At 32.8% G+C, this 72,089-nt stretch overlaps 7 protein-coding genes and 1 long non-coding RNA gene across 19 annotated transcripts; 3 read left to right on the forward strand and 5 right to left on the reverse strand.

The window, feature by feature from the left end:
- Positions 1-2,112: 2,112 nt before the first annotated feature.
- On the reverse strand, positions 2,113-6,284 carry LOC141711613 (uncharacterized). The gene is made up of 8 exons (XM_074514188.1): positions 5,642-6,284; positions 4,091-4,136; positions 3,367-3,416; positions 3,160-3,201; positions 2,907-3,020; positions 2,563-2,641; positions 2,409-2,480; positions 2,113-2,319 (listed from the first exon to the last, which is right to left on the reverse strand). Exons 1-8 carry the CDS (start codon positions 6,187-6,189, stop codon positions 2,272-2,274), a joined length of 999 nt encoding a protein of 332 aa, XP_074370289.1. The 5' UTR covers positions 6,190-6,284; the 3' UTR covers positions 2,113-2,271.
- A 4,202-nt stretch (positions 6,285-10,486) lies between these two features.
- Positions 10,487-14,114, reverse strand: LOC141713838 (auxin-responsive protein IAA18-like). Its single transcript, XM_074517407.1, has 4 exons — positions 14,061-14,114; positions 12,317-12,402; positions 10,952-11,046; positions 10,487-10,632 (listed from the first exon to the last, which is right to left on the reverse strand). Exons 1-4 carry the CDS (start codon positions 14,112-14,114, stop codon positions 10,487-10,489), a joined length of 381 nt encoding a protein of 126 aa, XP_074373508.1.
- A 507-nt stretch (positions 14,115-14,621) lies between these two features.
- Positions 14,622-16,313, reverse strand: LOC141710575 (uncharacterized). Its single transcript, XR_012570964.1, has 3 exons — positions 16,048-16,313; positions 15,786-15,881; positions 14,622-14,851 (listed from the first exon to the last, which is right to left on the reverse strand). It is a non-coding gene; the product is annotated as an uncharacterized LOC141710575 (long non-coding RNA).
- Positions 16,314-20,272: 3,959 nt separating this feature from the next.
- LOC141713839 (uncharacterized) lies at positions 20,273-20,647 on the forward strand. Its single transcript, XM_074517408.1, has one exon. It carries the CDS (start codon positions 20,273-20,275, stop codon positions 20,645-20,647), a length of 375 nt encoding a protein of 124 aa, XP_074373509.1.
- Positions 20,648-24,531: 3,884 nt separating this feature from the next.
- LOC141711614 (uncharacterized) lies at positions 24,532-26,378 on the reverse strand. The gene is made up of 2 exons (XM_074514189.1): positions 25,282-26,378; positions 24,532-25,191 (listed from the first exon to the last, which is right to left on the reverse strand). The coding sequence occupies exons 1-2, from the start codon at positions 25,792-25,794 to the stop codon at positions 24,652-24,654; spliced, it is 1,053 nt and encodes a 350-aa protein (XP_074370290.1). The 5' UTR covers positions 25,795-26,378; the 3' UTR covers positions 24,532-24,651.
- Positions 26,379-27,189: 811 nt separating this feature from the next.
- On the reverse strand, positions 27,190-44,541 carry LOC141711615 (exocyst complex component SEC6-like). Of its 12 annotated transcripts, none has more exons than XR_012571421.1 (11): positions 43,552-43,821; positions 43,286-43,324; positions 42,817-43,148; positions 42,399-42,487; positions 42,217-42,296; positions 40,878-40,970; positions 39,948-39,974; positions 39,586-39,700; positions 39,307-39,439; positions 39,164-39,208; positions 27,190-27,299 (listed from the first exon to the last, which is right to left on the reverse strand). XR_012571421.1 is itself a non-coding variant. In XM_074514191.1 (9 exons), exons 4-8 carry the CDS (start codon positions 42,474-42,476, stop codon positions 39,604-39,606), a joined length of 375 nt encoding a protein of 124 aa, XP_074370292.1. In that variant the 5' UTR covers positions 42,477-42,487; positions 42,817-43,148; positions 43,286-43,324; positions 43,552-43,821; the 3' UTR covers positions 38,952-39,439; positions 39,586-39,603. The 12 variants fall into 12 exon arrangements, 1 of the variants encoding a protein (XP_074370292.1); XR_012571418.1 differs by lacking the exon at positions 27,190-27,299 and adding an exon at positions 44,478-44,541 and having other exon boundaries at positions 38,952-39,208; positions 43,552-43,692; XR_012571422.1 differs by lacking the exon at positions 27,190-27,299 and having other exon boundaries at positions 38,952-39,208; positions 42,817-42,907; positions 43,053-43,141.
- A 2,729-nt stretch (positions 44,542-47,270) lies between these two features.
- Positions 47,271-48,473, forward strand: LOC141710576 (uncharacterized). Its single transcript, XM_074513138.1, has 2 exons — positions 47,271-47,842; positions 48,218-48,473. The coding sequence occupies exons 1-2, from the start codon at positions 47,564-47,566 to the stop codon at positions 48,305-48,307; spliced, it is 369 nt and encodes a 122-aa protein (XP_074369239.1). The 5' UTR covers positions 47,271-47,563; the 3' UTR covers positions 48,308-48,473.
- Positions 48,474-55,332: 6,859 nt separating this feature from the next.
- LOC141713840 (uncharacterized) lies at positions 55,333-56,357 on the forward strand. The gene is made up of 3 exons (XM_074517410.1): positions 55,333-55,783; positions 55,958-56,130; positions 56,217-56,357. Exons 1-3 carry the CDS (start codon positions 55,333-55,335, stop codon positions 56,355-56,357), a joined length of 765 nt encoding a protein of 254 aa, XP_074373511.1.
- Positions 56,358-72,089: the final 15,732 nt, after the last annotated feature.

Here is a 72,089-nt window from a genome sequence, read left to right on the forward strand (position 1 = left end):
CCACCTAATACGACGTGTTATGTTTTTTTTAAAGACGTGCATTCATTTAATTTAAGGACAAAATGGAACATCTATTTTGAACATACATGTTCTTTATAAATTTTGAAAAAATTGAATGTACATAGGGGAGATGAGTATTTGATGGATATTTATGGCAGAAATTCGTAATTATAGATATTTTAGGTATTTAAAATTTAAAAATAAGTATTTTGATACAATACTGAACTAAAATGATGCATAAATTATAAGGTAGATTTGAATTTTTTGTCTTTTGAAACTTGCTAACTAATCATTTTAATATAGTTTCATATAATTGCAGTTTGCTTCTTCTTCTTTTTTGGCTCCCTAATTTCGGTATTTAGAGGAAAAGACTAGAAATTGCAGGAATACGAATCACATGTAAAATGGTTATAAGAATAACTTGGCTAAATATTTTTTTGTGTTAAAATATTTCTTGCACTTCAATGTTAATTCTATTTTACGGCAAAAAAATTTTCATAGTCAACTAATATTTTATCCAACTCATTTATTTTAATTTAAAATATACCTCTTCATACTCCATAATTAAATTATTTAATAATATGACAAGAATGACTATAGTCATCTTTTAATATGATATATAGGAATAAGTTTTTATTTATATATTTATCCATTAATATATAAATATGCATTTGAGTTGATTTGAGTTGAGTTTTATGATTTTAATCTCATATTATACTAATAAAATTAAATATAGTTATGCATCAGACCGGATCTTACTATACCTGCTAGGCTGCTACCCTGTCACGATCCTCTCTTCTATTTCTTCTTGTTCTAATCAGCTTCATAGAACTGAACATTAAGTCGGTTCGGTCATAAACTGAATTAATCGAAATCGAAGTGATAATTTCTCTTAACCGAACTGAATCAAACTTATGCAAAAATCAAACCGAAAATCGAACCAACTTATTTCGGTTAATTCGATTCGATTTTTAAAAACCGGATTATTTCGAGTAATTCGGTTCGGTTTTTTAAAACCGAAATATTTAAAATTTTTGTTAAAATAATTTAAAATGGAAACAAAAAATAATTCGAAATGTTAAAATAAAAAAGATGCAAATTGAATTCACAATTAGGTTTTTAGTTTACGAACTAAAACATGGAGTCATGACTTATGTCTTCATACTTCAGTAGTTCAGTTAGACAAATCCAACACTAAAATAAAAGTTAAGTTGCATTTTTAATTGATCAATACTTGTCAAGTACAGTGACAATGGTGTTGAGCCCGCAAACTCATGGAGCCACAACAATGAGGTTCAAAGTAGAGATATAATGCAGGAGGGCATCAACAATGGATGGATATTGGGAGTGGTGAAGTGATGACATTAGCTGAGTTAGTATCCAATTTGGAAAGAGAGCTTCCACTCGCTTTAATTTGGTGATTGGAGATTGGTCATTTGTATAAAAGAGGTTGTATTAAAAAAGGAGAGTTTACTAGAATATTAATAACTTAAATCATAAATGTGTAACATAAAGGCTCCCATCCTTTTTGTCAATGCAAATGATAAAAATTGAAGATACATAAGGTCTAACCAATGAAGATACATCGGTCTGTTTTTTTGTTTATATTTACCATATTATATTATATATATAAAAAATATAATTCAAAAATATATATATATTTAGATTTCGGTTATGAATCGTACTCTTACAATTTCAGTGCCACTCTGGCCGAAGTTGCTATCGCATGATACTAGATGATCAGTCTGTTTCCGATGAATTGGGAGAAATTTGTCGAAATAAGGCAGAAAGAACCGAAGAATGGGAGAAATTTGTCGTGAATTAGGCAAAAATCATCAGAAGTGATGAGGCTTCTGATATTTTGAACGAAGTTGGGAAATTGGTACCTGCTCAAGTGATGTGACATGTAAAATGTTTTAACTTGTTAGCATATATTTATTATTAGAAGGTTACCAATTATATATGGGATACATAAGCATTTGAAAAATATTTCGGAACAATTTTTGGAGTCCCTAGCATTTTCCGTAAAAAAATTGTCTTCTCCATTAACGGTTTTATATGATACTTCCGACAAGAACGTTATGTTAAACATCATTACTGCTATAACCTATATATCAAAATAATTGGTATGCATAATCCAAACCAATACACCAAGTTAACATCTCTGATAATCTGAGCACCATCAAAAGCTTCAAATCAGAAAGATGCATAGGGCTTCATGCTAAGTACATTCAGGTTACAACCTTGGCTAGTAAGATCAAAATAACTCATTTACATGGCAACATCCGGGTCCAATCTTCTCCGAATAGCAGCTGCAGCCTGAAGACATAAAGCAGAAAAGTGAGTGGCCATGATTGACAAAATTTTAGCTATCGGGCTACAACTAAAGGCACATTATTCAATTTCACCTCAAAGTTCCCAAGTTTGTACTGGTAAGCCATTTCTTCCCTCAGCTGAGCTTGCTCTTTCATTTCTTGAGCCTACATATTTGATCCAAACAGAAATGATAAAAAGTACTTTCATCATGGTAGCGCTGAAAAAATAATCAGAACAGAAACATACCTGTCCACTCTGCATTGCAAGCTTAAGTGCTTCCACCTGCTCTTCCTTTTGTCTTTCACGTTCCTTCTGCATTTCCAGCCTGAAAACACATAGCAAATGTGTCGATATCTAATAATCATTAAGAAAGGGGATCAGACTTCAAATTGGATTGAACCAAACTGTCCAATTTAAGGTATCCCCAAAAGTGACACTCAGTGCCACAATGATAATCTTCACTACAGTTAAATTAAACGAGGACTATCTAGCAAAGATTAAATGTAATGAGGTCGGGTGGCATGTATATGTATATATATTGCATTCTCCAATACAAAGCGAAAGCACATGCACTAATGACTAAACCTTACCGTCGTTGTTCTTCATCATTAAACACAACACGTTCTGAGTCCACAACCTTTTTGAAACCTTTTTTCATTTGCTTCTCAAGTTTACGTCTGTGATATGCATCAAGGTCATAATATCTGGGGACAACCAAAACCAAATGATAAGAACCTTATGTCACTCGCATATTGTTATTGTGCCACATTCTTTTGAGGATAAGGAGATCAAGTGTTCCAAAATTGAAGAAAAAAGAACAAACAGAAATCATAACCCGCTTACTTTTTAGAAGTAAATGTTGCTGTATTATGGTCCTCCATGAATCTGAAATATATCAAGTCAGGATATTTTAAGACCCAAGTAAGTGCGGAAATAGATTATGAAGTAATGATAATTTTAAAAACTTATTTCCATTCATATAATGTGTATCAAATAAGACCTGAAGCCATGGCATAGTAATTTGAAAAAGAGACCAGTTTGTACACGTACTGTTTAAACATTTGCTTCTCTTCCCAGTTGGGCAGGCTTTCCAAGTTCACCTATTAGTTAAAAAATCACATAGAACATTTTTGCCATTAAATAGTGCAATAGTATAAACTGATACTGGAAAATTATTCACTGATATACATACAGATCACTGAAATAATAAGATTAAATATTAAGAGATAAGTCATGAGAGTAGAGAAACTTAAAATGCACCAACTTGATGCTTCATGTTGAGAGAATAATTATGTTCAACTAAGTCTATATTCACTAGGAAAAAGTTACATTTATAAAATTAAAAATACTTGATGTAAAATTTTTCTATCCTCACAACACTTTTAAGAAAATAAAGTATAAAGTGATCCCAATGTAATATCATAATGTTAACTTGACTTAATTACACTTTATTCCAAAGTGCGTGCAAAATAAATGTATTAACTCTGCATGATAAAAAAATTGATAACCTATAACAGGGTCAAATTGGCACTTAGTATGAGAAAATTGTACTGGTAGCTAAAGATTGTGTCGAGGATAATTGAAATTAACTTGGTTAGCGCCTTGGGAACTAATATACGTTTATTTAGAGAAAACATCATCAATAAGGTGCTTTATGTTCTATCATCATTCGACTGATCATGCATTTAAAAAGTAAACATAAGCAAGACAAGCTTTATTAATAACCTTCATGAACGAAAATAAGATATAATACTTCACCCAAAACAAACAGTACCTGTTTTACTTCTAGCAACCATGCAGTGAATTCTGGTCTCTTATTCCTGTAAAGAGAGATCATTTTCAGTGAGGTAAGCAAAGGGAAACTAAATTATCAAAAAAACTATACTAATATATTTACTCGTACATATTAAGGAGTAAGGACTAAAGGCATCCTCACCAAATTAACCCAAGAGTCAAGAGTTATAAAGCTTAAAAGCAGGTTACAAAAAAAATCTTGTTGGTTTTAATATAACGGCCCTGTTAAAAATTAAAGGTGACACAACAACCAAGAAAATGTAAAGTAACTCCAATTCAAGGGCCAGGCTGATTACACTGATAAACTATATGCATACTACAAAGAAGATATCAGCTGTCATCATACTACAAACAAGACTTTCAAAAAATTTCTAAATTATTTTTAGTGATTTGCGGCCTTCGACCATATAGTAGCGGGCACTGGAAAGAAGAGGAGTAATCAAACGTATATTAAGCACAAACCCTTCCATTACAGAAGCACATCTGTGAAGTTCAAAAAAGACCTTTCCAAATCCACAAAGGACAAATTTATCCAATACTAAGAGAATATTTCTAAAGCACAAGAAGAATAGGCTTTGTGACATAACTTCTTAATCTATAATCTAGGTATCTTCACTACTTTTTTGTCAAATTTCTAGTTCCTAATCTTTCCTCGACCCTCCCGAGCCTCCTCTAAGTAGTTATTTGGCAGAGCCATACACATGCATGATTATCTAACAAGTCCAAGGTGAATTATATGCAAGTGAAGTGTGTTCATAAATTTAATTATTTTAGTTAGAAAAATATTGCAACTTGGAAGGTAAACGGGATTAAGTATTTTCTAGGGCTCCAAATAAACTACATGGTTTTCGTCGACTATACCTGTGTGATGTGTCCTGCATATTTTATAGCCTAAAGGTACCCCAATAAGCCTGTCAATCCTTCCCTAGGAACCTAAATCAAAACTTTTCCAGGTAAAATGTACAGGTCATCCTGAGAAGTTCTTCTACCAAGAGAATGGTCCGGTCATCTTCTAAAACATACAAAGGCATTTGATATGAACAATTGATATGAACAATCTTGACGCAATACCAATAGCAAATAAACTTCAACAGTCATATTATAGTACTTTAGCAGTTTGGTAGCGTAACTAATTTCACTATAGCGATATCTATGAAAAAAATGATGCTAATGGTAAAACTTTCCTAGCAATCCAGTTCATTCCTAACTATTCATTTCAAGCACTTAAGTATAATTAATTTTGCCAAGCAGTTCAGTTAAGCATTTTCAAAATTGCAATTTCTTTCGAAAGCTAGATAATATTAAGCAAGTACAGGCCAAAACTATCACTCAACGAGAATTTTTACGCACTGCATTAAACCTAACACAAACATATTCCAATTGTTACTACAAACTACATTCAACTATCGATATTAATTCTTCTCTAACATCAAACACATTGCACCTTCAAATACTCAAATTAATAAATCAAACATATACAAATTTCAACACACATAAATTAAACAAACACAGCGAAATACGAGGAATATACCACATATCAGTCTCTCGAATAATGCCATACTTTCCCCACGTATTCGTAACCGCTCCAGTCTTCCCCTTATCTTTCTTCTTCTTACTCTTCTCCTTCTCCTTCTCTTTCCTCTTCTTTTTCTTCTCCTTCCGCTTCCTATCGTCATCCTCATCCTCATCGAAATCAGCATCTCTCTTATTCCTCTTCTTCTTTTTCTCCTTCTCTCTCCTCCTTCTCCTATCTCTCTCCTCTCTCCTCTTTCTCTCTCTCCTCTTCCTCCGCCTCCTCTCCTCCTCCGACTCCGAGTCCGAATACTCCGAACTCGACTCGGACTCAGAATCCGAATCAGAATCAGATTTATCGCGAGATTTGCGCTTGGAGCTCCGGCTTCGCTTTCTGGAGCTCCGACTGCTGTGCTTACTATCCGAATCCGAATCCGAATCCGAATCATGTTTATCAACACCGTTGATATCAGAATCATCAGAAATAGAACGAGAGCGATGTTTTCGTTTGGATTTGTGATGTCGTTTTGATGAAGCTAGTGCTTGTTGTTTTTCTTCATCTTCCATTTTTTAAGCTTGTGTGCTTGCACAATCACAATTGCAATTTGCAGAGCCTTATTCAAATTTCAATTGTTTTTAGGTTTGGTTTTGTTTCGGCCTCGGCCCATTATTTTAGACCGGTCCAGTTTTACCAATGCTGCCCTGAATTCACTTGAATAGTGTTCTTAAAGCCCAAATGTTTTCGAATATCGAACTCTGTTTAGTTTAAATGGTTTCGAATTGCAAAAATTGCTTAAATTTAGTACAAACCAAATTTATCAACTCTGCTTGCAAATCTAATTTGACTTGGTCCGTTTAGTTTATTTTACTTTTTTTAAAAAAAAATAATTTACTTATTATCAGAAAGACTGAGATCAGTCAAACACCCCTTTAAATGAGTACTATTAACATCCATTTAAGTATAAATTTATAAATAAAATCTAGATAACACCTTGAACAAACATAACTGCAAACTATATATTATTTTTAAATATAGTTTACTACATGATAATCACATATGTTTAACTAAGTTATTTAAATTATTAAATATATACTAATAATTGATTTAGGATAATATCCGATTAATTATTGGGATTTTTTCATAAATATATTAAAAAAAGTAATTAATTGCAAAATTACTTTCACGTTTCTAACTTATTTGCAAATCTACCTCTGACATCATTTTCAAAAATACGTTAAAACTGATTATATGTCAATTTCATTGAAAACACTATTTAATCTCTCTCTGATCGTCGTATGATCTCTTCAACCAACACCAAAACACTTCGTTTTGTTGTTCACGATTAAGATCAAATTCAAGCACGATTTCTTCTAATTCTCTACCACTCTCCATCTAATTCTTCAGTCATATCTGTTTCTATATACTTCGTTAAACTATCAAAGTTCCCAAGAGGTATACTATACATCAGTAGTTTCAATTTTTTGTATACTGTAAGTTGTAATTGATGTAAATAATGATTTCGAGCATTGATTTTGTGTATTTTTAGTTTCTTTGTTTGAATTGGTTGTTTTCAAGTAATTTAGGAGTGTTGGGAATGAATAATAATTGATTTTGCAACTCAGTCAACATGTTCTTCAACTCATTTTTTTTTATTTCGGACGTGTATAGCTGTGGTGTTGTGATTTGGTTGTTTTCAGTTGCAATTAAAGTTTATTCAAAATGAATTAGAATTATTTTTGAATTTTGTAATCTTGTAACCCAATCAACCAATTATTCAGTTTAAAATTTAGTAAACAAAGTACATTAGTTTATGGTTGCAAGAGCCTCATCTACAGATCTTTTCATTTTAAGAGCTTCAAGTTGCATTTGACGTGTCGCATCATTTATGTATTGAGTTGCTATATTGTAGAATTTCTAAAATAGTGTCAAAATAGTGCATTATATTATGCAACTTAAATGTTTGATGAATTGTTTGATTGAAAGAATGTGTAATTTTGATTAATTTAGTCACAAAAGATGTTGAAGACCTTGAGCTTGTAACTTAGTGTAATTTTGTAATTGAGATCACGTTGTTACGTTACCTTATTTTTAGTTGTTGTGACTAGTGAATGATGTTTTGAAGAATGAATCTGCTCAAATTACTATGCAACAAGAGTTTTGATCTTTTATGAATTTTTTATGCTCAAATTTTGCAACCGAAAGCACCTAGTTGCATAGTCTTATTTCTAGTCACCCTTGTTTGCGAATGAGTTTTCGAAACATGAAATGGTTGATGTCATGTCCTAACAAAGTTTTAATATTTTTTTAAATGTTCTCCACACTAGTTTGTAATTAAGAGCACCTCCTTACTTTATCATGTTTTTAGTTCAATTATACATTTTAATGTATTGCATTGGGTTGTTTTGCAGGATATATATATATCCTGTTGAAAACAAAGACACTTGAAAAATACCTGAACTTATTACATCAGTGATAGTATACCCTTAACAAGGAAGAATTAGAGCTGGTATTTGAAGAAGAGACGGTGTAAAATTTCTTGGGAGAGAAATGGAAAATCGTTTAAACAAGTCAAGTTGAGAAATGCGAAGAAAATAGACATAACATGAGGACATGCAGAAATCCAAAGAAATAGATTTAGTTGTTTATAACTATTGAATTTGATTTGGTGATTCAGTTTGAGTTGAAATGTATTTGGAGTTTTATTATAGTACATTTTGTGAAGTATGCTAAGTTGAAACTAAACGAGACTAAAAGCAACTTCGATTACAACAATTGTAATCGGAAGAAACCAAAAATTCAACTAAATATAACCAAATTCAAGTAAAAGTAAATTAAAATGCTAACAAATGCAACTTCAATTAGATCATGCTTTTATTTTTTTAAAAAAATTCTTCATGCAAACGCTACACTAAGTTCTCAGATTATTATCTTCCCATATTGTATAAATTTCGGCTTGCTTACAAAGTGTCTGATTTTTCTCTTGTATTTCCTTCATTTTTATCTATACGAAGACCTGTATGTTATGATTATAATAGAGGTACTTAATGATTTCTACTTTTTCTTTTCTTTTTTTGTGATATCTATACAGGCCCCGCAGGGGCACTTATAAAAAACTGTCTATTTCTATCAGTTGCAACCTTTGCAACCATAGTTGCAACTTTTACATACATTCTTGCAAAGGTTGCAAACATATCTATCAGTTGAACCATATTGCAACCTTATTTGTAAAAGTTGCAAACATATGTATCAGTTGAAGCATATTGCAACCTTATATATTAATGTTGCAACCATGGTTGCACAGGTTGCAACACGGTTGGAGCAATTTTGCAACTTATGTAACAATATTTTCTAATTATAAAAAATACTTTTTCTACTTAAACATAATACACAATTCTTTTGCAACTTAATCAACTTAGCAATTTCAATCAAAGTAAAAATAAATTAAAAATCTAGAAACACATGTCATATCAATTCCATTACTATTTAAACTAATCAACTTAGAAATTCAAAATTTGTAACAGTATTTACAAATTTCGAACACTGAATCATTCGATGGATTCACTTGTTGATTGAATATCATTTTAAATAAGACACTACACCATAGATGGCCTACAGCAACACCCAAAAAATGTTACAACAGGCCAAAAAAATGTTACCATAGCCACCCAAAAGACCTAAGGTAACATAAAATTTAAGTTGCTTTTTTTCGAGTTACCTTTGGTCCCTAAGGTAACATTTCCTTTGTCCTGGTGCAACATGGACTTTTATGTTACAATAAACATCAAAGGTAACATCAGTATATGTCTATAGTATCAAACTATGTATGTTACCTTTGCACTTTGAATTTGCAAAAAAAAAAGATGGGGCCCACTTGTGGGGCCCATATTGGGGCCCACAAGTAGGCCCCATTTTTTATAATGATTTGTATTATATTAATTTGACAAGATTTATTTGTAAATTGAACATATATACCATTAACATGTTTTTCATACGTAAAAAGCAATACTATATTAAATTCTGCTATTCGAAAGCGAACAATCCCAAAATATCATTACATGCCACAAAATGTATTACATCCAAACCAACTCAAACATTCAAACCATCACATGTCTAAAACTACGACAACATCAATTTTTTTAACTAATCAAAATAGTTCAGGTTCTTTACTAAATATTAGAAAAAAAGATAAATTTAATAAAATAGTAACACTAGAAACTCTTCATATTCTCCTCGACTTCAGACGCAAGTGTTTGGTCCACTTTTTGTTAAGTGTCCTCCTTTACCAGCATATCCCTAACTGCATGATGCCCTAAAGATAATAATGCACAAATTAATTAGACAACACAAATTTGACAGAAAAGAAGAATGTCAAGGCTGATGAGTGGTATTGTTATCTTTTGGTTACACCACAGTTTGATGCGTATTACTAAATCATTCTTTCTTTGACTGCAATCCCTCATTGTCCATCTGTGCAGTTTTGGGTGGCTTAGCACATGCCTTTAGGACTGCGTCATTCTAAAAGAAGACAAACGTTTCGAAAGATTTTTTTAATTATGACATCAATGTGGTCAAAATTAATGACAATATGGTTCATAATTTAGTGAACAACCTATTTAATCAATGCAACATCAATTTGTAATAGACAGGGTCATTGTCGCTGATAAACAAATGCAACACTTCTAAGCAAGACCCTTGTCTGTTCACTATTGCAATGCTGCAATTCAATCAAGTCGATTTAGTCGAGGAGAATCTACTTACTAATTTACTTGAATTGTCCACAAACATACTGCATAATACAAGTAGCAAGATGATAAATTAGAAGTTCTGTAAAATTAACTTATCATTCATAGTCACAAGATGCTACTACCATGGTACATCCCCTACAAGCATTATGTCGCCTTCATTATCCTCGTAAACAAGTGTGTATTCCCCACTCCCATCCAACAATCCTGTGATGGCTTTCTCTGCTTGAATATTCTGGATATTATTAATTGAGGGATCATTTTGAGCTGAACAATGAAACATAAGACAAACCAAAGTTAGGAAAAGATGTACATTAAACCTATCATGATCACAACTGAACTAAATGAAGGTAATTAGTCATACTCAGCTCAAGCATAGGTTGTCATAGTGACCATTTGCTGGCTAGCCTGTTTGCTTACCCCTATTAATCCTACCATAACATCATATGTTCAAATAATACCTAATTAATTCGAACAACAAATTTAATCAACACACTTTTTCTCTGCTCAAGGCCAACTACATAAAATTCTTAAGTTAGCATAACAGTGGCATAACTAGTTCATGTTATACAAGTAAAAATTAAACCTGCCAACAGCTTTGGAGCATAGCCACTTGCAATATTCTTCCTAAATGATCGAATCCGAGGCCATCCCACAACAGAACCAGGAGCTGAAGTAATTCTGCATTATATACACAAAGTTGTTGCACCATAATCTGAAACATAAACACAAACTAGACACATAGTAGTGATAAGCCATTCCCAGATTTAACTTTAACTATCAAAGAGTGTTGTTTTATTAACAGAACAAGAGAAAGTATTATAGTAAATTATTTTATGTTAGTCATGATCACTTATGCAATACTTACTAATTATGTAAAAATGGAAGGAAGAGAGGAGAAATATATGCTATAAAAGCAGAGGAGCAGAGAGTGGATACATGTGGGGCTGTTGGACAATTTTTTCCTTTAATATTGGATGCTTTGAGATCTGTCCAAACCTTCAAGCCGTGAAATTAGTCCAAACCTTCAAGTTTCTGAGCTGCTCGCTTGAATACAGTCTCTGGAGATATATCAAATACTACGGTTGACTTAGGCCAGTTAAGACGATATGGATGTGTATCCATGCCATCTGTCAACAAAACAACCTGCATTGGGAAGATGAAAACAATATAAATTTCTATAGTATTAACATCTGCAATTCACTCATTTTCTAAAACACTAGCACTGTATACCTGCTTAACTCATTTAAATAACTGTAATAAGCTATAATTATAACATTTTACTACATCCTGTTACTTACCTTTTTGTCATTTACTACATCTCCTATGAAGCCATGAGCTAAAAAAGACGGACACTTGGATAAGGGAGAGGAGTTTATGTTGGGAACCTAATGGATTTTACACCATACTATGTACAAGCTTAATTATTAACAGTTTAACATAGTAACACCTAATACTTATTTTTAAAACATAATACTGAACAATAGAATTTGATAATAATGCTACAACTTTGTTTTTATTTTACATGAGGCTACAACCTCTCGCACTTTTTCATTCAAAGAGCTACAACTCACTTCTCCCAGGTATTAATCATAAGTTCATAATAACTAGAAGCTGGAGTATGTAGCTGTTGTGCACATATACTTTACTCAATCCAGATGTTCTGTTCATTAAATTTGTTTCTGAAATAGCTTGACAGTCTAATTATCAGATAATTAAAGAAAACTTATTTCAAAATACAATGGAATTTGAGGAAATCGAAGACTTGGTACAGCAAGCAGATGCTTTTCTCTTGGCACAGTTGTACCGAACTTTTCATCCATATCTAACTCAGCAGGTGACATGCCAAAAGGTAGCTCTCAGTCAAAGCTGCATACCAACTGAGCTACAACCAATTTCACATTTATTAGACCCAGGTGCATCTCAAAGAACAACTCTACATCTATATAACCTGAACATAAGCTCCTTTAGCCTCTCTTCAAATTCTCCAGGATATTTTCTTCCAGCAACAAAAAGACCCACATCAAGGTTTATAACCTGAACATAAAGACACAAAACATGAAACCAGTATCGAGAAAACCCATAATGATGCTATAGTGAGTGAATAATTCATTATTAATTTGTAGTGTACTATTTATGCTAATTTCATATGTTAGATCACATTATATTTGTGGTATGATGCTATTATCATGGAATAAATTTCTTTGTGGACTACTGGGATAGAAAATAAGCTTATACAGGTGTAGAGAGGTTTAAACAGTGAACGTATGTACACAAACAAGTTGTTAAACCATGCTAGAGGGGAACTACACATTATATACACAAATCTACATACAAAACAAAATGCAAATTGTACCTAGCACACCCCAAACTCTCAAACACAACCAAAGTGCTGAAAATTTAAAGTAACAAAACTCTCAAGGAGCTGATGAGATGATCCATCCCTGCTTGTCTTCTCGTAAGTGTCCGATGTCGACCTTCTGCGAAACCGAAATGCCCCTCCTTCTCATCCTGAAAATTCACTGCAATTCGTTTGTAATGGGAACCCGTAAACACACACACACTCTCATTATTCTTTCTTCTAGATTTACTAAATTAGAGAAGAAACTAACAGAATTAGAGAGAGGGAGAGAGAGAGAGAGAGCGCGAGAGAAAGGGGGAGGGAGAGAGGGATAGAGGCAGTATATACATATACACACAAAATCAGAGAGAGATGAGGGGTAGTACCTTAAAGTAGAACTGCAAGCCGATTTGACCCCAATTCCAATTAGAAACCTCCGATTCCAATTAAAAACCCTAGCTAATCTATTCAACGATCTGTGAGGTAGGATGATTCGGTTCAATTGAAAGTTGAGAGAGAGAGAGAGTGTGAGAGCGATTGCTAGAGAGAGAGATGTTTAAAGTGTGAGAGAGACTGAGAGAGGGAGAGAGAGATATTTAGAGTGAAATTTTGACAAAAAACTGCCGCTTTCTCCAAAAATTTTGATCATACTTTAGCCCGCCTAATCGAGAGCCCAAAAAACTGCCAGGTAATTTTACTTTTTTTATTTTTTAATAAAATTTTAAGTTTAAATAGTGTTTAAATTTTTTATTAATAAAAAATTATATGTTATTAATTAGTACAATTTACAAAATGTTTTTTAAAAAAAACTTATTCTATTAATCTTAGCTATTATTAATATTATTGCTTAATTATAATATCAAAACTAATTAATTTTTAAGTCAAATAATTATATATATTTAATTATTTGTAAAACGTTATTTTTATCCACCCTATTGTAACATAAGTTTCCACATGTTACCAATATGTAACACTTTGAAGCTATGGTAACATGTTATAAAGACTATGGTAACATCAAAAATACTACGTTGCGGTAGGCTAAGATGAGCATACCTAAGATAACATAATTTTGTAACACACATGATTAAACCATTACGATAGGCCATCTATGGTGTAGTGAGAATATAATGTATTTTTTTGTAATTTAATTAGAACAACAAATGTTGCAATCATGGCTACAACTTCTGTGACCCAAAACAATCTTCAATATTTCTTTATCTATGTATATCTGATAAACTTCTATAATCTTATGGTTTTTGTTGCTGATGAACAGCTCCTTGATAAACGTAAAAATGTAATTTTTTTATTTTTTTTTAAAAGTCATATATTTGCAATAATTATAAGAAAATAGTACATTTGCAACCTTGTTTGCAAATCTTGCAACCATGATTGCAGAAGTAGCAACCATGGTCGTAAAGGTTGCAAATGGTTGTAGCAATTTTACAACTTATGCAACGATGTTTGCAACTTCTCCTGCAAAGATTGCAAACAAAATTGCAACTGTTGTAACTTATAGATATTTTTGAATCTGACATTTAAGATGGGTGCCTCTGCGAGGCCATTTTCATGTAAAATCATCAAATGAAATAAGGTTTCATCCATTATTTCAAAGTGACTGGCAATGTATAACGACTTTTATATATCGACTGACTAAAAATGTTACATATGTGATTGCCTAACTATTTTGTTGCTCATCACAATTTTGTTGCTCTAATTGCTTAACTAACAAATTATAAATGAGTTGTGAAGCTTGTAGTTATACAACTTCATCAAGTGGCTATAACATAATTTACTCAAATCACCGAGTTGTTTCTCGAAAGTAATGGCCGCAACTCATTCACCCATTTGCTTGTTAAGTGGTATCTCATGTCGCATACTCTAAAAATTGAACAACAAACCATATAAAAATAAATGATGAATTAAACCAGAGTATATTGAATGAAACTCAAATTTAAATGTACTAAATATATATGTACTAAATTTATTGTCATAATATGAAAACAAGAGAATTTATTTCATAGCTATCATTTTCCTCTTTCTCATTGGAGCTTTTATTGTCTTTCCGTGTTCGGTTACACCATGTCTTCTAAACCCTTAAATTAATAACCTGACTGATCTTGTTGTCTTCATTTGAATAGAATTTGGCTGTATTGGAAAAAAAAGTAAAATATTAAAAACAGTTGTAGCTATGAAAAAAACACATATTTGTGTATATATAATATACATATAGAAATGAAAAACATATTTTTTCTTAGTAATCAACCTCTGATCCAGCTATTGTATGAATTTTATAATCATATCTAAACTTGGCATTTGTTTGATGTTATCGTTCAATGCAGAAATATCTTTAACCGTCTTAAAAACTTCATCAACGGCCAATGAGTCATTACTTTTACCTGATGTCGAACCAAAGTATTATAAAAGAAGAGACTGCAAAAATGGAGGAAGCTTAACTCTTTTTTTTGGAATAGCAGGGGTAGCTTTATCCAAGTTATCTATATCACAACAAGATTCAGGAGGAGGAAAACTAACAGAATCACCGACTTTACCCTAACAACCACACGTGCAACCAAAATTCACGAAAAAGAAATCATTTTTTTACAAATAATCGATAGAATTGCAAGCATGTATGTAGAAGTTGCAATCATGGTTGTAATAGTTACAACTGATAAAATTAGACAGTTTTTTTATGAGTGCCCCTGCGGGGCCTCACCTGATATCACAAAATAGGAAAATTAGGAATCAGTAAGTACCACATTAACAGGAATTGGGATAGTTACACAATGCAACCTTGTAAATGATCAAATTTAACTTTACATATTGTTTTTGTGTAATTTCATAAGTAACGGGGACCACTTGCAGCAACCAAAACAAGTAGATGCAACTTCTTATTTATTTCTAGCATTTCATCAAACACTTCGTATGCCTAAATTAAACTTAAACAATCCAGATAGTTACAATTTCTAAACCAATATTCAACAAAATCAACATAAGAATAAGCACTTTCTAAATTAACATTCAACAAAATCGATCTAAGAAGAATCCGTAAGCAACAAATATCAACAAAAAATCAACTTACTGGATTAACTCGAATAACATGACATTTTTCTAAATTAAACTTCATCTACTCTGCTTTAAACTTCGGCACGGCGTAGAAACAACGATACAGAATCACCTGATAACAAACACACATCATATATATCCCATCAGCAAATAATATAAACTAGGGTTTATATCAACTATACACATTACATAATTAATTGGTTTATGTCTATGATTGTAATCAAACAAAATATAACAACTATAACAATCAAATTGAAAATTATACTTAGAAGATTGACCTGTGTGTAAAATATTATGGAACAATTTTGGTATTTTATAGATTATATCGTAAATATAAATTAATTTGTATAAATTATAAGTTGACCAATCTGATCCAGGTGGTAGTCAAGTCCAGCAGACTACATAGAAGCACATTTCCTCACTAAATGTATCTCACAATTATTCACCGTCATTGTCGTACGAGACTCCAACACTTTACACGAAAAAATTACAAAGTCACGGTAAGTGCTCGACCTAAAACAAGCATGCTTACTATAACATTCAAAAGATTATAATTGCAAACTATCATTTATTTACATTTAAATCGGGAACATATTTATTATAATTCCGATCTCCCCCCAACTTAGTGTCAGTAGTGTACGGCCATAGAGTCACTTAGGGTTGTCAAACAGATAATTCAGATACGGATCTGCCGTATTTGGATCCGAATTCAAAAATTCGTATCTGCAACTATGTCCGAATATTAAAATATTTAAAAAATAATATCTGCATCCGGATCCGACGAATATTATTCGGATACCGATAATATCCGGATCTGAATCCGATATCACTCAATTTTTTTATTTTATATTAAAAAATGAAAAAAATGAAAAAATATATTAAAAATTAAAAATTCATTTTTAAAAATTAAAATAAGAGATAAAATGATTTTTTTTTGACGAAAAGATAAAGTGATTTAATCATATTTTAATTTTAAAAAAAATAATTTTATTTATCTTTTCAATATAAACGTTATCTTTAAATTGTTGAACTCAAATATTTTTTTCTATATGTCTATAAAATTTGTATAAATATAATATTTAATATATTTATGTAAATATATACACATAAACACACTATAGATTTAAAATAATATATTTTTAAATTATTTAAATATGAAATGTATTTATTCGGATACAGATATTATCGAATATGAATATGCCTATATTTGTATTCGTATCCGCAATCGTCGGATTCGAATACGGATAATATCTGCTTTGTTTCAGATACAGATAATATTCGCTCTATTACAGATACGAATGCGGATTTTTCGAAAGATTATCGAATTTTTTAAATTTTTTTGACAGCTCTAGAGCCACTATCAATACATCAGGCCCAGAAGGCCTGAACGAGTGTACATTTGTGTTTATGTGTTGCTGCGGATCCACCTTTAAAGTTAGGGGGTCATAGATTTTTTTTTAAAAAATTAGGTGATGGTAACTTATCGACTCGAATACACATAAACCTCATTTTTAGACTCTCTAATTCTTCACCTTTTTGTAATATTACACGCAATTACTGATAATTTGAGATTTTTAAACTGTCTTTAACATTGTGAACTCTGTCATGTTGTATCGATATAAAAAGTTCATAAATTTAAATAAAGTTATCGAATTTGTAGGCAATATATAAGGAAATCTACTTCAGTGAGCAAACCAGAGAACCCGGATCTCATCCATTAGGTTTTAAAAGATTAGATAGTTCACATTTAAATTGTTGCCTCCCGTTGATGACCTTGACAAAAGCTTTCAACTTGAATTTCAAGGATAGGTTTATTAAATGAAGGCATAGTAGATATATTGAATCAAGAGATTACATGAAATTTGAGATAAAAATTATCTAAACAGATACAAATTTAAAACTGCAAAAGCTAAATGAAAGTTTAACACCACCAATAACAAGAATGTTGCAATAGAAAACCTAAAAGTATTTCGAAAAAAGATATTGCACTACTTAACAGAGCCCTAAACAAACATTGTTTTGTGTACTTGGTTCCCTTGTTTATCTTTTTTGTTTGTCTAATTCACTTCATCGAGCTTTTCTGCATGTAGTCGTCGAAATATTCCCTTGATAATGAAGCAAAAAGCGATACTAGGGACTCGAGCTCACCTTCGTCCATCAATGGAATAGTCGCTGATGATTGATTGTTCCCGATTACAGTCTCAATCAAAAAAGAAACACATACTTCAATCAAAAAAGAAAAATAAAGAAAAATAAATACTTATGCAATAAGTTATAATATCAAATTTTAGATCAACTTTTATTTTATGCTCAATTGCTGCTACTTGTAAATAATACTTTCTTTTTGTTGGACCAAGACAATACGACCCAAAGGAGTTATAATTAGGATAATTGTGGAACATAATGTAAAGCCCAAGAAGGCCCATTTTGTAAGATAAATCCCATTTGGGACTTGGTATAAATATAAGACAACAACCTCATTTGAAATGGTTGGAAATTTAAGTAAAGAAATTACCTCCTAAAATAATAGTCTTAATAATATAATAATATTGTAGGCTTATTATTTGGCGCTAGAAGGAGCTTTGCTTTACAGATCCAACCGGAATATGATTGTGGAAGAGCTTGATCCGGGAACGGCCGGACCAACTCAGGTGAAAGAGTTGACAGCAGAAATTGCCGCCGACCCCTCGACCCACGGTGGTCACGAACTGCCCAAGCAATCGGCATTAAAGCCGAAATATTTATTTCCTCCACCTGAAGGCCCTTCTGATGACCAGCCGGTGAACTTGAAAGATACACATCAAAGAGACAAGAAGAGAAAGTCCGTCTCAGATCAACGTTTCAGAGTACAGATATCTAAAGGTAAGCAGGTTCTCTCAAGCGACATACGACTCCATCTAGAAAAGAAAGAAAGGCTAAAGGCTCAAAACCAAGAAAATTTAGAAGAACCAGAAGAACCACTTGATTCAGATGAAGAACTTGAGCTACTAGAATGTGAGACTCGGAGGCTGCAGACCACACTCGAGCGAAAACGTGAAATTCACCGTCTCCGTCGAGCTCCAACAAACAACAATACAAAAAAAAGAACAAGACGATGAGCTTTACGATGAAGACGACGATGCCGAATACGAATATGAGCCATCAGCATAGTCGACATATTCACAACCGCGCGAACGTCGACAGCGGACAGTGTCATCCGCCGAGGTCTCGCATCGAACCGAATCAACAGAGTCCATCTCCCACGAAGAATTTGCCAAAAAGCAAGAAAAAATCGCCCAAATGCGTAACATCATGAGAAATCAATCAGGATTCGATGACGTTAAGCCCCCTATCGCTAGTCCTCGAGAAAGCGCGCATCAACATGACGTTAAAAACTCCTTCCCTCAATCACTTCGATGGATCTTCAAACCTGTTGGCATTTCTTAACACATTCGACAGACGAATGGCTTTCTTCGGCCACTCTGAAATCGCCCGTTGTCAGTTTTTCTCTACATGCCTTCAAGGCACAGTACTCCGATGGTACAACAATCTTCCCCCTCGATCCATTGACTCATGGAAAACCTTAAAGAGCAAATTCCAAGCCCGATTCTCCAGTAACTATAAAGGCATTAAGGTCACAGCATCTTTAATGATAATGCACCAACGCTCGGGTGAAAGCCTCCGCAGTTTTTTACCTCGATTCAGAGAAGAGATCGTTGAGATTCCTGAATTAATAGAACAAATGGCCGTCAATTTCTTAAAAGCAGGTATCGATAAGTCACGACATGGGCTGCTCTTAGAAGAAATTTTTGAAAAAAGGCCAAAAACCCTCCAAGCAGCGTTCCAGATTATTGAACACCATATGATGCTACAAGAAGCAGTGAGTTGCATTCAGTCACCCTGGCGCTCTTCAAGGTATGAGCGTCGTCGCAACTATAGCCCGCGATCTCCCACGCAAGAAAGGCGCCATGAGCGTCGTCGATCTCCGCCATCGCGCGCGGAAGATCGCCCTCCGAGGGATAGGAGAGAAAGGGACTGGCAACCCCGCACATGACCAGAAAAAGAATTTACTAAACTGAACACAGAGAAAACAACAATTTTAGCAGTCCTAAAAACAGAGCCAGACTACCGACCACCAAGGCCCATGAAGGCCGGTAGACCTCCCAGTTCCAGATATTGCGAATATCATGAAGATACTGGCCACACAACATAACAGTGCTTTCAACTCAGCAACCTTATTGAAGGAAAGATCCGCCGGGGTCAGTTAGTACATTACGTACAACAAGAGGATAATCTCATACGTCATCATCGGGATAAAGATGATCAGGTCATTGATGTTATATTCGGGGGGCAGCTTCCGGAGGTTTCTCCCACAATTCTTGAAAAACATACGCCCGGGAAGTCTTTAACGTCAATCCGTCGACGGTTAAACGCCCCAGGGCGAACCCGACCCCCGTCATTTCCTTTTCCAACGACGATTACCACCCGGGACTCATTGAGGGTCATCAAGACGCTCTTGTCATCATGACCCGAGTGGGAAACAATACTGTGAAGAAGATGTTGGTCGACAACGGGAGTTCTGTCGATGTTCTCTACCATCACGCTTTCTCACGAATGGACATTGGCGACCGTCGACTCGAGAACTCCCGAACACCGCTATACAGTTTTACCGGAAATGAGGTCCATGTGGTGGGAACCATTGATATGCCAGTCCTTTTTGGTTCGCCACCTTGCCAAGTTTGGAAGGTCGTTAAATTTCATGTGATCAATGCTTCTTCCAGTTTTAACGCCATCCTAGGCCGCACTACAATCACAGCCCTAAGAGCAATAACTTTAATCTCCCATTTGAAGATGAAATTTCCTACCGACTTCGGCGTCGGAGAAATGATTGGAGATTAAGCGACCACTAGACAATGTTACTTGACAACATTTTCCCCAAAGAGAAAGGGGGAGGAAGACCTAGGAGTTAATCAGGTACTCGAGATCGACCCCGAAGCTCAATTGAGTCTACAAACCAAAATTCATGCTTCCCCACAGAAGAAACTGAGGAGATTGAAGTGGTCGTCGGGGACCCGTCAAAGATAACCAAGGTGGGAAAAGGACTCCCTGAAAATTTGAAATAAGAAATCATTAACCTTATTAGAGAATTCGCTGATATCTTCTCCTGGGACCCGAGAGACATGCCGAGAATTCTCGAGATAGTCGCACGCCACTCCCTTCACATCAACAAAAACATTACACCAGTACGGCATAAATGACGAATATTTTCTGATGAAAAGAGGGCAGCTATCGATCAAGAAATTGACCGACTCCTCGAGGCTAAATTTATCGAGCCCGTCCAGTTCCCTACATGGATCTCCAATATCGTCTTAGTAAAGAAACACAACGGAAAGTGGCGAATGTGCGTAGATTACTCTGATGTCAATAGAGCCTGCCCCAAAGATTTCTACCCACTCCCAAACATCGATCAACTGATCGACTCCATAGCAGGAAACGAACTCCTTTCCTTTATGGACGCATTTTCAGGGTACAATCAGATAAAAATGGATTCTCATGATTGGGAGCAAACAACATTCATTACTCATAGGGGGGTCTTCGGATATCGAGTTATGCCTTTCTGCCTGATTAATGTCGGCGCGACTTTTCAGCAGATGATGGACACGATCTTTGGATCGCAAATAGGAAAGAATATGCTAATATATGTGGATGATATGATAACTAAATCCAAACTCGCCGTTAACCGCTCGCTTGATCTTTGTGAGACCTTTGAAAATGCCCGAAATCATAACTTGCACCTTAATCCTAGCAAATGCTCATTCGGACTTACATCCGACAAGTTTCTGGGATTTCTGGTCACACAGCGAGGCATCGAGGCCGACCCCGCTCAGACAAAGGCAATTCTAGAAATGGACGATCCAAAATCCATCAAAGATCTACAAAAGCTAACAGGGTGCATAGTAGCCCTTCGAAGATTCATCCCTCAGTCATCCAAAAGGTGTCTCCCCTTCTTCGCCATCATAAAAAAGGCTTCAAGGTCGACACCCTTCGAAAGGGACAATGAGTGTAAATCTAGCTTTGCAGAACTCAAGGCATTTTTTACAAACCCCCAAATCCTCACTCGGCCAATCCCAGGCGAAGCTCTGCGTGTTTACCTGTCGGCCTCCGACGAAACAGTCGCAGTTGTCCTTGTCCGACTCGACGAAGAAAAGGAGGTTCCCGTATACTTCATTAGTCACTCGTTGCGAGATGTTGAGACTCGATATCCTCAAGTGGAAAAGCTCGTGTACGCCCTGGTCATCGCCAGCAGGAAGCTACGACACTACTTTCAAGCAAGAAAAATACATGTATTGACAAATGCACCTCTCAAAAGAATCTTGCACAAGCCTGATATGACGGGAAGGCTCGCAGCGTGGACCATTGAATTAAGCCAGTTCTATATTGAGTACAAGCCACGAACAACCATAAAGGCTCAGGTCCTCTCGGATTTCGTGGCAGAATGCCAATTTAAGGCCAAACGATCGAATCCCGAGGAAGTTCAGCTAAGACCATGGTTACTATTTGTTGACGGATCATCAACCACCAATTCGGGGGGAGCAGGAATAATTCTTATCATCCCAGAAGGATTTAAGATTCAGCAATCCCTCAAGTTCGAATTCCAAGCAACAAACAACGTAGCCAAGTACGAAGCATTAATCGCAGGTTTAAAATTGGCAGCGGACCTCGAGGTAGACATTATCGATATATTTGGTGATTCCCAGCTGGTGGCTAAACAAATAAGTGGAGAGTTTAAAACTCACAATAAAAAACATGGCTAAGTACCTCGCAATCACACAAGAGCTGCTCGAAAAATTCTCCTCGTGGAAACTCTCGAATGTTGATAGAACGGAAAACCAATGGGCAGAATCCCTCACTAAGTTAGCCTCGCCTAATTTGAAAATCAATCTCGACCCTGTATATGTTGACATTCTGACATCCCCAGCCATCGACACACCAGCAGTCCACAACATTCAAAACAATCCTAACTGGCGAAAGCCTATTCTCGAGTACATCCTGGAAAATAAGCTTTCCACAGAGAAAAGTGAGGCTCGTGCGGTCATGTTTAAAGAAAGAAACTACTGTACGATAGGCTTAGTGTTATATCGACGCGCTTTAACTGGACCACTTCTCCGATGTTTAGGCCCTGAAGAGACCGATTTGGAAATCCTCGAGGTTCATACAGGAATATGTGGCGAATATCTCGGGGGAAAAAACTTAGCTCTTAAAATCATGAGACAGGGGATGTATTGGCCTACACTCCGGAAAGATTGCGAAAGTTATGTTCGGAAATGTCAGGCATGCTAACGACATGGAAACGTGAGTCATCGACCCACAACAGAGCTCAACTCGATTCTCGCCCCATGTCCTTTCTATCAATGGGGAATCAACATCGTGGGACCTTTCCCAAGGTCCAAAAATCAGTGCCAATACATTGTGGTCGCGGTCGATTATGCAACAAAGTGGGTCGAAGCAAAACCCCTCTCCAAGATCAGAGAAAAAGAAATGATTGAGTTTTTCATAGAGTATGTAGTATTTCGATTTGGAATCCCAAGGACTCTAGTCTCAGACAATGAGACGCAATTTGTAGGGGCACAATTCGAGAAAGCCTTAAGCGATTTAAAAATCCAGCACATCAAGGCCTCAGTGGCATATCCACAGGCCAATGGTCTTGCAGAAGTGACAAATAGAACCATCCTACAAGGGTTAAAGAAAAAAATAGAAGAAATTCCCCGTTGTTGGGTCGATGAGCTCCCGAACGTGCTGTGGTCCTATAGGACAACTTCCCGAAGTGCAACGGGGGAAACACCTTTCCGTCTCGCATATGGCGTCGATGTTGTTTCGCTAGTCGAGGTTAGCCTGACCTCCCAAAATATTGAGGTTTTCGATCCCTCCCTCACTATCGAAGGCTTACGCTTTCACAATGACTTGCTTGAAGAAACAAGAGAGGAATCTCGACTGCGCATGATCGCGCAGTAGGAAAAGACCACAAAATACTTTAACAAAAAATTCAAAAACAAGCGCTTCGAGGTTGGGGACCTCGTCTTTCGAGATTCTGCTGCATCACAGCCCACCATCTCAGGGAAGCTTAAATCAACATGGGAAGGCCCCTACCAAGTATCAAAGGTCGTCAGCGCAAGAACCTACGAACTCTCATACCTCGACGGTCAACCAATTAAGAATGCCTGGAACGACATTCACCTTAAATTTTTTTACCAGTAATTCTCTTTTATGTGTAATATTTGAAACATTAAGGCCACAACGGTCCTACCAAAAACCAACCCTCGATGCAATGAGGATCGTTATGAGATCCCGATCGAGGGACTTTAATTTATTAAAACTTTCAAGTCGTTTCACGAAAATGTCATATTTCATCATCCGTTTACTCTATCTTGTTAAAAAAATATAAATGTATGTATGTCCTCGAAAGAGGAGCAATAAATGATCCTTTCACAAACAAGTTATTTTTACACAACAATTATACACTATGTGAACAAGCTCAAGGATAAAGCAAGTTGTAATGAATTCTGAAGGACTCCATATGATATAAAAATCTCATGCTTATGTCCCTATAAAAAAACAACAAAAACACACATAAAACTAACATAAGACTCCCAGATATTAACAAACAGAGAAAATGTACCAACCCGCAAAATCGACCTCTCGATAGATAACAAAATCACATAGAATATCATTAAAACACACGCCACATAGGTAAGATTAAAACAAACTTCTTAAAAGGCTAAGGCCAAAAAGGCCTCATTAAAAATATGACAAATAATGTATCATCAGACAAAGAACATCACGGTTCAACTCATAATCAACAGAAACTTAAAATCCATACATCATTTATGGGGCATTCCCCGCCTTCAAGGTTTATCGGTCGGATTATCGGGCTGCGAGGCAGCAAGGTCAATAAGGTAATCCTTAAATGAGTGCCCCCTGGTATCGAACCCCGCCTCTTGCATCATGGCAAAGCAACGCCCATAACCATCTCCAAGGGCGTTAGCAATGTCCTCGATCCTTTTCTGCATTTCTGCCTTTAGAGTAGTATTCTCTTCTACAATCAAACGATATGATGAATTCATGCCTTCAACATGGCGCTCCCAACCCTCACACTTCTCTTTCAAATCATCGCGCTCCTTCTCCACTTCGCGAAGCCTTCTCTCGTGATCCGACATCTTCGTATTCGTCGACTGCCCCAAAACATCCATTTCACTCACCTTCTTGGACAACGCGGTATTCGCTGTAGCCAAATCCGCTGACCTCTTCTCCAACTCCGAATAATTTGACCCAAGCTTCTTCTTTTCTGCCTTAAGAACGCCCACCTCCGCTTCCAGTCTCTTGAGAGCCTCGTCACCGCCGTCGGCTCGGAATTCTTCCACAATATGCATGAAATCCGCGAAAAACTGTCACAATCCACAAATACGAATATATAAAAAAAGAGAAAGAAAGAAGAACTCAACGAAAAACAATACATAGAAACAAATTTCACATACCCTCCCAGCTCGACTCTTACACCAGTCAGCAAGATCACCCCGATGCCGACCATCGAAAACAACCGCGTCTTGAGGAAGATGAAAGATATCAAAAGCCCTCAGCGGCACAGTTATTCCACCTGTCCAACGCTCACTGGGCTGAATCTCGACCCTCACAGGCTCTTTTTTAGATCGATGCTCGGCAGTATTGGCCATCAGGACCCTACTATTGACCAAGGTGATGGTCTTATTCACCCCGCTACCCACCACAGCTGGCTCCACAAACTCGCCACCTCCCAAGTTAACATCCTCTACCTCACGACGTCCTCTCTTCCGAGGATTCAACTCCGTCGGCTCAACATCAGACACAGTCTTCCCAGGATCCTCCATAATCTTGTTGCCTTGATCATCTAACAACTCGATGGACACAGAGTGCCCAGCTCCCGACGCCCCAACCCTAGAAGGACCGGGGTACGTTCCATCGACATTCTTCCTCGATGCACGCTGAATGAGAAATATCATAGCCTTATCCATCTCCTTCCTAACTCCGCTGTTTAAAATCTTCTGCAAAGAGTCTCCAGCCACTGAAACAAAACAAAAGAAAAGAAAGACTCAATACAAGATGCATGATAAAAAAAGAGCGACAGAAAAGAAAAGATAAGAAATAATAAGAAATGACAAAAATGATTAGTCATTGGAAATCCCCTCTTACAATCATGCATTTCCAAAAAATCGGGTTCATTTAACTGAAGATGCGTATACATCGACCTCAACCCGTGAAACTCGTTCAAATACCTCGCATCGCACTTCTCGAGGTTATTTAAATAATCGATAGTAAGCTGGCTCACTTTCCCACATAGTTTTACAAACTCCAAATCGGGTCCCCCAAAATACAACCTCTTAGCATGATACCTAGAATTAGAAGATCGAACACTGACAATCTTAACCCGCTTATAAGGACAATCAAATTAAACCTGTCCGTCGTGATATCTAACTGCATATATTGAAAAGAAAAGTTTAAAAGAAGGAATCCTATCTCTATCACAGCAAAGAGCGACGAACCCACTAAGCTGTGCAATGGAATTGGGCCTCAACTGACTAATCCCACATCCAATAGCCTCGAACATCACCAAGAAAAATGGATACATAGGCAACCGAAGTCCGAAATGGAAGAGTATCATCGGTATCCCGTGCATCCCAAACTCTGGCATCATCCACACTCGCTCATCAGCCGTCGGTACTCGGTAACGGTAACCATTCGACAAATCCACATACGACTTTAACTTATTCAACAGAGGGTCCTTTGTAATATAATAACTCAAATAGTTCAAACTTGTTTTACCCCCGAACTCTTCCCTACCCAACCGAAGACTATCTTCAACAACCTGTCGCCTCTTTTCTAACGTCCCGGGGCTCAGGGGAGGCGAGGGAAGAGGGCCCGTAGGAATACCCCCCAAGAACTCGTCCTCGTTCATAAAATCGAAGGACCCACACTGCTCTAAATCAGGGATCTCCAAGTTATTTAGGTTCAAGAAGGACTCTTGATCACCTTCCTCGAGGGGTCACTTACCGGGATCTCGATCCGAAACGGTACGGATAGAAGATGAACTAGATTGATCCATTGAGCGTAGAAACCGAACAAACTAATTGAGAAAAGCAAAATGCAAAAGCAAAAATAACACAACAAGAGGAAGGATGAACTTATCACTACTGTGTAAACGAAAAGTTTGAGAGTAAGCATTACACAATCTCCAAGAGCTTTTTTTGGGGAAAAAAAAAGAGAAAAGAGAATAGATCCTCCATTACCAAAAATTTATTTCATACCTCCAATTAGATATTGCGGGGGATTCTTAACCCTATTAGGGTCTTTCAAAAGGGCAGAATGGGGAATACGGGGTGGGCCAGATTTGGATTTATCGAACATGTGATTGCTACAGTAACCGATGGTTTGAGATAGATTAGGAATCCTCCGGGCGGACGCTGCGCTTTTGTTGAGAGAAAAGGAAGCCGAACAGTCTAAACTCTCCAATCAATAATCCCTAGAAAATAAAGGCCAAAATACTTATACGTCTCAAAAAAAAGTAAAAGTAAAAAACGTGCACAAAACATCCACTCCTATTTCACTATCCCTGTCCTTATTTTCCTATTGTCTTTTACTAACATTTATTCTTCTCATTATTTTATGCGTTTTTTACCATATTTTGCTCATGTCCTCAATTCTCAGGTCTCGAAATAAATAAAGCGCAAATCTAAAGATAGTTGCTTGAACTAGGAGGGGGACAAATGTTGGACCAAGACAATACGGCCCGAAGGAGTTATAATTAGGATAATTGTGGAACATAATGTAAAGTTCAAGAAGACCCATTTTGTAAGATAAAGCCCATTTGGGACTTGGTATAAATATAAGACAACAATCTCATTTGAAGGGGTTGGAAAATTAAGTAAAGAAATTACCTCCTAAAATAATAGTCTTAATAATATAGTAATATTGTAGGCTTATCACTTTTTTTATATAAAAATGAAAAATCTTATAATTTATACAAAAACAAAATATAGGGAAAATCTTATTAATTAAAGCTAAATTGAATAAAAAATATATAAACAACATCTTATAATATTAAATTTAGTTACAATTAATTCATTTTATGAGGAAAACCCTTATTGACAATTAATTTTTTTTTCCAAAACTTAGAAATTGATTAAACTAAATTATTGGTATAAATAATTTTGTCTACGAAACAGTTTTTAACAAGTTCTTGTTTAGCTAGTTCATTCCTCACGTCTTATTCTCTTTATTACTAACCAGTGCGATGCAATATTTTTAAAATAAATTTATATATTTTTATAAATAATAATTGAATAGCAACTGTTAGGTTGCGGAATTTATTTATTCACAATATTTTATATGATTAAGATATGATAATAACTATATATATACTCGTATATTTAAAAAAGATCTAAATGTATATATTAAATCGGTAGAGGAGTCGTGACTAACAAAAATTTAGATAAAATCCCCATTATGCATATTTATATAAGAATATAATTTTATATTTTTATTAAAAGGTATTTAAATTTAATAAAAAAATATTACAAATTAAAACATATAGTATTATTGTTATTTCTATGTGTGTTTATAAGATATAATTATTTTTTAATTTAAACACTAGGTTTTATCCCGGTTCACAGTATATGAATCACATTTAATTTTATTTTAAATTGTTTTATCCTTATACCCATTATATGATCAAATCCAACTAATAATATTTAGTTTGATTTTAATTTAGTTTAAAACCGGATAAATATAGATTTGTTTAACTCATATGAATAATACATATTATTTTGTTTAGATTGGTCGAATTTTATTTTTAGTTTAATTTTATTTTACCGCGGATCGGTTGTATAAGTTTTAGCCTGATGAATAGTTTAAGTTATTTTGTTTTAGCCTAGTGCTATTATTCCGATCAACGGAGTTCAATAATATTCCCTCCATCCCGTCCAACTGTATATAGTATTTTTTCAGTATTCAACATACATTTTAAGGTGAATATAAAGTATGATTTCATAATTTATTTATGAATTTTTTGTATTAAACTTTAAACAACAAATTTTATTCGGAACAAAAAAAGATTTAAAAACTATTTACGAAAGTATACTTTAAAGGAGTCTTCAGATGTGTGCCAAGCCCCCGTCCTCCAATATATATCCTACCTAGGAGACATTGGGAGTATAATTTTTATCCAAATCAGTAGGAGTCATTATTTTGTTTTAAACCGAACTCCATTACAGCGACTAAATTCAACAAATTATATTTAATTTGTTTTAAATTTATTCTAATCACAACCTATGGTATAATTTTGTTTTAGTCACAATGAATAACATATATTATTTTTCGTATTTCAATGTCATTACACCGATGAGCCAATTGTCTCTATATAAGTTTTGAGAAAATATCATGAATAATATAAATACAAAAACAATCTCGTATGTTATATAAATCCAAGTATTATATAAACTCAAATACGGTACCGACTAACCGACTACCAAATTTCTAATGTTTCGGCATGCAATGCACAGATATTTTTCTTTTTATATAACAATTGTTCATTAATTTAAAATAGTAAAAAAAATTATATTAAAGTTTAAACAAACAAAAAAATTACCGAGTTTCGTTTGATTTGATTTCGGCTCTATCTTGAGTTTTGTACATCATATTTTTACGATTTACATCTCATGCGAATCTCACGAATTAATGTTTAATTCAGTGATGATTTATAAATTTTGTTCAACAAATATGATCCAGAATTTGAAAAAAAATAGTAATTACGAATTTTGCATTATTATTATATTCGGTTTAAAAACCTACTTATTTTTTGTTTAAATCATTGAAAGGGTATGATATTCTATTTAATTTAGAATACATACTTATCGTTGGTTATGAAATATTTATTTATTTTAAATTTAACGGTTATGATCAAATTTTTTTAAAGATCTAACGACCCATATTAAATTGGTAGTAGATGGACCATAATCATCAAAAATCTGGATAAGATCCATTTTATGCATGTTATATAACTAGCATAATAACCCGTGCGAGACACAGGTTATTTTCTAGAGTTTTTTATACGTCATTCAATAATAATGTTCTTAAAGCAACTTTAACACTATCCTTATATAGGCTATTAAGTCAAATTTTAAAGAAATGGAGATAAAATTTATCTCCAATAAGCTCTCTGTCCACCTCTATAACATTAGGAGTTTCGAATACTTGCTCACTTTTAAGAGTGAATACCCCCTCCTCAACTATGATTATATCATATTATTATTACCCGTCTATTTAACATAAATGACTTTAATGAGTAAAAAGATAGATAGAGAGTGAGTTTAAGGAGAATTGTTGGAGAAATTGTTTGATTTTGGCTTCTAACTAATTAGGAGCTCATTTATTTATATTATTTGTAGTGAAAATGTAAGGAGGTTGTTGGAGTCGCTCTTAGTTGTTTTTTTATTTGTAAATGTTGTACAATATCTAACGTATATCAAATACAAATTGATTGTTTATCAATGCATATCAGTGTTTTGAAAAGCGCATTAAGCGGCCGCCTAAGCGGCCGTTTAAGCGAAATCGGACCATTAAGCGCTTCGATATTATACTAATCGAATAATTAAGCGTTTTTAAAGATTAAGCGGCCTTATAAACGGATTATGCGGTTAGTAAGCAGATTAAACGGTCATTAAGCGGTCAAGCCGATTTTGACTTGCCAAATTTTTTATTTTAAATATTAATATTTATTTTAATAAAACAATGATCTTGATTAAAAAATAAAAATATATAGGCTTTTAAGAAACGATTATGTTTATATTCTTGATATTTTATTTATTTTCATTATTTTAGTATTACACATATTATTATTATTATTATTATATATATATAATTTTAAATAAATATTATTTATTCGCTTAAGCATCCGCTTAAAATTCCGCTTAAGCATCCGCTTAACTGCTTAAGCACTAGAAGGTCCTGTTAGTGTATACTGAAAATATTTATTTGAAGTATGTACATTTATTTCTGGCCAGTTTATTTGAGAATCATTTGAATGTTTACATGTTGTCTAATATTATATATTGTGAACAATCTAGTATCAAATGGGATACAGAATATTAGATTGTTAAATACGGTTATATAATATAATAAGGTTCACAACACAGGTGGTGTTGGACAATCCACTGGTATGGCTGTAGTATTATTTAGATTAGTTTATATTGACTAATAAATAATACTAGTATACTTTGTGTATATTGAACAGGATCAAATTTAGAATTGTTCCCTTAATACTGATTAAGAAGGAGAACTAAGATTCTATATTATTATTAATGCTTAGGTTCTTAATCCGGAAATAGTAATTGACACGTGTATATTATTTACATGCTTTGATTTATATATGAAATAATTCTTTTGAATTATATCATTATATTTTGGGTGATGGAATTATATACATGATGGATATTATTTATTGAAGGAATCCATGTCCTGATAATATTCGAGTTAATGATGTCCCCTTGAAAGCTAAAAAAGATTTAATTATGTGAAACCCTGCAGGTGGAATTTATTCTGGCATAATTAAATAAAGGTTGAGTGGATGATCAAGGATAAAAGATATTAATTAAATAAATTATCAGTAATTTATTTAATTAATGGACATATGATACTTTAAACATGGGGAATTTAATAAGCAAATAATATTGGAACCGAATTAGTTAAATTACGGTATTAGGAAAGGTAGTGCAAATATTAATTCTTTAGTGGATTGAATTAATATTTAATTACATTGGGCTAGGCTCAAGATGTAATTAGAAGGCCCAACCTAATTATCCATGGTCCCTATTGTAGCCTATATATATTCTTATTATCTTCTTGCTTGGAATTGTGTGAAAACATATTGTAGCCACCAAGGAGCAAGAAGAGAGGATAACTTGAGAAGACGGAGGCCACACTTCGCTCAAGGGAATTTGGGAATACAATAGAAGAGCGTGGAATCAACCATTAACAAGATAATCCTCTTTTCGTAATATTTATCGTAAAACGTAGTAACACCATAAGTCTGTGGTTCCCAACAGGTCCTCCCCCCGCTTAGGACCGATTTGCGCTTTTTAGAACACTGATGCATATTATTTTCATACAAGATATTACCAAATTATACAACGTTTTTAATATAGTTCATTAAGCAAAATATATATATTATTGTTTGTGTTATATAATTTGTATCTAATAAATGGATATAAACATGATAGTCAGTGTACGTTTAAAACGAAACGATTAAATTTAATTGGTAGAATGCTTTTAAAAATAAAAAACTAAAAATTAACATATATGTTAAATGTAGAGTTGACAAAAAATTTTGAATTTTATTTAAATAAACTATATGTACTGGTCTATATTATTACTCAGTTCACTACTAAATTAAAATTAACTTACTCAATTTAAAAAGATAAAAAATGCATAACTGAAGTCAGAATGACTTGCAATCATAATATACAGTAATGTAAAATTTACATTAATGTTAATATTAAAATTGATTTTAATGAAAAATATTAGTTTTTGAAATTCAACGTATGTATATATGGGAAAATGTTAGTTTTTTATTTGTACTACTATTAACAAAGTAAGATTAAGTTATATGTATGTGTGTGTTAGCATGTAAATTATTGTATATTACATTTATTAGTAAATTATGATGGTTTCAATTATTTATATGAAAAATATCCGATTTATGTAAATGTATAATCATTGTTAATATCTAGTGAAACAATTTATTACTTAAATAAATAATTTCAAAAACTAAAATTATGTAACAAATAAATTGCTATAATTTATATATAGTATTCACATTATCACTCACAAACAATCCATATCTATTTATCACGAAACCGAGTATCAATCATGGTTGTAACATAAAAATAAATTATATATTTTTAAGACTTATTATTGATATTCATGGTTTTTTTCAATAATTCGAAGGAAAAATTGTAATTATATCGTTATTTAAACCGTGTTTAAGTTTCTTTCATTACGACTCTAATATTTCTTCATATAATAACTTGATAACATTGTATACTATTCTCCTAAAATTAAACATTTTTAATTCAATAAAGTTTTATAAATATCAGTTGAACTGGTTAATTCCTTCAAATTATTGAACAATATATATTTTTTCTTTAAATAATATAAAATGCATTGAATCAAATGCTACAATATAGTATAGATTATTTATATATAAGCGATTTTATTTTCAAATTTTTAAAAAAATTATATATGTACATTTTAACTACTTTTTGTAATAAAAAATATGTTAAAAATATATTAGATATATTTTCAAACTAAAAAATGATTAATAAATAAGATAATAATTCATTTATGTATTATGCCTAACTTTATACATGGAATTCAATTCTTTAAAATTAACTGTAAAAATGTTTAAGTAACTATCCTTTTTTTTTGCAGAATTCAAGTAAGTTTCTTTAAAATTAAATAAAATATTATTTAGCACACTTATATATTATGTATATGATAAAAAGTACATGTGACAATATGATGCAGTGGTATGAGGTTGTACAGGTGAATGAAATATCTTGAGTTCAATTTCCACAAACCACATCTTTTATATAAATATTACAAATAAAGGTAATTTAGTCTTTTTAATGAGATTTTTTAATCTCAAACAATCCATATCTATTTATCACGAAACCGAGTATCAATCATGATTGTAACATAAAAATAAATTATATATTTTTAAGACTTATTATTGATATTCATGGTTTTTTTCAATAATTCGAAGGAAAAATTGTAATTATATCGTTATTTAAACCGTGTTTAAGTTTCTTTCATTACGACTCTAATATTTCTTCATATAATAACTTGATAACATTGTATACTATTCTCCTAAAATTAAACATTTTTAATTCAATAAAGTTTTATAAATATCAGTTGAACTGGTTAATTCCTTCAAATTATTGAACAATATATATTTTTTCTTTAAATAATATAAAATGCATTGAATCAAATGCTACAATATAGTATAGATTATTTATATATAAGCGATTTTATTTTCAAATTTTTAAAAAAATTATATATGTACATTTTAACTACTTTTTGTAATAAAAAATATGTTAAAAATATATTAGATATATTTTCAAACTAAAAAATGATTAATAAATAAGATAATAATTCATTTATGTATTATGCCTAACTTTATACATGGAATTCAATTCTTTAAAATTAACTGTAAAAATGTTTAAGTAACTATCCTTTTTTTTTGCAGAATTCAAGTAAGTTTCTTTAAAATTAAATAAAATATTATTTAGCATACTTATATATTATGTATATGATAAAAAGTACATGTGACAATATGATGCAGTGGTATGAGGTTGTACAGGTGAATGAAATATCTTGAGTTCAATTTCCACAAACCACATCTTTTATATAAATATTACAAATAAAGGTAATTTAGTCTTTTTAATGAGATTTTTTAATCTCATGAATTTATCCCATTGTTCTCCTATTATATATAGAAGAGATAAGGATATAATTATACATTATTATACTTTTTTTGTTGGATATACATTATTATCCATGATTCTAGAGATTCCCGATTTTATTGATTAATTCTCAACAATGCACGTTACCGATTTGATTTTTGAAATCCGATTAATCTTTATGTATTTTTCTTAATCGGTAATTTAGAATTTTAATTAAATTTAAATAATGATAAATTATATAATATGATAAATGTATATTAACTTATAAATTACTACTAAAATAAGGATATCAAAATTATAATTTAAAATATAAAGTGCTTCTGATTAATCCCAAATTCCGATTAGTTCTAAATCGGTACCTCAACCGATATCTTTCGATTCCCGAATTTTATAATATTGCTCTTATATTAGTTTTGCAACAATGTAGTTTAGTGACAATTTTTTAGAGATATTTTGTTAGATATTTTTGAATAAATATTTTTAATAAAAATAAATTTCTTATATTTTTTTTTCAATTATAATACTAAATATTTTCTTATCAATAATTTTTATATTAATATTTCAGTTTCTTATCTTGAGCTCTTAATCATATTTATGTATTAATTTAATAGCCCATATAATAATATATATTACTATTATTTTTGTTCAAATATTGTGTGGAAGATACTTGAGTTGTTGAGCAGAAGAGATTCACAAATTATAATTTGATAGAGTAAAATGCACACCGTGTACCTCTAATTTCACGATTGTGCACTTTGTGTACCTGTGATTTCATATCTAGCAAACTGTGTACCTGAAGTTACCGGATTCTTGCAAAGTGTGTACTTCCGTTAGATTGAAGTTAACACCGTTAGTATGCAAAGGGCAGCACAGACATTTCCAGTTTTTTACTACTCTTCTTTGGCACTTCTCTACTGCATTAGAGTCTTTGGACTCAATCATGCAACAACTAGAAGAAAGTAATGATTTGTTGCATGATGCAGAGTTCTTCACAAAATCCATCATTTTGTGATAATCACCAGACTGTTGAATCTCCTTGTTCACCAAAGCTGAGAAGTTGTTGAGGTTTTCGAGCGAAATATTTATATGGCCAAGGAACAAGCATCTGAAATGGCAAAGGAGATTGAATCTCTAAAGAATGAGCTTGATGCTGTGAAGGATGAGAAAATCCAGGCTTTGAACAATGAAAAGCTTGATGCCGACAGTGTTCAGACGCTGCTAGAAGAGAAAAATAAATTATAAATGAGTTGGAAAATTTTAGGAAAGAAGAAGAGAATAGTAAGAAAGCAATGGAAGGTCAGCTTCAGCATTACATGCAGTTTCTTTAGAAGGTAGAGAAGCAAAAGAAAAACTCTTGTCTAGTCAAGATGAACATGAAAATCTTGAAACCCAGGCAGAAAATTCAAAGCTGGTTCTAAGAGCATTGAATGGGAAATATGAGAGTATGCTTGATGATGCAAAGCATGAGATTAAAGTTCTTACCAATTTAATCCAAAAGGCCGAGTAAGATCAGCAGGTTGCCAAGGCTGATAGGGAGCAAGGAGATTCATCTGATGAACTGCCTTTATAAATTTAATAGGCGGCGGTGGTCTAAGCCCCTAAGGCCCCTAAAGTTGCGAGGCTCCAAAATTTATAATAAATTTATATATTTATGTAAGAAAAATCAAATTTTTTTAAGTTTTGAAATGAAATTATTATTTTTCCAGAAAAAATAATAATTTTATTTAATAAACATACAAATAAATTTACAACATATTTTACCTATTAATTTTACATAAAATTCATTTTGAATATGCTAGTTATAAGATATTTAACATAAATAACTTATAAGTGTAATATTTATTACTCATTAGTCATTTTTTTGATTATATCACGATTTATATATATTTTTTTCATTACACTTATATTTATAAATATAAATATTAAAAAAATATTATTTAATATTACTGAACTCTAAATTAAAATTGTTAATAGAAAATTTAAACATAAATTTAAATATTTATAATAAGTAAAGTTTTATTCGAAATATGTTTGATAATATAATTAATATGTTCATAAGCTAATTTTTTCTAACCAAACTATTATTATGAATTTAAAGTATGAATATATTTTGAATAATATGCCCGCGTTACTCAAAAAAGTAATATTCATAACTTGTATACAAACGTTTAATTTATATTTTTAAGTACAAATTTTGTATATATTTAAATATATATATATATATATATAATTTCTGTGAACAAGGAGCTTCAAAGTAAAAAAATCGGCTTATGTGAATAAGATCAAGGAATTGTCGAAATTGCTAGAAGAAGCTATAATTAGAAAACAAGTTGAAGAAAATGGTGATCTTACAGACAGTGAAAAGGAATATGATATGCTCCGGAAGGTAGTAGAATTCTCTGAACAAAATGGACATAGAAAGGAAGAGAATACCAATTTAGAGCTACCACATGTTCGAGAACTTGTAAAAGATATACCTTTGGAGGAGAGTAATGTCTTGTAATGTCTTCTGTCCAAACAGTTCGGACAACAACCAGCGGCATTCACAGTATTCAGACACGACAACAAGAAAAAACAAAACTTTGCTACAATGTTGTGTGCATGTAACACACAGACAGAATAGCCGTTGCCCCTCCTTTCAACTGCTGCCAAATTCCATTGTTGCCCCTCTTTCTAACGGTGTTAATCTCCAAACTAACGGAAGTACACACCTTACAAGAATCTACGAACTTGAGGTACACACATTGCTAGATATGAAAACTGAGGTACACAAAGTGCACCAAGCTGAAACTACAGGTACGCAGTGTGCAAATTCACTATTTCCTTCAACAATGCCTACTTTATAAAGAAAAAATGCCCAGAATACCCCATTTTCCAGTCCCAGCTGCCCAAAATACCCAGATACGCACGGACTGTCCAAAATACCGACGGATTATGCATTATATCAGTGCGTATACAACCTTCAGTTTTTTTTGTAAAGGATACGCATGTGTGCTATGCGTATTCAATTTTTGAAAAATAAGGAATACGCATGTCAGACATGTGTATTCCCTAAAAACAAAAAACTGAATACGCATGTCAGACATGCGTATCCTTTATAAATTTTTAAAAAACGAAATTCGCATGTTGGATATGCGTATTCAAGAGGTAATTTGGCACTCCGTCCCGCCAAATAATATTTTGGATACTAAACCCCCAAATGGCGGTTATTTTGTTTTTTCACCCCTTTATAAATTACATATTGATCGGTTTCAACATTTTTCTCATATTTATAATTTTTCATCATTAATTTATATTTATTCTTAACTTTTCACCATTATTTTCACTTGTTTTTAAACTCCGTACTCCATATACCCAACCCCTGTATAAAGAATTGGGACTGGGAAGGGTTCAAAAGGGAGTATAATTTAACAATGTAGTTTGTAACAAAAGTAATGTTTTTAAGTAAATATGTAATAATTGTGTAGTCGTTTTTTTTATAAATTACTAAAAATACTATTTTTAATTTTATTTTGTAATTTTCCTATTTTTGGAAATATTTACAAAAATACGATATAATCAAAATCAACGAGTGTTTTTTTTGTTGCATTCGAGATTTTTTTTGATTCATTCGAGATTACATGTAGTTACAGAAATCCGTCGAGTTTGCATCAAGTTGCTGGAAAATAATATTTTTACAAAAAATAATTTGAAAAATCATATTTTTGAAAAAAAAATGTATTTTTCAATTTTTTTTAAAAATTAAAATTTTTTTACAAAGAACAAAATTGGACTTGGATATTTTTTTAAAAAAATTCCTTATTTTTAATTAATTTCTAGTTTTATTACGTTTGATTAACAGTGCGTTATAATATTTGGAAGAAGTCAACTGTTCAGATGTAAGTTTAAAATACTCAACATGGAAAAATAAATTTGAGAGTCATGTCATTAGGGATTTCTCTAAATAAAATATTTGTTTTAGTAAAATACACTAAGTGTATGTAAATTATGCATGTCATGTATGTCACTTGTGATACTGAAATTTAAAAACTCTTATTTTGCATATTTGCAATTAAATCACTTTTACAATTTTTGTACATGTATCAAATATGTCTAACCCCATTAACTTATTAAAAGTATTTCATTATTTATAATTTTTTAACGGATTGAGCGGTTAAGAAAAAGCTTTTCTGATTATTAGTTGTTCTTACATACCAAAACTATTTTTGAAGTGTTACTGCTTATACATTATACAAATAAGAAGTTCTTGCTTTCAGATTGAAGTTCCCATCGATTACTATCTGCTTATAACATCAAAATCATTGATATCAGAAACTCAAAAATGATTTCTTAAATTAGGGTTAGGGTTCTTGAGAATCATCAGAGTTTTAGAGGTGTTAACATCCAAATCAGACGTTCAAGTAGTTGAATCAAAGCTGTCATATCTAGTATTACTCGATTCCGGCATCAAAATCACCAAAGAATAACATTTCTGAAAAGCTCAATTTTTAGGATTTTAATTTAATTTGGCGATTTCCTGCGTGATGTTTGTAAATGTATTTTTGTTGTTTTAAAGTCATGGAACGGGCCATGAATCTACTCTGATGAAATTCTAAGTCGCAATATGATAATTTTTCACCGGCCTACAAATGTTTCATAACATTTTTTATTTGAAATTTGATTTAACCCTGTCCTATTTAACTTTAAAATCTAATGTATTATTTGTGATGTTTAATATTGTGAAGATGAATTTAGCAAGACAACTTTTAGTCACTTGTTCTTTTGATTCTAACTAGCCTTTTATTTATTCTACAAACTTTTTAACAAATATTGACTACTAATGTGCACCAGACAAATTAATATCAAGGTGCTAAATTAATTTGCATACCGATCGAGCCTCCTCTATAGCTTCTTTAAGATCTTCGGACCCAAGCTGATACAGACTTAAAAGTTAGCAGATAATTCTAGTTTAAGCAGTAACAACTCTTATATAAGTTAAAAATCTGATGTTGAAACAGTAAAAAAGCCTACCTCAGTTAAAAGTGTGTTAAACCGTGCTTCAACAGACATTCGTATGTGCTCATAACACTTATCCTTGTAGCCCTTTCCCTGAACCTTCACCTTGGTCTGACTAGAATTTTTCAAAGGTACAGTTGTAGTAGTTCTGTAGTTAAGACAAACTATCATTACTATCTAGAACATTTAAATTCAATTCAAAAAAGGACAGAATGGCATATACATACGATAGGGGATAGTTCAATCAAGGTAATAATCTGTAAGAGTTATAAGCATATGGCGGAGGTTATGTACTTGGGAGTTCTACAAGGATTAGCAACTGATGCCATTGCTGATTGCACCACCTCCTACAGCTTCGGCTGCTTCCTCAGCAAGCTGTTGATTGAGGATTTCCTGCATTTCAACCACCCTGTAATAGAAAAGTGAGAAGAACAACTGTTACATCAGTGTTCAGTCATGCAAGGCATCTCAAGGTACACATGTTTCTTCTCAAGGTTTGACAATACATTTTTATAATTAGGTATACAGTGTTTCTGACTCTTTTGAGTGAGTGTAGTAATGCACAAGGTAACTTCTTTATTCTCGAAGAGTGTCTTCAATTTACATAACTGACAAATTTGAATAACTACTGCCAATTAACAAAAAGCCGCATATACCTCAGGGCACGAACAAGTGTCTGTGGACTGCAAAAAAAGATATTCACAAAAAGAGGTGTCAGGTGCATCAGATACAGAGTATTGTTAAAAAACCGGTTAAGATCAACAACTAAACACCTTTAGTCAGTCCACATAAGAAGGAACAAATATGTCTTCCTAAACCGAAAATCAATCACTAATCTACTGCTTATTGTTCTATTTATATATCATGCATTTAATTTGCAAACTTAGTTACACGATGACTTCCACTGTAACTAAACCAGGTAACTTTAAGAAGTCTGACACTATCAAATGGAACATTAAAACAGTCTCCAATTTGATCCAAATGCTTTCTTTTAATTTGTTTCAAAAAACAGACAACATCATTAAATCTCTAGATGTATTTAGGTGATAAAGAAAACTATTCTAGGATACCCTTCCTCACAATTAATCAAATTCATAAACATGATGCGAATTTGCCAACAAAATTTCAGTTTAAACTTAATATGGGATATATGATGATAAATTATGTATTTAAGTGGGTGACCAAAATTATAACAGGTTGTAATAATTAAGATACCTAATAATTTTAAGCATGTTACTTTTACTGAACCAAGGAACAGCTTTCACCTGAAGTTCTTGCTACACTTTGCCCAACCTAATAAAGCAGAGACTGTGCATAACTATTTAGATCTTCAAACATGTCCGGAATTATTAAAATTTTGCTAGTTGTCTCAAAATCTGTTTATTTTGGCATTCCTAGACAGTTGAATCTTGTCTCTTTTTATTTTACATTACTCTTTCTACTTGAGGCATATACTGTAAATTCATTCAGCTCTCTGGTATGCCCCTTAGCCATTGTAAATGGATTTCCTTCTATGATACACAAAAATTAACAAATTCAACAAAGCCTATAGCTAAAAGATATAAACCAAACTAACAATGCGATACCTTTCTTTAGCAAGTTTAAAGAAGTCGTATATATGTCCCCACAATTTCTTGTCAAATGTTTCCCACGTGCGATCTACATCTTCAAAATACTCTCTGCAGACAAAGAAAATATAAAAATCACAATCAGAAAACTGCAGGTATAAAATTGCAAGCATAAGATAAATTGCCACAATATCATCAAAATAACAAATCTATGACTATGAAAGTTTGCCATTATGGCAGTCATCCTATAAACTGCATTTATAAAGTTTACAGTTTTTGGGTTCCGTATTAGAGAGGTTTTCGCATGCTATTAGGCACACTATAACACTTCGTAGTCTCGTCCGGACCAAGATACTCCAACAAAAAATCAGCACTAGACTATTGCGATGTATGGCTAATAGGTATTACTATTACAACCTTCAAAGTGCACAGTAGGCATCAAATAATAAAAATAAATTTTCTCTTTTACTATTCAGACTGCTAGGTGAATGAACGTATTCTGAACTAGTGTTGTTAAAAGGGCACATAAGGGCTCGCATATGCGAGAAGCGATGCGATGCAAGGCTGAAGCGCCTCGATTCAACTATGCGATGCAAGTTTACTGAAGCGCGCTTATTGGATCGCTTTGTGTGCTTAAACGAGATGCAAGAAGCGCAAAAAAGCGCGCTTTTTAAATTTTGTTGACTGGGCCTTTCACCGGGTCTTTTTTAAGGAAAAAGGTCATTAAAAACCCTAAAAGAGACCGACACACATCATACAAACGATACAGACATAGAAAACAAACACACACACGAGCGATTGAACAAGATCTGTGCTGTAATATCTCCTTTTTGGTAAACATCTTCTGTGTTGGATTGAAAATCTTCAAGAAGATAAAGAGCCTGATGATGATGATTTGTAGTTTATGTTAATGATGATTTTTAGTTTTTGTCAGTTTATCTACTATTAAGAAGTACAAGACTAGTTTATGGGACTTTTAGTTGATTCTCTTTATTTATTTTATTACAAAGATATCATGTTTTTGCCTTAAAGTTGAATCTGGCTAATATTAACATATTTTATGACAATATAATTTGCTGATTACAAGTTAATTTATTGTTTTACATTTTTTTCACACTGTTGCATTTTTTTTTCAAAAAGTGCGCTTCTCGCATTGCGCGTTGCGCTTATGCTCCAGGAGCCCTTTGCGCTTCAGTGCGCATCTCGTGTTTAATAACACTGTTCTGAACTTAATAAACAGTGAAGCAGAAGATAAATGCACAGTTACAAGAAATCGTTGTCAAGATCTTAGAGGAACCAGCAGCTTATAATGAACTTTACAATACATTTGAAGCAAGGGGCACTAGAATATCCTGACCTTAGCTTTCCAACCTCTTCTTTGTGAGATGATGCTGCAGCTAATGCAAACCTCCGCTTTCCATCAAGAGCAGTAAGTCTCTGAGCCCAAACCAACATATAAATAAGGTATGAAAACATTATGACATAGCGTAGCACTTTAGTTAGCCACCTAGAGAATAAAATGCAATATCATAGCTCTACCTCATAAGTACTGATAAGTTCTTTGTCATCACTTAATGAATCACGCACCTCGGCAGCTTCAACAGATATTGACATCATTCCCCCACGTCCTGCAAAAAGCAACACATTATTACTACTTTTGGGCTTGGACATTTATAATATGTTAAAAGTGGATAGAAAATCTTATTAGTAACAGAGAAACGTAAAGTAGTCAAGTAGATACACAAATGAAAATAAAATCTTTGTCATGCCTAGAAAACCCTAGGCAACAAAATAATATAAATACATAGCTAAGTAAGCTTTTTAGTTTTCACTTTCCTCAGGCGGTAGAATATTATTCTCCATCTCAACTACTCTGAAAATTCCACATCAACTTTTTTATCGTTTCTCTAATAAAACAATTAAATAAAATTCTAAATAGAAAATGGTAATATCAGACCTTCAACGTTGTGTTCAAGTTATTCTGGGCATTGCTGAGCAGCTTTATTTGATCATGATTTTCTATTAATGTCTGGCATTACTGACAAAGACTCTTAATAAAACAAAAGCTCGTTAATCAGCATCGAATAATACACACGCTCAGAGACACGAAGGGAACAATGTCATAACTAAGATTGCCAACTGTCAGTCTATTTAAAAGTCACAAAAACGTCACTTCAAAATTCAAGTACATACTCCTCAATAAATATAAAATTCTCACGCAGCTGGTTTACTGTCTTTTGAGACGAGGCAAGTGATTCTAGACCTGCTTGTGCTTGTGTAACCTAAAACCTTACAAAAAATACTACATTAATAAGAAAACTAAAATAAACAGGCATACCATAGAAAATTACACAGTAATCATGAATGCACGTAGTACACTAAATTACGACTACAATATTTGGAAATCGATATGTTTAAACGTGTACCTGTTCAGCAACCATCGTGCTCAGTTGAGCATCATTTGCCTAATACAGAATAACAGAAATATTTCAGTACCTAACTAAAATTATTTACATATCTAATATAAAACACATAATACACTAACTAATTGTGATATCTATTTATTGAAATAAATAATTCTGTGATTCTACGGCAACCTTTCACCGTACATGCCTCGCAACAGTCAAAAACACAAAAATCGAAACCTATTGCAAACATAAACTAGTGAATCAACAAAACAAACAAGTGCTACCTGCTGACGAGTAATGTAATCAGCCTTAATCGAAGCAATCGACTGTAAAAGCTCGGGAAGAGTCCACAGCTTCGCAACCTCGCGAACTGCTGCTTCTTTAGCTTCAATAGCTAGATCTTCAACCATCATCTTCACTTAAAGCTACAAACAATCACAAATTATACATACAACAACTTCGTAAGCAATTTCTACTCACAATTCAACACAATTGCAGTAAATTAGGGCAAAAAATGACTGTTGCTCATGTTTGATTATAATTGTGTGTGTGTATATGTGTAAGTATATATATTAGGGGTTAAATATAAAGGTGGTCACTTAATCATCAAAATTAACGGGATATCATATCAATCACTAAAATCATAATAAATATCATATATATATCTCAAAATATGTGCTCGAAAATTAAAATTTATTTTATGGATTTCTATATATTTTTCTTGAATCATATTACAACCAAATGAAAATGTATGAATTCTAGTATTTTCTACAATATAATAAGATCTTTTAAAATTTATCTACTATTTATTTTTAATATTGTAGTCTTTTGCTTTATTTAAATAAAAATAATTAGTAGATAAATTTTTAAAAATCTCAAAAAATCATCTAAAATACTATGAATTCATAACTTTTCATTTGGTTGTAATAAGATTTAAAAAAAATGTTTAGAACTCCATAAAATAAATTTTAATTCTCGAGCACATATTTTGAGGTATCTGTTTGATATTTATTATAACTTTAGTGATACAAATGATACCCCGTTAAGTTTGATGATTAAACCGATATATGACCTTCAGTTTAGTGACGACTTTGATATTCAGAACAATGTTGAGTGTTTAGTTGATTTTTTATTAAATGAAAAATGAAAAAATTGTGATGAATATTTGGACAATTAAGTGGTGAATTAGAGAATAAATAGGGTTACTTACAACCGATATGTGTAGAGAGATCTTAGCGGAAGAGTCGCCGGAGATTTAGAGAAGAACCGCGTCATGCAGCTTCAGACATGTATTTGTGCCCGTTTTAACTCGAGGTACTATTAATTTAATTTTATTTTTGAAGGGGTAAAATTATTAACGCCCGAATTTAATTGGTCAAGCGGAAATAATATTGCAAACGTTACTGTAAAAATATAGACATCTATCATTATTTTTTTTTATTTTACGAGGATGTTATAGTTGTCGATTTTACGAAATAGATTAAGATGAGGAAAATGTTAAATTTATTGTTGTTTTTTAAGTTTCAGAGCAAATAAGCGATAATTAAACTACCCTCTTAAAGTATAAAATAGTCCGTTCACAAAATAATTGCTCTGAAATTAAAAAATAAATTTGCATTTAATATTTTTTTAAAATAATTGAAAGTCATGACAGGGAACCATAAAAATACATCACTACCCTCTCACCATCTACAAAATAACAACGGTTACATAACTCTCTTTCAACATTTTATTTATTATGGAACCTTTAATTAAAGATGGAAAAAAAATATTAAATTTCATATATAAAAGATACTGTTAATAAATATTAGTAACTTTTAGTAATTGAATAATTGAAAGAGGACATATATGAAAATATCTAAATTTTAATTTCCATGTTTTTCATATAATTTCTAGATAAAAACAGTTATAGATATAATTTAATAAATACAATTTGTGTCTAATTTTTTTATCAAATTATGCATTGTAAGATATGACTGGATTTGATTTGTAGGATATATATGCCCACATCTCATGTTATTATCCGAAAAATTAGTAACTAGACATTTAATTGTCACTATTTGTGAGAAATAATTGAGAAAAAATTATTTTTTTTCCTGACATTTTCTTATTAAAGGTATAAAATGAAATCGTGAGAGTGAAAGTGAGTCAAATTGATCGGGTTTAACGCCAGAACCACTTATAATTTTAAAAAAAATCTAGATCAGGTCGGGTCAAACAATTTCGAGACATGTGCGAAAACTCAAAACCGGGTCTGGGTTTATACCTATACATTATTTGAATTAAAAGAAGTTTTTTTGAATAAAATACTTAATCAAAAATATTATAAACATAAATCTCTTATGATAATTTGTTTTAAAAAAATTAATTAGTAACAAAATCTACTAAATACTTTCAACATCAACTTTACACTTTCCTGTATATTTTCTAGGACATGTGTCGTACCAGCCATAATCTTGACCTAATGCAATTTGTTCATGTTTCTCGCATTGTCACACACTTGGCCAAAGCTGTATTTTGAGTCAAATCCGACTCAAACTTGTTTAAGTGAATTTGATTTCAGTCATTTAGTTAAATGAGCCGAGTTTGGGCAGATATTCCGGCTCATTCGACTCGTGAAAATAAATGAGTCAAATTTGGTTACAATTTTAGACTTAGTTATGTTTAAAATTAAACAAACTGACTCGCCTAACTTGTTAAAATCGACTCATTTAGCTGAACGACCCAACTCGAATTGACTCGTATAATTACAAGAATCGATTTCGCTCATAAATTTAGACTCGATTAGTTAAACGAGTGATGTCAACTTGATTAAACTCGACTTAAACTATGCTCGCCTCAAACCTCGGCTCATTTGACCCAAATTACAGCCTTAACTCAATTTGTTTGTTTGACTATTCTTATCATCCAATGGCTAAAACCCCAAATACTTAGGGGGTGTATTGAACTTTGGATTTTAAATAAATTTTTTTTCATTCATGGAATCGAGGTGTATTCAAGTGGGATTTTAAAAAATGTATCAATTTTATGGTATTCAACTAGGATTATTTAAAATCCATTAAAATATGATGGTTTTCACGTGTTAGCGAATTTTTTTGGACTTCATAAAATGATGGATTTTGTGAGATTGTTCAATGTATTTTATGATTTTTGAAATCCCACCATAAATGAGATTTTGAAGGTTTAAATCCTAAAGAATATTCATCAACTATACGACATTTTATCTCGAATCCGCGTAAAATCAAAATCATATATAATCCATTAAAATCCATGGATTATATATAATGCATTAAAATCCCAGTTCAATACACCCCCTTAGTTTCCTCACTTGTTGGTCCGAAGAAGATATGAAATTGATAATATTTTTCCTTTTTAGAAATGGTTAGTCATCTTTCCAAAATTAATAGTAATAATTTGCAAAAGAAAAATTAATTAAAAAATATTTTATTTTATTTAGGAAAAAAATTGAAAATTTGATTTGTTGAAATATTTTTTTGTTCATCTTAAAATACATGTAAAATGGTAAAGAACCTATATTTTGGGACGGAGGTAGTAACTCGTAAGAAATAATTATAAGTGAAAGAGAAATAACACAAAAGAAAATAAAACAAAGAAAATCAATTAAAGTGTGTAATTAATGATAGCGTCTGCTTGATTCACAATTTCACATGCATGCATTAAACAAATAACTGTTCCATACATATCATCTTTGTGAACATTATTTTTTCAAATCATTATTTAAGAGAAAAATACAACTCTATATTTTAATTGATAATAATTCTACTCGTTTACTTGAAACTATAGATGGAAGCTGTATTTTCATAAATGAATGTACCAAATTGATTTCTATAGAATAAACTATTTACACAAATTATTTGTAGCATTTTATGTTAGTTAATAAAAAGATAGTAATTTCTTTTATAAAACAAAAATTGAAGTAAAAGGTGTGATTAAAAAAATGAAGTGAAAGGTGATGTCATGTTCAAAGTGATACCCCTGAAATTTACTAAAAAATGGAAAACTGCAAAAACAGCAGAGAGGGTTCAGTAAATACTAGAAAAACCATCAATGCCCACATTAAATTCTTTCACCTCACAGCTACCTGGGTCAAATACTACTTCATAGTTCATACCATAAAGAGTATGTAGAATTCTTCATGTTTATCTCCTCAAAGATTTATACAAACTTTTGGCTTTTACTTTGACATACAAAACCAAACTAAGAAATACATTATCTAATAAAGGAATGTACAACTGTAGTTCTGAATCAAAAGAGAAATACTAAAAAAGCTCTGCAATGGAAGAACCATCAGAGGAGAAGGTGGTGGTGGTGAAACCAGAGAAGACAAATGGTGATTATCATGATCATTATAGTTGCTGCAGTAACATAGTGTTTTGCAAGTATTCTTTGCATGAAGTTGTAAGAGCTATTTTCTTCAAGTGTTTTGGTTTTGAAACTAGTACTGAACCAGCTGGTGTTGCAACTCCAGATATGAAAGAAGTAGATCTACCACAGCCTTCTTCAACAGTTCAACCTGTTCCTCAACCATGTCCATCATCTTCTCCTGAACCAACTGTAAGTTCTGCAAGTCTCTCCTCCTGTTCCTTGAATTTATACACAGATTAAGATTAAGGACTTGTGGATATGTGTGAAACATATTTTGATAGTATAAGAGATTTAATTGTCACAAATTGACCTTCTCCCAAACAAAACAAAAAAATGGTTACAGAAGTCGGTTAATGTGTGCTACCCTCCTCAATCCGGGGATGGAACCAGGGTAGGTTAAAACTCGACTAACCTCGTAAATAAATTGAATAATTTTTTTTAATCTCGACTATCTTGAAATTTTAATAGTTTCCTTACACTTAATGTATTTTGTCACAAATATTTTAAGATTCTAGTTCGGTCACTGTAATTTTGTTGTATTTATTTGTCCTCGCATTTATACAGGAAGACATGACAATGCGTTTCCGACCGCCTCCAAGGCGACCGCCCACCAGAGGAAGTGGACCTGAGACTAATTCTTCAGGAAATACTTAAGCTAGCTTTTACATCTTCAATATAAGTTTCTTGTTCTTTTCTTGTTGAATTAATAGTGCTGTTAAGGATTCTATGTAATGATGTCTCTGCCAATGTAATTGATGTGCTTGCTTTATTTTGAATAATGTGCAGCACTGCTAATTTCTGGGATGAAAGTATTCATGTTTCACCATGCTATTGACTGCATATAATATTTCCATGACTCCATGTCTCACACTACTTTTCGGAATATTTTGATCTGTGGATTAGAGAGATCATAGTATTTATAGCAATGTCTAGCCAAAACATGCCCAAACAAACACACGTTTCCAAAGGCATCCAATTTTCCAATTCTGATCTCCCACTAACTTAATGTCAGTAGTGTACAGCCATAGAGCCACTATCAATATCAGGCCCAGAAGGCCTGAAACGTGTATACATATGCATTCATGTGCTACGGCGGATCCACTTTTAAAGTTTGGAGGTGGTAGAATTTTGTAAAAAAATCGGTGATGGTACAGTTAAACCTCATTTTTAGACTCTCTAATTCTTCACCTTTTTGTAGCATTACGCGCAATTACTGATAATTTGAGATTTTTAAATTGTCTTTAACATTGTGAACTCTGTCATGTTGTATCGATAGAAAAAGTTTATAAATTTAAATGACGTTATCGAATTTGTAGGCAATATATGGGGAAATTTACTTTGAGCAAACCAGAGAACCCGGATCTCATCCATTAGGTTTTAAAAGATTAAATATTTCACATTTAAATTGTTGCCTTGCTGATGTCCTCGACAAAAGTTTTCAACTTGAAACATGATACATTTATTAAATGAAGGCAGAGTAGTAGATATATTGAATCAAGAGATGACATGAAATTTGAGATGAAAATTATCTAAATAGATAGAAATATGAAACTGCAAAAGCTAAATGAAAGTTTAAATAACACCACCAATTACAACAATGTTGGAATAGAAAACCTAAAAGTATTTCAAAAGCAAAAAACTCCTAATGTACGAAAAAGATACTGCACTACTTAAGAGAACCCTAAACAAACATTGTTTTGTGTAGTTGGTTCCCTTATTTTACTTTCTTGTTTGTCTAATTCACTTCATCGAGCTTCTCTGCATGTAGTCGTCGAACTCTTCCCCAGGTAATGAAGCAAAAAGCGATACTAGTGATTCGAGCTCACCTTCGTCCATCAATGGAATAGTCGCTGATGATTGCTTGTTCCCGTTTGCAGTACCAGGTTGATAATCTGGCACAGGAACATTGTAGATAACTCCTTCTGCAGCCAGGATTGGTTGATCACTCTCAGCAGGAAGCATTGGAAGATTAGGAATATTCTGATTGATAACATGTTGAGGATTTGCTGCTTGCAAATAATTGCTGTCATCGACAATCCAAGGCTCGTGATCAATGTTGGGAAGTACTCCTTGCTGTTTAACAGGTAGTATCTGATTAAATTCTCCCATAGGCATTGAAAAATCAGTATGAATCCAAGGCTCGTGATCGATGTTGGGAACTCCTTGTGCAACTGGTAGTATCTGATTAACTTCACCCCCAGGCATCGAAGAATAAGTATCAATCCAAGGCTCATGATCAATGTAGGGAACTCCTTCTGCAACAGGTAGCATCTGATCAAATTCACCCATAGGCATTGTAAAATCAATATCATCAATCCAAGACTCGTCATCAATGTTGGGAACTCCTGCAACAGGTAGTATCTGATTAAATTCACTCATAGGCATTGAAAAATCAGCATCTATCCAAGGCTCGTGATCAATGTTGGGAACTCCTTGTGCAACCGGAACTATCTGATTAACTTCGCCCACATGCATCGGAGAATAAGTATCAATAATGTTGGGAACTCCTTGTGAATCTGGTAGTATCTGATTAACTTCGCCCATAAGCACTGAGGAATCAGTATCATATTCTGTTAGATTAACAGAGTATTCGCTGGCATTATCATCACCTCGCTTAATAATCTCGCATATCGCATAATCTTGAACAGTTTCAGGCAAACCAAGTTTTTTCGAGAATTTATCATCCAGAGTATACTCATACATGCACCACTTATCATCACCCTCAACATTACTACTCACCTTCTTGTCGATTTTGTACGTAAAAGCTCCTCTACTTCCAAGAACCTCGTTACTCTTCTTGTCCTTAATCTTTTTATTACTCTGACCAACCCAAGTGCCACGACCAGCTCTTCTTGAAACACGCTTACCGTTCTTGGACAACTTAGTGAACACGTAAATAGTCTTCTTCTTTCCGGATGATGCTGACTGCCAGAAGAAGTCATCGTCTCTGAAAACTTCGAATGGCGTCGACGCTCCGTAAACATCAGCTTGTTTGATGATACGATCGCAGGGGAGTGGTTGTTTTTGGATCATAGGGATGAGATACTGGAGCAGGACTTGGTGTGGCGAAGGCACAAAACGAAACCCTACCTTCAATCCTTGGCAAATGTTACATTCCTCTCTGTCCATTGTGGCAATTCTTCGATGTTGTTAATGATTTGCTAATCATGATTGTTAGTGTTTATATAGTACATGGGCTGGGCTGATTTAAGAACTTCTACTCGGATTCTTATTTAATTTAATCACAATTTGTTTATTTGTAATAAATCTTAATTATTCCACTTAGTGCTAGTGTCAAGTAAGCAACTACTGGAAAGTTATTTACTTTTCTTAATTTCAAGGACAATAAATTAGGTGTGTTAACTATTATCGACTTACGTTAATATTAACTATTGAATAAATTATTAATTAATGTTAAACTAAGAAAGAATATATACTTGACAAAAAAATAAAGAAACACATACTTCAATAAAAAAAAAAAGAAATACTTATGCAATGAGTTATAATAACAAATTTTAGATCAACTTTTATTTTATACTCAATTGATACTACTTGTAAATAATACTTTATTTTTTCATATAAAATGAAAAATCTTATAATTTATACAAAAAGAAATATAGGGAAAATCTTAATAATTAATGTTCAATTGAATAAAAATTATATAAACGACATCTTATAATATTAAATTTAGTCACAATTAAATCATTTTATTAGGAAAAGCCTTATTAACAATTATTTTTTTTCCAAAACTTAGAAACTGATAAACTAAATTATTGGTATAAATAATTTTGTCTACGAAACAGTTTTTAACAAATTCTTGTTTAGCTAGTTCATTCTACGGGTCTTATTCTCTTTAATACTAACTAGTGCGGTGTAATTTTTCAAAAATTTTCTAAATAATAATTGAATAGCAATTTTTAGGTTGCGGAATTTATTTATTCAGAATATTATATATGATTAAGATATTATAATAATTATACATATACTCGTATATTTACAAAAAGATCTAATTATCCACATTAAATCGGTACATGATCATAACTAACAAAAATTTGGATAAAATCCCCCTTATGCATATTTATATAAGAATATATTTAAATGTATTTAAATTTGAAAAAAAAATATTAAAATTGAAACATATAGTATTATTGCTCTGTCCATTGTGGCAATTATTTAATGTTGTTAATGATTTGCTAATAATGATTATTAGTGTTTATATAGTATGTGGGCTGATTTAAGAACTTCTACTCAGATTCTTATTTAATTTAATCACAGTTTATTTTATTCATAATAAATTTTAGTGTAGTTGGGTATACAAGCTCCGCTAAGTAAGCAACTACAAGGACAATAAATTAGGTGTGTTAACTATTAACGACTAACATTATTAGGAATTATTAATTAATGTTAAACTAAAAAAGAGATGACAAAAAATAAAGAAACACTCATTTCAATAAAAAAGAAATACATATGTAAGGCTTTATAATATCAAACTGCAGTAGCTTAAAAATCATTGCGAGGCACGAGTCTATTTATAAACAAAATTAATGTATCAAATGAACATATATGTATTAAAATAATTTTGTAACTAAAAATACGATGAAGACCAACATTTAATATTTATTTTATTTTTATAGTAATTTTTTAAACAATTTTTCATTTTAATATGGACATAAATGTACGTAAACTTGTATAATTTTAATGAAATAATAGTTTATTTATTAGATCTAAAATTGGGTATATATCGAGTACTATATGGTGAACATATAATACAATCAATTAGTATTAAGATCAATTTTATGTTTTCTTACTTTTTTTATACATGGAATCTATAGTTGCATATGTAAGTTAGTTATACAATTTGTATAAATTTATAAATAAGATTTAGATCAGCAACTCGCACGAACAAACATAATTGCAAACTATATATTATTTTTAAATATAGTTTACCACATGATAATCACATGTGTTTAACTAACTTATTAAAATTATTAAATATATATTAATAATTGATTTAAGATTGTATCTGATTAAATATTTTAAACCATTTCAAATTCTCTAATTAATATCTGAAATGATTTCTGATTCCCTCTTTCTATGATATCACGTGTTTTTAAAAAAATTAAGTTAAAATTATAAGTAATTTGTAAATGTAGGGTGTGATTGATTAATTTATGATTGCGCAAATATATATCAGGTGTTCACGGATCTAGATAGTCGAGTTGAAAGTGTGTTTACAATCAGACCTAATTTACAATCAGACATAATGTAAATAATTTGAATTTTTTTAAACTAATCAATGAAAAATAAACTAGTGACACAACCCAACTCTTGGTTTATAGTTTGTGTTGTGTCGAATAAGCTTGAATAAGTTCAATAATTTTACAAAATTTAAATATTATTGTATGCGTATAAATTGAAAGATTTATAATTTACAAGATTAATTTTTAATATTTAGTTTTGAGTAATAATATAATTTTACTAATGTTGATAATATTGGAAGTAACTAGCTAATAATTCGTACAATGCATGGACTTTGCATAATTTTATTATATTTTTTTTTGTAAAAAATAATTTGAATTGAATACTTAAATTTGTTTACTTAAATTTTCAAAAAATATAATATCATGATAAGTAAATTAGTACATGTATATATTCATGTTTTATTTAATTAGAAATATTTTAAAAAGATATATAACTGAATAAACGATTTTAATTAAAAGTTAAGTTTGATTCAAATGAATTGTATACAAATTATGGTTAGTTGTATATAAATTTTGTTTTATCTCTAATCAAAAGTATACATTATCTTGTATTATTCCATATCACTATTTTACATTAATGTGTTTTAAGTTTACATTCATGTGTTTTAAGGAAAGCCCTCATCACTAGTTTACATTATTGTGTTTTAACCCGAGACTCGTTACACCGACCAAATTCAACTAATTATTTTTAGTTTGATTATTTTTTTTAAACCTTGATTAATTGGATAAATTTGTTTTGACTAGGATAAATAGTATATATGATGTTTTAGTTGGTCGTATTATATTTTGATTTAGATTTATTTTAGTTTGGATCAATTGTATAATATTTTTTAACCCGGATGAATTGTTTATGTTATTTTGTTTAAACTTTTTTCGATTTTTTTTTTGCCTAATCACTAGTATTTATTATATTGTATTAGCCCGATATATATTAATATTAATCAAAAAGGGTCTTGCACCAAAATACCCACCATTTTGAAAAATCTGCCCAAAATACCTATTAGCGGGATGTTTCGCCTTTTTTACCCACTGAATACGCATGTGGGGATGCAGATTTAGTTTTTAAAATTTTAACAAAGAATACGCATGTTCAACATGCGTATTCACTTTTTATTTTTTTGTGAATACGCATGTTGAACATGTGTATTCTTTGCAAAATCAAAAGTGAATACGCATGTTCAACATACTTATTCTTTGTTAAAATTTAAAAGGTTGAATAGGCATCCCTGAAATGCGTATTTCGTGGGTATTTTGGGCGGTTCGCGCGCATCTGGACATTTTGGACAGTTGAAGGTGGAAAGTGATGTATTTTGTGTATTCTTTCAATCAAAAACAACTAATTATATTTAGTATGGTTTAAATTTTATAATATCTCGGATTAATAGTATAATTTTGTTTTAACCCGAATGAAAAGTACAAATTACTTTATTTTATCTTGAGGCGTTAATTATATTCATACTGTTTAGATATAGATATTTATAACATCTAATAGGTATTAATATCTATTTTATATTTTAATTAGATTTTAATTAAATTCGTTGTTATAATAAAGATTGTATTAGAATTTAATTAAATAAAAATCATAATTGGAGATTAAGTTGACCTCAATACCAACACTTCAAAAATCAGTTGATAAAGAGGGAATGTGGGGAAATTTTAGGGGTCGTTTGGTTCTGAAAACGGTATAAGTTTGTAATAAGGAATCAGGTTAGGCTGATATGGGGTTGAGAAATCATTCATGATATCACGTGTTTGGTTTGGTGCTGGAATGAAATATGTTTAATTTATATATTTTTGATTTATTGATTGAATCAAACTTTTATATATTACATATGTCGATTTTAAGTTATTATACAACTTACAAACAAAAACAATTAATATAAGTAATTAAAAAATTAAAAATTTTAATGTTAATGTTAATTTATAATTTTTAAAACAAATAAAATGAAATATTACTATTTTGTATTAATTAGAAATAAGCACAACTTCTTTAAAATTAAAAATGATATTTAAGATATATGTTTTAAGATTGTTTAACTTTATAAGTAATGAAATAATGAAATTTAATTTGATAACTCATACCCCTCTCTCAAACTCACCTCCCCCTAGGGTATCAAATCTGATTTCAGATGGCTATAAGAAATGTGTATCAAATTTTAAAAACATTCAACTAAACACCGATTTGAAATGAACGAAACTCATACTTGATATCAGAATTAGTCGAACCAAACGACCCCTTAAGGAGTTATTAGAGGAGGATTTGGACAGGAGTGTCTGCTTAATAGGAGACTTTAATTGTGTAAGGAGCATCGAAGAAAGAAAACATTTCCAGTATAGGCAGCTAGATTCTAAAGCTTTTGAGCAATTCGTTCAAGAAAATGATTTATTTGGTGTGGTAGAGGAAATAAGCAAAGTAGAATGGATAGAGCTCTGTTAAATGAGTATTGGTTTGTCACTGGTGAATGGTCAATAAATACCCTGGACAGAAAGAATTCTTTTCACCGTGCTTTTCTTTTGAGCAGTAGAAAGAATGAATGGGGTCCAAAACCATTTCGATTTTTTGAGTACTGGTTGAAGAATGAAGATCTGGTTAAATATCTTGCTGATAAATGGATTCAGTTGAGGGGGAAGGACACAATGGGGAAGTTAAGAATAATAAAAGCACATGTGAAGGATTGGAATAGAAATGTTAATGGAAATGTTAATCAGAAAATTGAAAAACTGGAACAACAACAGTTTCAGTTGGATGAACAAGGGGTATGTGATCAGATAAGAATGAGAGTTAATGATGAACTACAAAAGGTATATTTGGAGAGGGCTAGTATATTGAGCCAAAAGGCCAGAGTCTTTTGGCAATTGGAAGGAGATCGTAACACCAGATTTTATCATAATTGGATAAAACATAGGTGGAGTATATCTCAAATTCTTCAAGTCTTTTGGAATGATAGATGGTGGAGAAGTCCGGAACCGATTAGAAATGCATTTTATAATCATTTTCAAGGATTTACATAATGTTAACATTTGACTCCTATTATTCAACTAGGTCAACTGCAACTCAACACTCTAGGAAGTGATGACAGTAATAGGTTGGTGAAGGAGGTGACTATGATGGAGTTAGAAGAAGCTGTAATGTTAAGTCCCATAAATAAGGCACCGGAGCCAGATGGGTTTAGCATGGGCTATTTTAAGAAGATGTGGGAAGTCATGAAGTTCGACGTATTTAGTACACTCAAGAATTTTTTTGACAACGGTCATTTGGAGCTTATTATCGGCTCATTAGTTTGATTAATTCTTGTTTGAAGGTGATTACATTAAGACTTAGCAAAGTATTCCATATGATGGTTTCTTCTGTTCAATCGGGGTCCATGAAAGATCGGCAAGCGAGTGATAGTATCATAGTGGCTGGTGAAGTTGTCAAGGGATTAAGTACTGGTAGAAGTTAAGGTTTGGTGAGTGGACTTCGAAAAAGCGTTTGATACAATTGATTGGAATTTTCTGTTGTAGCTGTTAAAGAAACTGAAGTTGATGGAAAATGGATGGGTTGGGTATCAACTATCTATTATTCTTCTAATGAAGAAACTCCTATTTTTACCTTTCTACCATTTTCTCCTTTCCTTAATAAATTAAAGCTTTTTAAGGTCATTCCTGTAATTACAATATCAAAAAACCGGGTTATTGGACTTCTAATCCGGCCCAAATATTCAAAAATAATTATCAGAACTGAGGATATGCTGACAGCTCTGTTAATGCTTCTGTTATGCCGCATTATTAGCCTAATCATCATGATCAGTTCTCTGTCTAATTTGAATTTGAATATACTTGAATTTTTGGGTGACAACATGCCCTCCTTACCACGATTTGAATGCTTTTGATTTTAATGATTTTAATGCTTTTGATTATAGGGTTTGTCATTACATATTATACAATTTGTTAACTTGCAAGCTAGAAGACTCTTACATTGATTCATGGATCAATCGGAAAAGGAAAATGCAGACCAGGTTAAACAATCAAGTAAGCATACATTATATTGTCATCTGTGGACGGTGAATGACTAAATGTAATTGAAGTATTGATAATATGAATTTTATATATAAGTAGCAAGCGACAACCTTCAGTCGTACAATTGTCTCCGCCTTCTTTAAAGTACAGTATATATCTTCATACTTTGACTTTAATATTTTTTCTGCTTCACATGTTACAGATGATATGTTTGATATTTACAATTCACGTGCTAATAAATTATTTTTTAAACAGAAAACATAAACAAAAAACAAACGACGTATGTTTCCTATGAATCCTATTGACAAATTTGGACCCCAAATGATACCAGGTTAGTATAATACGTTGTTATATATTATAGATTATGGATATATATAGGTCGTTTACGTTTTCTTGTATAGCTTCCCAGACATCAAGGAGACCACTCGTAACTTTGAATTCAAATATATTATCATCGTCGTCGTTGCAAACATGTATTTGTTTAATGTCTGTAATTTGATAGACCATATGGATGTCTAATATCATAAGATTTGACGGTATATTTGTGGAAATTCTTTAATGCCATTAATGATTTGCTAATCATGATTATTAATGTTTATATAATACGTGGGCTGATTTAAGAACTCCTACTCGGATTCTTATTTAATTTAATCACAGTTTATTTTATTCATAATAAATCTTAATTATTCCACGTCCTAGTGGAAAGTGGTTTACTTTTCGTACTTACAGTTTATGTCATAAAAGCAACTACGTGGAAAGTGGTTTACTTTTCGTACTTACAAGGACAATAAATTATTAGGTGTGTTAACTATTATCCACTAACATTATTATAAATTATTAATTAGTGTTAAACTAAGTAAGAGATATTTGACAAAAAATAAAGAAACACGTGCTTCAATAAAAAAAGAAAATACATGTGTGATAAGTTATAATATCAAATTAGCGTAAAAAACCGTGCGAGGCACGAGTTTATTTATAAACAAAATTAATTTATCTAATGGATCTATATATGTATTAAAATTATTTTGTAATTAAAAACACGGTGAAGAACAACATTTCAAATTTATTTTATTTTTTATAGTAACTTTTTGAACAATTTTTATTTTAATATGAACATAAATATATGTAAACTTGTATGATTTTAAAGAAATAGTAGTTTATTTATTAGATCTAAAATGGGGTATATATCGAGGACTATATGGTGAACATATGATACAATTTATTAGTATTAAAATCAATTTTGAGTTTCCTTACTTTATTTTTATACATGAAATCTATCAAAGTTTTTTTATTGAAACAAGTGAAACAAACTTTATTCATGCAAATCAATATTACCAGTATTCTAAGGCCTAGTTTTTGTATAACTTGAAATTCCTTTGATTCAAAATGTTGGTACATTGATTGAACTCATATCATTTTTGGTAGGTCACGAGTTCGACTCTTAATATATACGTGTGTGATTAATTATAAAAAATGAGTTAAAATGTGTGGTTTGTTATTTTTTAGATTGGACAATAGAATTTCAAGTTCTAATTTTTTTCGGTTACCACAAAATGTTAGAAGTTGGTTACAAATGTTCATCATGATCATCACAAAATACGTAACTATCCAATATAAATATGTTAATTAGTTAATAAAATTAATTATGTAATTTTTAGTTAATAATAAATTTTTAATAATTTCTTAAAAATATTTATATAGTGCTGCCGCGAAGTACAGGGGCGGAACCAATGTAAGACCAATGGTGGCCTTGGTCCCCCCATTTTTTAGCACTATAATAGTAGTATCAGGTGTGTTATTTATTTGTGAGTTCTATTTTCTAAAATGGCCCCTCCTAATTTAAGTTGGCCCATTTAAGGCCCAATAAACAAGTCCAGATAGGAGGTAAAAAACAATTATTGGTAAACACGTACATATTTCCATTGCTCGTCCCTGGACTGTACTTTACTCCGCCAGGCACCAAATCAAACCTTCTTTCCATTGAAGTTACAAGAAGGCGGGGCGAATTTAAAAAGGTACACACAATTCTACAAAAACCTCCGTTAATTTGATATATGTTATTTGTATTGTAATCCCTAATTTCTTTTATAATTATATTAGGTAATGAGTAGATTTTAGAAATTAGGGTATTTTACTTGCTAGTTCTTAGTGTTATCTTTAATATTATAGATGTGTCTCTGATCTTGATTACTATTGTCAATTTGACTCTGATTAATGTTTATTATAGATGGTAAAACCAACTACAGTTGAAGCATTTTTCAAAGAAAGAATGTTGAAATTTCCCGGCCTCAATCATGACCTCAATCTGTTGATCAGGAAACTAATGCTCATAATTCTAGCAATTTAAATTCAGAAAGTCAGACTCAGCCCAATAAAATTGCAGGGATTGATAAAAGTAAAAATGATGATATAAATTTATTGGAGCGGGATCCAGGATTACGACCTCCCATTTGGGATTCTCCTTGAAAAATGTGATGAAATCCGAAGAGTTTACATCAAGGCAGACCCATATCAAATTATTCTTTCAAAATATCCTAGATCAAAAGAAAAACACCCGCGTAGTTTTCAATCATCATGGTTTAAGCTTTTTCCCTCATGGTTAGAATATTCACAAACTAGGGATGTTTCTTTCTGCCTTCCATGTTACCTCTTTCGACCACAACACGGGCCTTCTGGAATTGATGCATTCAAAATCAATGGTTTTCAATCTTGAAAAAAAGTGAGGGATGGCAGAAATTGTGCATTACTAGCACATATGGGCAAAGATTCATCTTTTTTTCATCGTAATGCCGAGAGAGTATGTCACGATCTTATGGATCAATTTCACCATATTGTTCAAAGGTTTGAGAAACACACTTCTGAACAACTTATTGAGAACAGACTTAGATTGGAAGTTTCGATTAATGCAGCCAAGTATCTAGCATGGTTGTTAAGTCGACAAGTCGAGCCCGAGTACCGTGGAATTAACTAGTCGACAAGTCGGTTGACTAGTCGTAAAAAGTCGACAATATCCTATTTAGAGTAATTATAATATATAATTTAAGTAAACATACTTCAAAATTATAGTTCAAATAAAAATTAATAGATAATAAGTTCAAATACCCAAAGTCAAACATCTCTAATCAAATAAAAACATAACTAAAGAGTCAAATCAACTAAATAAACACAATCATGCATCATAATCATCTATCTCGGAATCATCTCCATCCCCCTCTCCATCTCCTCCTTGAGTATTCTCCTCGGGTGGGATACCATAATCATCTTCCACTTCCTCATCATCGAAAGAAATATTGTCTTCATCTTCATCTTCTTCATCAATCCGATATTGTGTCGAACTAGTGTTCCATCGAGTATAGGTTAGAGTGGAACTAACTCTAGCTCTTCTCGGAAAATTACGTCCCTCAAGTGATTCCGATGCACCCGAAGCTATATCCACCGCTTCCCAAAACCTATCTTTAATGCCGACCCACTAATTATCCCATTCCAAGTCCTCAAATACAAGTGGATCAAATTTCCTTCCTAGCTCGCTTCTCTTTTTGAATCTTGAATCAATCTTCCGGTTGTATTGGACATACACCAAGTTATTCAAACGTTGATGTTCCAATCTATTCCTCTTCTTCGTATGTATCTAAATTAATTAAATGTAATTAGGCCAACAATAGTAGAAATAGTTGTAAATTGGCAATAAAGAAATAAACACTTTAAAAGAGAGGAGACACTTGCAAAATCAAATGTCCTCCAATTGCATTCACAACCGGAAGATGATACACACAAACCAACAATACGCCTAGCAAATGCTTGAATCTCAATTGCACGGCCTCCATATACATCCCACCAATCAACTAATATATAAACAAGAATAACACAAAATAAGCATTTTTTTAATGAAATTTACAAAGTTTTGAAATGAACTTACGAGGACTTTTTGACTTTCTATGCTCAATTGTCATCTCCCTTACAAAGCCTTCCCGAGTATTTTTGTAGGCATCCGCATAATTACTTATTTTGTTCCTTATATCCCTATCCTTGACCATCTTCTCAAGCACATCATTGAAATCTTCTCTAAGTCGTGAGGCATAGTCAGGATCATTTTCAAGAAGATCAAAGTATCTCCCGGGATTAAGAAACAAAGAAGCTCCATGTAATGGTTTTCCCATTTGAATATTCCAACGATCATCAATGATTTTCACCACTTTGTTGCGGATTGCCATTTTCCACTTCCAAATTTCTTCTTGACTTCGGCTTTTGCATAATCAATAGCAGCTGCAATTTAAGCCAAAGCAGACCTTTCATCACCATCAGCAATACGCAACACTTGAAGAAGTGGCAGTGATGCATCTACACAATCTCCAACATTATTCCAAAAGACGGACGAGAGAACAGTGTCACAAACTTTCCTTCCATTTTCTGATTTTGATAACTTTGACATGGTCCAGTCCGACCCACAAAACAAGAAATGCAATGGTCCCTATTTTTTTTTTCAAACTATCCAATGTAAGAAAAGTAGTGGCAAACCTCGTAGCTCCAGTCCTGATTAGGTCTGTCCCATTAGTCTTCTCCCTCATAGAATTAATAACACGCCCATGCCTATAGATAAATGTAGTGCATCTTCTTGCCTGGTTGATTGTCTTCTTAAATGTTGTAATTTTGCCAATGTCCTCCAACATCAAATCAATACAATGTGCAACACATGGAGTCCAAAATAAAGTAGGCATCCTTATCTCCAAGATCTGACCGGCTAGCTTGTAGTTCGCCCCGTTGTCTGTCACAACTTGCACAACATTTTTCTCACCAATTTCCTTTATCTTGTTTTCAAGCAAGTTGGCCAACATTTGTGCATCATGTGATTCGCTTGAAGAATTAACCAAACCCAAGAAGAAAGTGCCTTCAGGACTATTGGAAAGAAAGTTAATGAGACTCATTCCTCATCTATCCATCTATCCATCGGACATAAGAGTGCAGCCATACCTCTTCCAAGCCTTCTCATGCTTCCCCTTCAATTTTTCTATTTCTTCATTTACTTTTTTAAGTAGAGACACCCTCAATTCATGATATGTTGGAGGCTTCAAACCCGGTCCATATTGGCCAATGGACTCAACCATCACCTCATAACTCCTAGAGTTTGTGGCATTGAAAGGAATACCACATTCATAGAAAAAATCTGCAATATGCATATGGACTTTTGCTTTCTCTTCCGGAGTTCTCAAGTGATTTTCCAAAGTGGTTTGACTTGCTCCCTTGGTGTGCCTCTCTTCAACAACCAGTTCCGAGGTCTTCATATATGACATCGAAGCTACTGATTTGCTGCTCACTGCTGGTTTTTTGAAGCTAAAGGGCTGGGCAACAGCCTTTCCTTTGTTTGAGGTTGCACCAAATTTTGAACTTGGAATAATATTTGAGGCTGCGGTTGAAGGAATCTCCTGGACTTCATCATCATTGTTGTCCTCTTCTAAAATCTGCACATTCTTCTTGTTGGATTTTTAAACGCAGCGGGGGCATGGTAAAACACTTTTACACATACAAAATCCAAATAAAAGCATATAAATCGTGAATAAAAATTCGAGGGATCGAATCTAACCTTTTAAAATTAATTCGGAGACAACGATCAGAGATCCTTAGCAGTTGCTCCTCAAGTGTGAAGCACTCCACCGGTATCCACCAAGAAAACGACTTTTAGGAGGAGGAGGAGGTGGAGAGAATTTGGTTTTCTGAAACTTTTGGGTTTCTGGGGTTAGAATAAAATAGGGTCTATAATAGTGTATTTATAGGCAAAATTTTCAGCTGAAATTTTCCCATAAATATTATTATTATTATTATCCCATTTAATATTCTCATTAATAATTAAAACACCTTTTAATTATTTATCCTTTTTCTAAACACTTTAGAAATAATTCTCTCTCTTGATTTAATTTCCAAAAATTAAATCCTTAATTAATAATATTAAGAACTTTTCTTAATTAATTTATAATCAATTAAATCTCATAAAATCAATTATTAAATTTGCCAATTAATTATTTATTTCACAAATAAATAATTATTAGCCATTATTAATTAATTCCTCCACCATAAAATTATTCTCTTTTTATGGTGTGACCCTGTAGGTTCAATATTAAGCCGGTAGTAGAAATAAATAATAATAAAACTATTTTATCATTATTTATATAAATTCTCTAATTTATTAAATATGATTAATTAATTAATCACATTTATTCTACATCGTGAGTGATGCTTCTCAACATATCGCGACTATCCGGATAATATGAATTCACTGCTTAGAATACCAAGAACCTGTCAGTGAATAGTTACCGTACAATAAACTCCTTCTACCCTACAATGTCCCGATTAAATACAAGGCATGGATCTCGTGTCAAGCCTATCTAATTCAATCACTTGCTTACCATCTATTATGCGTAGTTCTATGCAAATTAGAAACTCCTTTCTAATTTCATTTACTCTGGCCAGAGATTCCTGAACTAGCATAAGTGGATCAGCCTTGAACATTCGCTTCCTTCACTGGAAGGGGTAGATCATTTATTGATCATACACTATCTTCGTGTACAAATTCCTATACCCAGAAGAGCCCTAATAATTGTCCCTGGAGACTAAGAACTAAACCAAAGTATAGTTCAGTGTACACAAGATGACTATGATGACCTCAAGTCTAAGGATACTTGTACAACTATCACTAAGCGAACAACTGCTGACACGTGAGTGAACTCCATCAGTTATTCAGCTGGGCGAGTCATGTTCAGTGAACTTATTCCATAATAAACACCTACATACTAGCTATAGTGTCACCACACAAATGTCTATGAGAACAGACATCCTTCATAATGAAGCAAGCATAATATGTACCGATCTTTGCGGATTATTAATTACCAGTTAGTAATCCCATGACCAGGAACTATTTAAGTTTAGAGTTATCATCTTTTTAGGTCTCACTATTATGATCTCATCATAATCCATAAAAAGCTTTACTCTAAACTATGGTATATCCTATTTAAACACTTAAATAGATAAAGCCCGTAATAAAAACAAAACAAGTCTTTATTAATATCAATGAAATCAAAACAGATTACATAAAAGTTATTCCTAAATCCTAATACATGATTGGACTTAGGACATATTCCTTTCAATCTCCCACTTGTACTAAAGCCAATCACTCTGGTATCTAATACCCATCTCATCTTTATGACGATCAAAGTGACTTTCAAAAAGTAGCTTTGTGAGTGGGTCTGCTATGTTGTTGTGTGTGTCAACTCTAATTCAATACAATATAAGAAATGTTACCGCGCTTCCACTAACCCTTTTGTAGACGCATGGTTCATCTACGTTTTCGATAAAATCAAACTCTTTGATTATCTCATCAAAACGAATGTTCCATCTTTCGAGAAGCTTGCTTTAAACCACATTAATCGCAAGCAAAATCCGAACTGATTTTAACAGGGCTTCATATAAAAAGTTTCATCAAAGTCAATCCATTGCCTTTGTTTGAATCCTTTTCCCAAAAGCCTGGCCTTTTAGGTCTCCACCTGGCCATCTGCTATAATCTATCTTTTGTATACCGTATACATAGATTCCATTCTGGATTTCATGGCACTATGCCATTTCTCTGAGTCAACACTACTCATATCCTCATTATAGGTCACAGGGTCGTCATCATCAAATGATTGACAACTCATTGTCATTCTCAATGACAAGGCCATATTACCTCTCAGGTTGGCGAGACACTCTCCCTGACCTATGAATGGGCTGTTCCACAAAAGGTTGTTCAGTCAGAACAGGTGTTTCCACTTGATCCGTAGTAGTTTGTGCTTCTTGAACTTCATCAAGTTCAATTTTTCTCCCACTGTTTCCTTCAAGGATAAACTCCTTTTCCAAGAAGGTAGCATGTCTGGAGACAAACACCCGATGATCGGTGCAAAAGTAATACCCTAAAGTCTCTTTAGGATATCCCACAAAACTACATTTTACGGATCGATATTCCAGCTTATCTGGGTCAACTTACTTGACATAAGTTGGACATCCCCAAATCTTAACGTGTTTAAGACTCAGTTTCCTTTCTTTCCATATCTCATATGAAGTTTGAGGAACAGATTTTGGAAAACACCTTATTCAGTAAATATGCTGAGGTTTCCAATGCATAATCCCATAGGAATACTGGAAGATTTGCATAGCTCATCATGGACCGAACTATGTCTAACAAAGTTCGATTTCTCCTTTCAGATACTAATCTGGAGGAGTCCACTGGGAGACTATACCATTTACTTTGAGATAATCTAGAAACTCTCCGTCCAAGTATTCACCATCTCGATCTAATCGAAGAGTTATAATACTATGTTTGGTTGTTTCTCCACTTCATACTTATATTCTTTGAACTTTTCAAAGGCCTCAGACTTGTGTTTCATCAAACACATATCCGAATCCAGATCTAACATCTATGAAAGTAATGAAGTATGAAAATCCACCCATGGCTTGCGTAGACATTGGTCCACATACATCTGTGTGTACCATTCCTAGCAAATTTGCAGCCCTCTCTCCATGTCCACTAAATGGAGACTGCAGTGCCACTATAAAGTGAGATTTTCATCATCCCTTTTCATTTATTAGTTTGTTCAATCTGAAATAAATTATGTCACATATATACAGACCATTATTTAAAGTACCACGTCCATAAAGAATATTATCTCTAAGAATAGAACATTCATTATTCTCAATAATAAATGAAAAATCCAGCCAAGTCTAACATGGGAATAATATTCCTCACAATCGAGGGAACAAAATAACAATTATTTCAAACAATAGTCTTGCCCGTAGGCATATGTAAATGAAACGATTCTACATCTACAGCAGCAACTCTTGCTCCATTTCCCATCAGTAGAACCACCTCCTCTTCCTCAAGAGTCCTACTTCTCCTTGGTCCCTGCAACAAATTGCAGATATGAGAACCACAGGCGGTATCTAATACCCAAGTAGAAATGACATATTCACTTTTATCATGAACATACCTGAATCAGAAACGGTAGTCTCACTACCCTTCTTCTTCAATTCTGCAAGGTAAACCTTGCAGTTCCTCTTCCAGTGCCCCACCTTGTTACAGTGAAAGCAAACAACTTTGCTCTTGGGGTCTTCAGCCTTTGGTGGAACCGGCGTTTTCTCACCTACTTTCTTCTTCTTGGAAGAGTTCCTCTTCCTTTTCCTAGGATTGGAACCTTCACCAATTAGAAGAACAGAACTCTTCTTAGGGGGAAAATTCGATTCCGCAGTCTTCAACATGTTATGGAGTTCAGGCAGGCTGACATCCAACTTATTCATGTGAAAGTTCACAACAAACTGCGAGAACGAACTCGGAAGCGATTGCAAGACCAAGTCTTGGCTCAGCTCCCCATCCATGGCAAAACCAAGTTGTCCAAGACGTTCAATCAAATTGATCATCTTAAGTACATGGTCATTCACAGATGATCCCTCAGACATCCTACAACCGAATAACTCCTTTGATATCTCATATCGAGCTGTCCTCTCCGCCACATCATACAACTCTTGTAGATGCATTAGGATAGTGTGAGCATCCATATGCTCATGTTGCTTCTGTAGCTCAATGTTCATGGAAGCTAGCATGATGCATTGAGCAACATTTACATCATCTATCCACTTACGATACATAACGTGTTCATCATTATGTGCATCACTAGCAGGTTCAGTAGGCTTAGGTGAGTCAATCACGTATTCCAGCTTCTCAATCCTGAGAACAATTCTCAAGTTTCGAAGCCAGTCAGCATAATTAGGACCAGTCAATTTGTGAGCATCCAGTATGCTCCTAAGTGATAGTGCAGAAGACATAACGTACAAAGTAAATCTGTAAATGATAAACACATAACAACACTTAGCAAATATTCGATTTCATTTCAAAACACTATATGAATCGGGTCTTTATTCATAAGTGGCTCCCACTAGTTTTCCTAATTTATTCAACCCCCTACATGAAAAATTAAGCATTCATAATGCTAGTGGGAATAGGGATCCTACATTCCATTACACAACCCCGGCTGTAGCACGAACCGCCATGCAATGTTCAATAGGCAGACAACTCTTGTCAATTACATCTCATGTTATTCCCTAATCAAAATTTAGCCTCTTGAATAATTGAGTCTCGACTGTAGCACGACAAACTCAATATTCTAAGTCAAGTCTAACCCAACATTCCGTACAGTTGAATCAGTCCCCAAAGGCCCACGGCTGTAGCACGTACCGACCTTTAGATTCTTATTCAATGTACACATCTCTATGTAACAGACAAGTATTTCTTATTTCGAAATCAAAGCCCTCGGCTGTAGCACGAACCGACAATGATTCAAAAATAAGAACTACTTTTCTATCATGTTGGAAGGCTATGACCGACACAAGCCCGTTGTATCATTGGCCAATTACTACTTGATATTATTTAATTTTAGAGGGATTATATTACGTTACAATCATAATCATATTATAAAGAGATTCTTCCTTTTAAATTAAATATTTCAAATCAATAATCAATAATCAGACGATTCCCAGATCGGGTGGAGCATTGTCAAGAGGCGTCACTTAATAACCCTTTCTTACAGATAGAAATTTGTTGTTGACAGAATCATCCTTTCTCTCATATCAAAAATTCATATTCAATTACGTGTTTCACAAACACAAGAATCTCATGATTGTATTCATAATATTGTTATTAAGGTTATGAAACAATTTCACTATACTAGGTTGTCTAACAAACGCCTTATGTTCATTCAAGTTCACCTAAATCTATCATCGCATGATAAACTAAGCATATATCACATATATAAACATGAATAAACATCAAGGTAGGCATGTTACATCATCTAGCACATTCGTCTAAGCATTATACATCTCTATGTATCACATGAAGCATTTAAAAGCAATTTAAACAGTCAAAAACAGCTCAAAAACACTTCTGTTAGCTATAAACAGTTCAAAACAATTTCATAAAATATCATATAATATACCATTAGAAGCGTCTCGAAAATACGAATCCAACGGCACCAAAATCACCCCATTCTGAGCTTCCACGCACCCGCACGCGCCCCGAGAAGATGTCCCACGCGCCGCCACGCGCACACGCGCTGTCAGGCGCGTGTCAGACTTCCCCCCACGCGAGCCCACGCGCCTCACGCGCCCCTGACCCCTGTGCTGACGGCAGCATGACGTCATCTGATGACGTCAGCATGACGTCACCAGCGCGTGTCTTCCACGCGCCGCGCGTGGCACGCCAGCGCGTGAGCCCCACGCGCGCGTGGTCGACGCGCGGTCCTTTGCCTGTGCGTGAACTGTCGCCGTCTGACATTCTTCCTCAAATTCCGTGCACCTGACTCTGTCTTTTTTCTCGGTTGCAACAATCAACAGATTACACATGTAGATGTACAGATATATATATACATACTTACAATCAATTTATATATATATAGATATTTAATTACGAATTTTAATAGAAACAACTTCAAAAATTCATAATAAAAAATCTATACATCCTAAAATTATGGAAAAAATACCCAGACGATCTACAACACTTGTAGAACCCAGATCAACACTCAAAATTATTCTGAGAAACGATTTCTCATCAGACAAAATTAAACCATGATATAACTTGTAAAAATCATAATTAATTCATACAAGCACATAAAATTCTGAAATTTTTACCACAGATCTATATGCATACAACCTATGCTCTGATACCATTGTTGGATTTTTAAACACAGCGGGGGCATGGTAAAACACTTTTACACATACAAAATCCAAATAAAAGCATATAAATCGTGAATAAAAATTCGAGGGATCGAATCTAACCTTTTAAAATTAATTCGGAGACAACGATCAGAGATCCTTAGCAGTTGCTCCTCAAGTGTGAAGCACTCCACCGGTATCCACCAAGAAAACGACTTTTAGGAGGAGGAGGAGGTGGAGAGAATTTGGTTTTCTGAAACTTTTGGGTTTCTGGGGTTAGAATAAAATAGGGTCTATAATAGTGTATTTATAGGCAAAATTTTCAGCTGAAATTTTCCCATAAATATTATTATTATTATCCCATTTAATATTCTCATTAATAATTAAAACACCTTTTAATTATTAATCCTTTTTCTAAACACTTTAGAAATAATTCTCTCTCTTGATTTAATTTCCAAAAATTAAATCCTTAATTAATAATATTAAGAACTTTTCTTAATTAATTTATAATCAATTAAATCTCATTTAATCAATTATTAAATTTGCCAATTAATTATTTATTTCACAATAATTATTAGCCATTATTAATTAATTCCTCCACCATAAAATCAATACGCTTTTTATGGTGTGACCCTGTAGGTTCAATATTAAGCCGGTAGTAGAAATAAATAATAATAAAACTATTTTATCATTATTTATATAAATTCTCTAATTTATTAAATATGATTAATTAATTAATCACATTTATTCTACATCGTAAGTGATGCTTCTCAACATATCGCGACTATCCGGATAATATGAATTCACTGCTTAGAATACCAAGAACCTGTCAGTGAATAGTTACCGTTCAATAAACTCCTTCTACCCTACAATGTCCCGATTAAATACAAGGCATGGATCTCATGTCAAGCCTATCTAATTCAATCACTTGCTTACCATCTATTATGCGTAGTTCTATGCAAATTAGAAACTCCTTTCTAATTTCATTTACTCTGGCCAGAGATTCCTGAACTAGCATAAGTGGATCAGCCTTGAACATTCGCTTCCTTCACTGGAAGGGGTAGATCCTTTATTGATCATACAGTATCTTCGTGTACAAATTCCTATACCCAGAAGAGCCCTAATAATTGTCCCTGGAGACTAAGAACTAAACCAAAGCATAGTTCAGTGTACACAAGATGACTATGATGACCTCAAGTCTAAGGATACTTGTACAACTATCACTAAGCGAACAACTGCTGACACGTGAGTGAACTCCATCAGTTGTTCAGCTGGGCGAGTCATGTTCAGTGAACTTATTCCATAATAAGCACCTACATACTAGCTATAGTGTCACCACACAAATGTCTATGAGAACAGACATCCTTCATAATGAAGCAAGCATATTATGTACCGATCTTTGCGGATTATTAATTACCGGTTAGTAATCCTATGACCAGGAACTATTTAAGTTTAGAGTTATCATCTTTTTAGGTCTCACTATTATGATCTCATCATAATCCATAAAAAGCTTTACTCTAAACTATGGTATATCTTATTTAAACACTTAAATAGATAAAACCCGTAATAAAAACAAAACAAGTCTTTATTAATATCAATGAAATCAAAACAGATTACATAAAAGTTATTCCTAAATCCTAATACATGATTGGACTTAGGACATATTCCTTTCACTTCTTACCCTTCTTCTTCTTCTTATTTTGAACAAACTCAGTCATTCTTTAGCAATATATTTGATTGTTTTGGGACATTTACAAATATCCTAATAGCCACCAATCAAGTGTTATTTAAACCGATTACTTTCCCCATGAGCAAAGAGTACATTTAACAACATCTTTGTTAACTTCCGACATCGGATAATATGCATACTTCCATCCTGGATCATTTGATCTACTAGCTTTTCTTTTAGGATCTTTAGTCAATTCTCTCCGCGTACTTTCAGTTTCGGTGTCCATTTGTTCCTGCAGAAAATATTTTGAAATTAAAAGTAGTAAACTAATGTGCACTGTGTGTTTTTTAATTACAGGTGCATCAGTGTGTGTTCTGTAATCTGTACAACACAATGAAGCAGAGGCGGAGTGAAAGTGAAGCACAATGAAGCCTGTAATTTTAATGAATTATTATTGTAATTTCAGTGAAACATAAATTCTTATAAAACAGTGTGGATAATTTTTGTAATGATTTTTGTAGTGAAAACAAGGGAGAAATTAAAAATTAAAATTGAAAACTTGTTTATTTAATTATAAAATAAAGGAGAATTTGCTTTAAGATTTACAATAAATAATCAAATTATTTCTGAAGTGTAAAGGATAAAAAAAATCTTTAAAAAAACAAAATCAAAATCAAAATAATTAAAAAAAATAAGCGAAAAATAAGTGAAAAGAAAAAAAAATCAAAATAATTTTTACAAGTAACGAAAAGAAACGAAAAAGAATTAAAAAAAAACGAATGTGTTATGTTTGTATATATATACAAGTATATACATACAAACAGAGGAGATAGAAGAGATGAATAGAGAGAAGAGATGAACAGATGAACAGAGCGGGGAGAAGGAGAGACTTACCGGAGATGGAGTCCATCCGCCGGAGATGGAGATGATTCACCGGAAACGAGAAAAAGAGATGGAGATGAAGTCACTGTGTCGGCGCGTAAGTGTTATACCTGTGTTTTGGACAAAAAATGTATGTATATCTCTAAAAACCCTTTTTTCGAATCGGGTACGGATTTTGGGCCGATTTCGGGCTAGGTTCCGGGTAGGATCCGGGTAAAATCAATGGACGCCAGATTAGCAAGTCGCTGCTCGACTTTTCATGCATGTCGACTCGTCGACTAGTTCGACGACTAGTCGATGACGTGACAACAGTGGTATCTAGCAGTTCAAGGAAAAGAAATTTTGCACGTCTTCTCAACCAAGGTAAAGAAGGCAATTCGTGATGAAATAGGTGATGCAAAATTCTGTTTGATCGTTGATAAATCCCGGGATGAATCTAAATGTGAACACATGTCTATTGTGTTACGATTTGTTGACAAATATGGCTATGTACGGGAAAGATTTTTTGGTTTTGTCCATTTTAAAGACACTGCAACAATTATATCGAAGGAAGCAATTTTTGATGTTTTATCTCGTCACAATCTTAATGTCCAAAATATAAGGGGCCAAGGTTATGACTGTGCAAGCAACATCCGAGGTGAATGGAATGGTTTACAAGCTTTAATATTGAGAGATTGTCCGTATGCATATTATGTTCATTGTATGGCTCATCGTCTATAATTGGCATTAGTAGCTCCTGCAAAAGAAGTCGAAGTCATCCATGTGCATCACTTTTTTACTAAGTTGAATAATATAATCAATATTGTTGGATTCTCGTGTAAGCGCAATGATCAACTGAAAGTTGCTCATGCTTCCAATATTGCTTACTTTCTTGCAAATGACGAGCTTCAGAGTGGTACAAGAA

The sequence above is a fragment of the Apium graveolens genome, chromosome 3 (assembly GCF_009905375.1).
Source record: "Apium graveolens cultivar Ventura chromosome 3, ASM990537v1, whole genome shotgun sequence".
In the NCBI taxonomy this organism is placed as follows: Eukaryota; Viridiplantae; Streptophyta; class Magnoliopsida; order Apiales; family Apiaceae; genus Apium; species Apium graveolens.

Excerpts from the sequence above, each read along its gene's own strand:
- LOC141711613 (XM_074514188.1), bottom strand. The coding sequence starts at position 6,189 with ATGGAAGATGAAGAAAAACAACAAGCACTAGCTTCATCAAAACGACAT. Across the intron at positions 4,137-5,641 it reads ATTCGAGAGACTGATATGTG|GAATAAGAGACCAGAATTCA; the intron begins GTATATTCCTCG and ends CTCTCTTTACAG. Across the intron at positions 2,320-2,408 it reads ACAAACTTGGGAACTTTGAG|GCTGCAGCTGCTATTCGGAG; the intron begins GTGAAATTGAAT and ends TTATGTCTTCAG.
- LOC141713838 (XM_074517407.1), bottom strand. The coding sequence starts at position 14,114 with ATGGTTGCTACTTCTGCAATCATGGTTGCAAGATTTGCAAACAAGGTT. Across the intron at positions 12,403-14,060 it reads TTGCAAACAAGGTTGCAAAT|GTTATAAACCTTGATGTGGG; the intron begins GTACTATTTTCT and ends CTTTATGTTCAG. Across the intron at positions 11,047-12,316 it reads CTAAAGGAGCTTATGTTCAG|AATTACTTCAGCTCCTGGTT; the intron begins GTTATATAGATG and ends TATATAATGCAG.
- LOC141713839 (XM_074517408.1), top strand. The coding sequence starts at position 20,273 with ATGACCCGAGTGGGAAACAATACTGTGAAGAAGATGTTGGTCGACAAC.
- LOC141711614 (XM_074514189.1), bottom strand. The coding sequence starts at position 25,794 with ATGGATAAGGCTATGATATTTCTCATTCAGCGTGCATCGAGGAAGAAT. Across the intron at positions 25,192-25,281 it reads GTAAGAGTCGAGCTGGGAGG|TTTTTCGCGGATTTCATGCA; the intron begins GTATGTGAAATT and ends GGATTGTGACAG.
- LOC141711615 (XM_074514191.1), bottom strand. The coding sequence starts at position 42,476 with ATGATGTCAATATCTGTTGAAGCTGCCGAGGTGCGTGATTCATTAAGT. Across the intron at positions 40,971-42,216 it reads GAAGAGGTTGGAAAGCTAAG|AGAGTATTTTGAAGATGTAG; the intron begins GTCAGGATATTC and ends CTTTGTCTGCAG. Across the intron at positions 39,975-40,877 it reads TTTAAACTTGCTAAAGAAAG|TCCACAGACACTTGTTCGTG; the intron begins GTATCGCATTGT and ends CTTTTTTTGCAG.
- LOC141710576 (XM_074513138.1), top strand. The coding sequence starts at position 47,564 with ATGGAAGAACCATCAGAGGAGAAGGTGGTGGTGGTGAAACCAGAGAAG. Across the intron at positions 47,843-48,217 it reads CATCTTCTCCTGAACCAACT|GAAGACATGACAATGCGTTT; the intron begins GTAAGTTCTGCA and ends GCATTTATACAG.
- LOC141713840 (XM_074517410.1), top strand. The coding sequence starts at position 55,333 with ATGGATAGAGCTCTGTTAAATGAGTATTGGTTTGTCACTGGTGAATGG. Across the intron at positions 55,784-55,957 it reads TTGGCAATTGGAAGGAGATC|GTCAACTGCAACTCAACACT; the intron begins GTAACACCAGAT and ends TTATTCAACTAG. Across the intron at positions 56,131-56,216 it reads GGGAAGTCATGAAGTTCGAC|GTGATTACATTAAGACTTAG; the intron begins GTATTTAGTACA and ends TCTTGTTTGAAG.